This window comes from Phodopus roborovskii, unplaced genomic scaffold (assembly GCF_943737965.1).
Source record: "Phodopus roborovskii unplaced genomic scaffold, PHOROB, whole genome shotgun sequence".
Classification (NCBI taxonomy): domain Eukaryota; kingdom Metazoa; phylum Chordata; class Mammalia; order Rodentia; family Cricetidae; genus Phodopus; species Phodopus roborovskii.
The window spans coordinates 16883965-16956053 of record NW_026126517.1 but is presented as its reverse complement, the minus strand read 5'-3'; the positions used below and the strand labels follow the sequence as shown (position 1 = coordinate 16956053).

At 35.7% G+C, this 72089-nt stretch overlaps 2 protein-coding genes and 2 pseudogenes across 2 annotated transcripts; all 4 read right to left on the bottom strand.

Moving 5' to 3' along the window:
* Window positions 1-6070: 6070 nt before the first annotated feature.
* Window positions 6071-7015, bottom strand: LOC127231346 (olfactory receptor 1537-like). Its single transcript, XM_051196886.1, has one exon. It carries the CDS (start codon window positions 7013-7015, stop codon window positions 6071-6073), a length of 945 nt encoding a protein of 314 aa, XP_051052843.1.
* Window positions 7016-28746: 21731 nt separating this feature from the next.
* LOC127231302 (olfactory receptor 150) lies at window positions 28747-29694 on the bottom strand. The gene has a single exon (XM_051196831.1). It carries the CDS (start codon window positions 29689-29691, stop codon window positions 28747-28749), a length of 945 nt encoding a protein of 314 aa, XP_051052788.1. The 5' UTR covers window positions 29692-29694.
* A 16156-nt stretch (window positions 29695-45850) lies between these two features.
* LOC127231375 (uncharacterized) lies at window positions 45851-62509 on the bottom strand (annotated as a pseudogene).
* Window positions 62510-64192: 1683 nt separating this feature from the next.
* On the bottom strand, window positions 64193-65128 carry LOC127231373 (olfactory receptor 150-like; annotated as a pseudogene).
* Between the last annotated feature and the right edge of the window lie 6961 nt (window positions 65129-72089).

Below are 72089 nucleotides of genomic sequence, written 5' to 3'. Positions count from 1 at the left end.
AAATGTTTAACAACAAAGAATTGGTTTTGTTGTTGTTGTTGTTGTTACATACTGGTATATTGAGTTTCAAACAACTACAGATAATTTGCATTCACGATTTCATTGGTTTGGACTTTGTAAATGTTCATCTCACCAGCACCACTGACAGTATAACTGATGTATTTATCACCTCCCCAAGTTTCCATGTAGCAATATGTGTCTTTTGCTTATATGTTTTTTTTAATTTTGGTAAGAATAATCGATGTAATATTACCACCAAATGGTTTGAGTAACACATTGCCATATTTAAAAGTTTTACAATGAACAGTACAGAGAATATCTCTATGAGGATATTCAGATGAAAAACTTTCATCTGAAATACCTGGTACTGTGAATTCAGAGATCATGTGTTTTCTGTATCTTTTCCTCACAAGTTTTCACAATCATTATTGTATTCTCTGGATCTCAGAGTTTGTTGTTTTGTTTTGTTTTTATTTGGTTTATTTAATTTATTTATTTGATTTGGTTTGGTTTGGTTTTTTTGTTGTTTGTTGTTTTTTGTTTGGTTTTTCTTTTTCTGTTTTGTTTGTTTGTTTTTCATCAACTTCATATTCTTTTTTTTATTTTGCATATCGATCCCAATTCCCTCTCTTCCTCCCTCACATGCCACCAACCCCCCTCCCATCCATTCCCCACCCCACTCTACAGGGAAGGTGATGCTTTCCAGGAAGGTTATCAAAATCTTTCAAGTCTATTGGAGTAGTGACTAGGTCCTCTCTCCTGCCTTTAGGCTAAGAGAGTATTTTCCCTCCATGGGGAATGTGTTCTCAAAGTCCTTTCATGCAACAGGGATATATCCTGGTTCCACTGTCAGAGGTTACTTAGACTGCTAAGGCCTTCTAAGACCCATGTTCAGGGGGTCTGAGTGGGTCCGATGGTGCTTTCCCAGCTATCAGTCTGGGGTCCATGAGCTCCCCCTTGTTCAGGTCAGCTGTCTATGTGGGTTTCTGTAGGCTGGTCTTGACACCTTTTCTTATCACTCCTCTCCCTTTGCAACTGGATTCCAGGAGTTCTGCTCAGTGTTTAGCTATGGGTGTCTGCTTCTGTTTCCATCAGCTAGTAGATGAGTACTTTATGATGATGGATAACTTAGTCATCAATCTCATCATCAGGGAAGGGCATTTAAGGTAGTCTTTCCACTGTTGCTCAGATTGTTAGTTGGGGTCAGTTTTGTAGGTCTCTAGACATTTCTCTAGAGTCAATTTTCTCTTCAAACCTATAATGGCTCCCTCTATTATGTTTTTTTTTTCCTCTCTCATATATTTGTCCCCTGACCCCTCCCACTCCCAATATGCTCAGCAGATCTTATTCCTTTCTGCTTCTGTGAGGGACCTTGTATGAAGCTCTTGGGTTTCTCCTTGTATCCTAGTTTCTCTGACAGTGTGAATTATAGGCAGATCACAGAGGTCTGCTGCTGCATATAATTCACATAGGCATTATACATGCATTCCTTTTTCTTTTATAACTAACTTATTTGTCATTGTAAAGTATCCTCCAGGTTCATCAATATTTATCAGTCAGTTCAATTCCCCTTACAGGGAAAAGAAATATGAAGATCCAGAGATCTGATATTCATCAATAATTTTTGTATCATTCAGTATTTAATATTTACAAGAAAATATTAATGATATTGCTAAAAATAACCAGGATTTACTAGGTCTTTTGTTACACGATATAGTTACAAATTTCAGGTGAAAGCAAAACAACATATAGTTATATGAATTTAAGCAATATTTAATTTTAATGTGTAAGTACTTAATATGTTACATTTTAGTTCCACATATTTAATTCTGCTTTTAAACAGCAGTAAATTAATAATTTGGATGATACTAAATAAGAAATTGCTATGATATTTATTACAAATAGCAATGAGTACTTACTTGCTGATACTGATTCAAGTAGATATTTTCAGGATGTTTTATAGACCAATATTAAAACAAATTTAAAAGTGTTAAATATGCAGTTTCCTGTGACCTTTAGGATAGAGAGATAAAGAATGCAGATAATCTGCTTTTTAGAATTCAACACTCTACCAGGGTATAGGTAGACAAACCAACGAGACACAGGAAAAAATAGGTTTTTACAAATGTCCTGAATGACCACAGCCACTACGATACCAGTTTTTATTCAGAGGATGTTGTCAACAAAAGTATTTTAGAAAATCTAAAGAAATAAAACATTATCTCTTTTTGGCCAAAGTTATAAAAAATTACGAGTTTACCCACATGTATAAATCCTAATATTCCCTTAAGCTTTACTCTTTTCTCCTTCTCCAATTTAACATAATTATTTTGTTTTTGTTAAAGGCAGGATTTGTGTTTTAGTCACTAATGTCTAACAAAAAAAATTTATAAAAAATAAAAATCAATACAATGTAGCAATATTAGTCTTGTAAATAAACACCATATTAAAACTCTGAGGATATTTTTATTACTTAAAATAATTTTTAATTTTAAGTACATTTGATTATTTTGATCTGTTCCCCAAAGACCATATTCTCTCCTCCTCCCTACCCACCCAAATATAAGTTTTCTTTTTCTCAATAAACAATAGAACTGCAAACATCCCAAAACCATGAATACAAAATAAAAATATGCTCTCCCCAAATAAAACTACCAACCAGTACCCAAATAAAAGTGTACACACATATTATGTTTGTCAACTAGCCCTGATCATGAGTCCTGTCCTGGAATAGTTGATATACTCAATTTTATTCTATTGGAGAAAATGATTTTCGTCTCCCATTGGGAATAAGTGACAGTTCAGTTTTTTAACATGTATCCAAGTAGTCTTTATTTAGTCATTCATTTTTCTGATACAGCAAAATAAAATGTACTAAGATAAAACAAAAAACTATAAAAATCAAAGTTGAACAAGACAGTCCAACAGAAGAAAAAGCATAAGAGAAGGAACAAGAATCAGATACCACTTGTTCACACATTAAGAAATCCAGTGAAAATATTAAACTTGAAGCTATTGTATATACACACAGAACCTGGTACACTTCATGCTCATTTTTTGTGCTTCGAATATTTAAAGTCAGCAATTGCTGCAATATATATTTCTTATTATAAACCATAAACAATCCTTTCTTTCAAATTAAATTGCTTTCCTAGTATTTAACACTATATTTTGAATATATGAATTAAAAATAATTCAACAAGCTAAGTTAACAAACAGCTTCAAAATGGCTTTATATAATCAAATTTCCTGAGTTAAAATTAGTGTACACAGATGTGCTTGCTGTGATTTAATATTGTAGGAAATAGGAGAATGCTTATGAAATCCGGAGAAATCAAATAATCTATATATTAACTGATTCCAGTCAATGTCACAACAAGAGAATGGGTGAAATCTCACAAGACTATATCCATAGCAAAAGACCTATATGAAATACTTTTTCTGTGGCTATGAAGAAACATTATGGAAAAGTCAAATTATAGAAGTAAGAATTTACTTGTGGACTTGATTAGAATCCTAGAGTTCATGCTCGGCATGGTGGAAAACTAGGCTGCAAGCAGGTATGCATGTTGTTGGGGCAAAATCTGAGAGCTACATACAGATCCATATACAGGAAGTAGAGAGTGTGAAACTAAAACTGTTGTGGGCTTTTGAAACCTCAAAGCATATCCCCCCTGACATGGGTCCTCCAACAAGGACTCACCTCTTCCAAAAACATCATGACTCCTAATTGTTCCTGAATTGTTTCTCTATAGGCATCCAAATATTCAAATATATGAGCCTATTGTGGCCATTGCCATTTAATTCATGGTAGCTATCCAATTCCAACTGGTTAGTCCTAAACACATATACACATAAACAACACTGAATGGACTCATCTTGTTCTTTGTGTATATGCATATGTATATATATGTATATATATTGTCATATATATATATATATATGACATATAATCATACCTGTGTATATATGTAACAGTAATTAAGGAATGAGTCAGTAATTTGAAAGCTGTTGGGAGAGAAAACAGGAGAAGTTGTAGGCAAGAGAAGGGTTGTTTGGAATAGTAGGAATTTAGAGTTTTCTTACATGAAGTTCCCAAAATAATTTTAAATTAAAACAAACATTAATAAAAGTGTATTATCAATTACATTTAAAAAATATATGAGGATCTTGGAATCAAATGGCTCTTGGGAGATAAAATTCAAACACATAACGACAGAACATAGAAAAGAGTAGGGGAGTCTAAGTTATTTAGGAACTAAAGACTTCTTTCTAGACATACCTTTCCTCCTTCCCATACAGCTTAATGTTAATGTTGGGTGCTTTTCTCCTTCACACTACAAGGAAAAATGGTCTTGAGTGTGTGAGGGGCAGAGTAAACAGAATTATCTGTTGAGCCACTATTCCTTAAAACTGAATTTCAAAATCACTTGGTCTTTAAAAGTCAGTCTGCATAAACATTTTATATACAGGCATTGATAACAAGATATTGGTTGGGAAAATAATAATTGGGAGTTATCTCCCTTTAGAGTCTCATCCCTCAAGTTTCATCTCTGGGGAAATCAACAACCAGAATTATTTTCTGTTCCCCAGTGGTCTTATGTTTGCAATGTAGTCCACTGGAAGGATTCCTAGTTCTTTATAAAGTATAGACAATAAAAGTATGCAAAAAAAAACCACTAAAATATTCCTGAAAATTTAAATGGATTTTCTAAAATTATTTTCCTCAAAAGAAAATAAATTGAAGAGCAGGTTTAGTAACTAAACCAATTTATACTTTGTAACTCTAATTGGCATCTGCCAAATGTGCTAAGATGGTGTGAGGGAGTTTCTAAATAATTTTCCTTGGAAAAATTTACCCCCAAATGGAATAAAAATAGCTTTTCTCAACCCAAGTTACAATAGTTTAAAGATTTTAAACAATGCTCAAGAAGTGGCAATAAGAATAATAAAGGAAAACTAAGAGGAGGAGAGCAGGGGACAGGGGTGGAGATTTTGCCCCTGGTCATTCACTTTGCATTTCATGTATCTTTCTGTTTGTTTTATGTGTCATCTTGGAACCTTAGCAACACCCTGGGACAAGTGACAGTAACTCACAGAATCCCACAGAGTACCACATAGATTGAATCAACAACCAGGGAGCCTACATGGGACTGAACTAAACCCTCTGCATGTATGTGACCACTATGCAGCTTGATTTTCTTTGGGACTCCTAACACTGAACACAGAGACGGTGTTTGACTCTTTGTGAACGTGTGTGTGTGTGTGTGTGTGTGTGTGTGTGTGTGTGTGTGTGTGTGTGTGTGTGTGTAACTCTCCAGTATTTTTTATACATTTTTATTTATTTTACATTGCCATTGCCAGGCTCTGTACCTTATTGTTTACCAAAGGACATATAACTTTTGTAACATTCTTTCTTAATACCTCAAGCCTTCTAGAGAAAAATGTATTAAAGCTAGGTGATTAAAGAAGCAAGGTAGAATTGGAACAAAGTGTTATGGGCATAAGGGTCCATGGCATTCTTAGTATTTGTTTACACTGTTGATTCTGTGAAATTCTGATATGTTCACTGAATTTGAATTTGACAGCTCTAATAGTAAAATTATCAAACTATCCTAGCAAATGAGTAATAATACCAGGTACATAAAAATAACCAGTACTGATTCCAAATATGACCCCCGTCATAAAACTGGGGAACCAGCATTGGACCAAACCAAGCCTTGTAAATTCAGATGTCAGTTAGGAGGCCTGGGAAGTCTATGAGACCTCTGACAATGAAACCAGTATTTATCCCTAGTGTAGACTTTGGCTACTCTCTTAGCCTGGATACCCAGGGAAGGTCCAAGGCCCTCCCCCAAATGATAAGATAGACTTTTATGATCCCTCATGGAAGGCCTCAGCCTCCCTGGGGAATGAATGGGGGGTGAAATGGGGGATGGGTGGGGAGGATAGGAGGATAGTAGGGAGAGAGAACTGGGATTGATATGTAAAATAAGATTGTATCTAAAATTAAAAAAGTATAATTAAAAAATAAATTGGGTCACATAAATAATTCTCTCGTTACATGTGATTACATAAATGATTTTCTTTGAAATATTTTCTTCAATGCAACAGTAACATCCTTATTCCTCAGGCTGTAGATCATAGGGTTTAGCATGGGTACAATACTGATATAAAACACGGAGGACACTTTCCCTTGGTCCATTGAATTCATTGATGATGGTTGCAAGTACATGAATGCTAGAGATCCAAAGAAGAAAACAACAGCTGAGATGTGGGAACCACAAGTACTGAAGGCTTTGGACCTGCCTTCAGCGGATTGAATGAGGAGGACGCTAGCAATAATGAAGATGTAGGAAGTAATAATGGTAAGGATTGGGACAAAGATGTTCAATGTACCAAAACATAGAATCAACAATTCATTGATATAGATATTAGAGTGTGCAAGCTTCAAGAGAGAAAGAAGATCACAGAAATAGTGGTTGATCATATCTAATTTGCAGAACTGAATCCTTATCATGAAGCCCGTGTGAACAGATGCACAAAGCACACCAATAATATACACTCCTGAAATCAAGGAAATGTAAATCTGATAGGACATAGTTACATTGTAAAGTAAGGGGTTACAGATGGCAACATAGCAGTCATATGTCATTGCAGCTAATATGTAACACTCTGCAATGGCAAAAATGAGGAAGAAATAGAGCTGAGTCATGCAGGCAGGGTAGGGGATGAGGTTCTTTTCTTTCACAAAGCTCACCAGCATTTTAGGGGTAACAACTGTGGACTGGCAGAAGTCAATGAAGGACAGACTGCTGAGAAAATAATACATGGGGGTGTGCAGGTGGGAACTGAGCCCAATCAGTGTGATCATGCCCAGATTCCCCACCAGAGTGACCACATAGATTCCCATGAAGAGAAGGAAGAGGGGCATCTGGAGTCCCGGTTTCTCTGTGAGCCCAGTCAAGAGGAACTCAGTCACTGTGCAGTGGGTTCCTGCTGCCATGTTCTTCATTCAGATCCTGAAGGAATAAATTCATTGAATGGGTTGTGGTGACACATATTTTAATGCCAGTACACTGGAGGCAGAAGCAGACAGATCTCTATGAGTGCAAGTCCATCCAAATCCACAAAAACACATAAACAAAAACAATATTTTAAGGTTATTATCATGACATTATTTTTCTTTTTTGTGTACAGGATGTCCCCTTAAGAATTATTTCAGTCTTGGAATACCTTTGCTCTCTATATAATTGCCTTAAGTGGATTACTTTATATAAACAAAATTTATCTCTTATTATTATTTTTAAGCATACCCTTTTAAAATTAACAATACTTTCATATAAAATATTGTCACAGAGTTTGTGCTTTGAAATTTTTTGTGACTTCAAATCAAGGGCTCTATGTTGACATTTACAGTGAGTTTGAGTGAGCAAAAGTGCCCAAAATATTGAGGAAGCAATTATTCCTAAGACTGAATTACTACACAAAATCGAGTATCTCCAGGGAATCCATAGAGCTATTTTCAGAGATATCAGTTTTCTTCTAATTCTTAAGGTATGTCTTAAATTCAAAGTCTTAAATTTCTAAATATGAAAATGAAATGTAATCTGGAGCAAACAATGCATTGGGCACTGGATACAGGGTACTATTAGGAAGTAGTTCCTGCCTTGAGAACCAGTTCTTGAGAGGAACAGATTTAGGAAATAGTGATTAAATAGTGAGACCATGAGGACAAAGTGCCTATGCTCATACCAATGACACCTTGGCTAGTAAAATATATTATTTGTTTCTCATTGTGTAAAGCTATAACTATTACTGGCCCATTACCACTCAGAAAATCTGCAATATGATTTTTGTATTGTTAGTTCATATTGACATTCTTTCAAATAAAAAACCAGTATTTGTATATTTTAAAAATAGACAAACAGACTTATCTATGTTCTTTTTTTCCAATATATGTTGTGAACAAAGAAGGATTGTAATGCAGAAAGATTACATAAAATGAGGGAATTATATAATCATTACCCTCTATCTTATTAAATTATGAACAAATTAATCATTGTGTATAAAGTAAATTCCTAACACTATTGGAGTTTATTAATTAAGAGGTCAAAAGTTTTAAATATTTTAAACATGTAAACATATATGACTTGCATAGATAACAATATAAATCTTGGGCAACATAAATCTCAGCTAAGCTGGCAGACTTAAGAAAACACATAAGTTGTAATGTCTTGAAGAACATATTGAGGAAATTCTTGACAGCTTGGATGACTTCAACTTCAGGATTTCTCAGAAACTCTCATACAGATAAAGACATGACAAAATATACAATGATTCTAAGCATAAAATTAGAAGGACCAGAAAGAAATGTAAGAGCCTAAAAATAAGGAGACGGCCTATAAACAACTCTCTTGTTGATCCAACCAAACTGAGTTCACAGCAGCAGTGACTGCCTCAATGGCCCACATAACAGTGAGCCTATAAGTATTTCTCACAGATTATGGTGGGATGGGAGGGGGCTTTCTAAAACTTCCCTTCTCACTTATTGTTAGGGTATTCATAGATTCAAAAAAAAGGAAAGACATTGTCATCAGCTTTGTACTTAGTAATAAGCCCCACATACACCATTGGATAGTTCTAAAGTTACAAAACAGATGACCTGGATAAAATAAATGGGTCAGAAAACAGTAAGTTATAAATTTGGGAAAGATACTTGTAGTGGAGGGAGTACAATAGGGTAATATTGGATATAAGATTGATGAGGGTGTTAATAATCAGACATATATATATATATATATATATATATATATATGTGTGTGTGTGTGTGTGTGTGTGTGTGTGTGTGTGTGTATAATATGCATATATATATGATGTGTGAATGGATGTATGCATGTCTGTGTCTGTGTGTGTACACAAATGAAGTTGTCAAAAACTGTTTATAAAGATAAAACTTAATTTGCATATCATCTAAATTTATAACTATAGTCCTTTTAAAAGGCATAGGGAAGGATTTAAGAACATTTCCCCATAATGAGATTGCCTGATGACAACCTTATATGCTATCCTAGAACCTTCATAGAGTATCTGATGGAAACAGAAGCAGATACCTACAGCTAAACACTGAGCTGAATTCCTGGAATCCAGTTACAGAGAGGGAGGACTAATGAGCAAAGGGATCTAGACCAGGCTGGGGAAACCCATAGAAACAGCTGACCTGAACAAGTGGGAGCTCATGGATTTCAGTCCAATAGCTGGGAAAGCAGCACAGAACTGACACAGACTCCCTGAACATGTGTGTCAGTTAGGAGGCCTGGGCAGTCTATAGGGCCTCTGGTAACGGATCAGTAATTATCCCTAGTATATGAATGGAATTTGGGAGCCCATTCCCCGTAGATGGATATTCTCTCAGCTTAGACACATGGCTGGGGGTTGTGGGGATGGGCTAGGCCCTGCTCCAAATGATATGACAGATTTGAAGACTCCCCATGGAAGTCTGCTCCTTGGGGTGCAAAAAGCAGAAAGGATGAGGGTTGCTGGGGGAAGCAGGGTGAGGTGGGAGGGTGCAGGGTGCAGGGTGCAGGAACTGGAATTGACATGTAAATTAAGCTTGTTTCAAATTTAAATTAAAAAGAAAAAAGAATGTAAGGACCAGAGGTGGTAGCTGGCTGCAAGAAAGCAGTATGTGCATATCAGAGCAATTGCACAAAGGACACACAGCAATTGTGACAGCATGGACAAGATCTGTGTAAGCAAAGGCCAGACCTAATTTCAGCATGGTCAGGACAGTTCAGCACAAAGGCCACCCCAGCTAAGGAGCTATTGGTAATCTGGAATGATTGAAAGAAGATGCATCAATTTTTTTCTAAGAGTGAAGTGCCAGACAGGTTGACCATGCTACAGTTGAAAACTGTACATTGAAGAATATTTCAACTGAAAAAAACTGGCCATGATGGTAAAACGATAACAACAGGACACAAAACTGCATGGGAAAGGAAGAGATATGCACCTTGGATGAGTTCAAGATGGAGAGTGAATACTCACATAACATGTGATTTTCAAAGTATTAATAAAAATATTTTAAGACTCAAATGATAAAAATGAGGTGGCAAACCTACAGTTATTAAATAACCAAAGGGCTTTATACAAAATACATAAAGTATTTGTATAAGTGATCCTGTTCACAATTTTTAAAAAATAAAATAAACATATTACCTAAAAAATAAACCTTATGAGATACTTACAAAGTCAGTCTGTATATGAACATATGTTCATTAAAATTAAACATGAATGAAATGGAAAGAAGACACCTTCATACAAGTATATTATGACTTTTAAAAAGTTGTGTCAATTCTAAAATGAAGATGAGGAATAGATAGACACATCACACCGGACTTGTTAGTGGTATAAAATGTGAAACTTTAAAACTTTTCAAAAACCAGTTTCACAGCACATCTTCTATGTTCTTCAGTTATGTGTTTTGTGTGTGTGTGTGTGTGTGTGCAGTTTTTATACTTTCTTTCCCGCGCCCCCCCCCCCGGTATTTGTCAGCACAAAGAATTGTAAAAAATGTTCTGGCTGCTTTATTCATTCATTATTAAAGCTTTAGTAAAGAATAGTCCAAATAATCTATTGCACATTTTTATACAGAATGGAATTCTAGTCAGCATTTATAAAGAAACAAATTATACATGTAGGCAATAGCATAGATTTCAAAAGCATGGTATTGTTGGAACAGTCATAAAGATAGAATTTTCAAACATTGATAACATTTTTTAAAATATAGCAATTTAGACGTGTTTCTTCACTGCATGAAAATTTTAGCAGTTGGATAAATTTATTTATTAATATAATTATTCATATTAGGTTTCTTATTTTTTCTGAGTTGAAATATCAACATATTTGACCATGATGTAATGCATTACATTTTTTGTAATGATTGCGTGTGTATGTTAGTGTGTCAGTGTGTGATTTATTTGTGTAATGGTGTGTGTTTTCATGCCTTATATCAGTAAAGTATAACTATTTTTGTAAGATTTTACATTCTAAAAGTCATCTAACTTCATTAATCAATAAATAAGCCTAGCCTATATAGTAGTCACAAGGATTTTCCAATTATATTTTTATATTTTATTTGTTATGTAAAGTTATATTTTCTTTACATGATTTTTAGATATGCTATCCTGCTTTTTATCTCTTATTGTTTGTTTGAGACAAGGGTTTACTCTGCAGTCCAGGCTGGTTTAAAACTCATGATCCTCTTGCCCATTCTCCCTGATTGCTCAGACTTCAGGACTGTGTCACAACACCTGGTTCTACTTAAATTTTTAAGTAAAGCTCCAGCATGTACTTCAAATTTTATTCATTTTAACATTTTTATTTGCTATAAATGTCACATGAAACCCCATTTTACTGAATCTACTCTAAAATTTTAAAACATTGCATTGCAGAGTTTTTATTTATAACTATATTTGAACAGGTTTCTTATTTTCTTTTTATTTGAGCAATTTCTACAATCTGTTCTCATCATGTGAAATCCTTCCAGATCCAGCACCTTTATGTCCTTTTTTTATTCAGCCATCTTGACTAATTTGTGTTCCCCATGACTTCCATAGGAGTGTGATATACTTACCAGGGACAATACACTTAAGGAAAATTGGTCTTCCTCTCTCAGTAGCCATCAGTTTCCAGTAGTTTCTCAGCTAGAGGAGGAGCATTAAACCTGCCTCCCCTCCCCATGCAGAGATTTGGTCTGGATTAAGCTTTCATGGTACTTATGCATGTTGTCACAATCACTGTGAGTTCAAAAGTACACGTAACCTATGTGCCTGGAATATATGGTCCCCTTGTATTTGTCCAAAATCTTGAGTTAGCCATTACATTAACCCTTTTGCAGTTGTTGGCTGGTGAGGTCCCACAAACTCCTGCAAAAATCACAAACTCTTCTAAATGTTATTAATTACACTCTGGAACTCAATGGTAAGACCTTGTTGTTTGAAGGCATTCTGTACTTGGGTCATACAGCATGGATATAGCAAGTTTGTATTGGTCTGGAAATTTCATTCCTAATGGCTAGCTCATTGTGCTGGAAGTAACTATGGACATAACTAGAGGAGAAAAGTATTCAACAATCTTCACCAGCGATGAACCCTGTGAGCTAAATAACATCTGGACTGGTAAGATATTATCATTGTTAAAACATGGGTATTAACATCATAGTAGCAGGATTTGTTGCTTTTTAAACTTTTTAAAAACTAACAAAGCATGCTGAAGTTTATACTGCCCCAAAATAATACATTGCCTATTTTACACTAGTGTATGTATATATTTCAGTTGTTTATTATATATTCCATATGCACAGTGATTTTGGCTACTATTCTAATACCAATTGAACAAAGCACAGTAATTGTGCAATAAAAATTATGATGCTCTGTTTTATTGAAACTTGAGTCATAACTTTTCTCACTAAGTTGTGACATATTTTCCCTTTGCTGCTGTACTCTTTGAAGCTTACTCTGTCTCATATAAATGCATGACCATAAGTTTTATGTTTTCTAGCCTTTGCATGTAAAGCAATTAATTCTGTATTTCTATTTCATTATTTTATACTTATAATAAAATGTATTTTATTTAAATTTCCAAAACAAAAATAAAATGTAAGTTATATAGAATATTATAAATTTAGCACCAAATATCTAGAAATATAGCTAATAAAATGCAAACTATCCTCAGACACTGGCTCTTTTATGTAGTCCTGAGAGAACTTGAAGAAAATTTTAATAAGAGGAAAGACTCGCCATAGTAGTGGTTTTTTTAATACTTAACATGTTAAGAAAATCAAACTTCATAGACTTATGGATAAGTTTGAGATAATTCAATTAGTGCATATCACATATAGAGGAAGAACATTTAAGATACCCATAGAGCCCTTGAAGCAAACATTGTCTAATTTGGGTCATTTCATATTTTACAGGAAAAATATGTATAGCCTGGTATTAAAAATATGCATGTTAAAGTCACAAATAATGGAATCTGTAAGTACAGACTCTCAATACAGAACTTTCCTTTTGAATCTCTGTATTTAACATGCACATACACTATTGGCAAGTGCTTTATCTTTTTAAATACTGTATTATTGTTGTTGTGCTTGTATGTTATGTGTGCATGGGCATTTCTATGGCACACATATGATATCAGAGAATAACTCTGGAGAGCCTGTTTTCTCCTTCCACCAGGGAAATTCTGAAGATCAAAGTTAGGTCATCAGGGTTGCATGACAAGCTCATTTACCACCTGAATCATTTTTTTCTGTCTAGTAAGTGCCTTAATTTCTAAGAGAGTAATGCATGTAGTTGCTTTTCAATCAGATATAAAACACATATGAACATGAAATATAAACTAATGTATTTGTTTTCCAGTGTAGTTATTCAAGTTCCCTAAGATAATTACAACATTAATAAAATTAACCAATGCAAAATTGCAAACATGTTTATAAAGAAAAGCAAACATTAGTTCATTTTTATGTTTTTGCCTTAGCTTAATACCCAAGAAAAATGAGTCTCTCCAAAACAGGTCCAATTTCATTTCTAGTTCTTCATGAAGTCATCTCCACAGTTGCAAATATTTTTATTTCCTACCCTATTTCAAGACTTACTATTAACATTATATCAGCTTTCCAGATTCTATACTCAGTAACATTAATTAATTCAATGCCATTACATCTTCTGTTGGTATTGTATTTAGAAATTATGTTATATTGTAGATAGCATATTTATTATACTTGGACTTGAAATATATGGTAAAATAAAATAAAAATGGAGGAAAAGGCAGTGCAATTGATAATTGAAATAATTACTGATGCATCCTGATTGGATTATGCTAAGTACACAAATATACCAATATATTCACTATAATGTTTCATAATAAGCAAAAATTTGAGTATATTATGATCATAATATTTTAAATGAGAACATGTCTGTTCAGTTAAAAATATCATGTTAATTATCTTTATGTTTTTAGCATTCACAAAATGTTTTTGCTATCCAAATATTTTAATAACAACTGATCTAAAAAGTTTTCTAATTTTTTTACTCACTAAACATCCTATGGTCACCAGTGACTATTAGAATACACTAAAAATATAAAAGGTTATACTTAAACATAATTGTTTCAAATTACTTACTTAACCAAACCCAGTTTAATAGGGCTATAAATTTTATAGTATAAGAGAGAAGGTCTAATCTTATTGAAATTAAATGCTTAAATTACAGTCAGCATAGTAGGAATCACAGATAAACATAGATTTATGGAGTCTAAAACTATAAAAAACTTTCCTTTTCTGTGTTAAACTTGAGATGGACATCAGCTATTTCTCAAGGTGAGGTGTACTTCTTGGGGCCAGCATGCCTTTAAAGTTACTACATTAACCAAAGAAGCAAAAAGAACCAGGGAAATGTATTGAAGACCAAGAAAAATCTTCAAAATTTAACTGGGAATAAAAAAACTTTGTTTTGAAAAATATTTATTCTATTCTTAGATGAATAATTTGATGCAATACATATGAAAACATCAAGGCATAAATCCTTACTAGGTCTGGGAAGTCCACCCATCCCTAGATGTGTACAAGAAGAAATTGACATCTGAGACATCATTTGTAAATAAGCAGTGGCTAGACAGTGATGATATCCAAAGATGTGCAATGCACATTCCGTTCAAAGGCTGCTATCCAGAAAGATACAGCATGTGCTGAAGTGCTGAGTTTTGTCCTTTGTTTTGCTGTGGTTAAGCTTGTTGGTTAGTGCAAGAAACAATAGCCCTCTTCTATTCATTCCATTATTCTGTATTGATAATGCCATTATCTATGTGTTCAGGAGGTTGGAAGCTCTGTTATAAATGGATGCATGGCCTCTGTATGGTAAAGCCAATGACTGACACCCCCTTTAAACAAGGATGTTTACAGAATGTAAATCATCCATGATATACATTTTCTTAAGTAATGTGGTAGTTTCTTGGGACTTTAATATAAACCAGTGAAAGCCAAAGGAATGAGGGCTTCATTTAACGTGTGATATTTAAGTTATTTAACTATATAAATATTAACTGAAATAAAGAAACTAGAAGCTTATTCCTGTTCATAAAATGTGTTCAGTCAGGAATGCAGGCAGACTATTCCAATTTGCCCACTCAGTTTTCTGATAAAGGTTTATATATTTTGAAATCACCTTTAAAATGGAAGACATCAGAAGGAACTGGGATCGACATGTAAACATGTAAAGTAATAAATTAAATAAAAAAATAAGGCGTCACTCAAAAATCTCCAATTCACTATAACTGACAGAGATTTCTACTGAATACTAGAAAATTAACTTCCAAGGATCAGATCTTTCTACTGTGAGCCATAGCAGAGTGCAGGGGTAAGGTCCTGACTTTTCATGGTAGTTTATCTAAACTCATGACTTAAATCACACTTTGGGATCAATACTCCCACCTGCTTCTTTCCAAAAGTCACAGTAACAAAGTTTACTTACCACTTGTCAAATCTGATGTGGATGTCACATGTAGTCAACATCCTGGAGTCACCTGTGCTAAGAGACTAGAACCTATGTCTTAGTCTCGCAGTTATTTTTGAAGTTAATATAATGCTAGTCTAATATCTCCAAGAGCTTCTTCAGCTCTAGAGTTAGCAAAGGTTTCACATTTTAAAGTCTCCTGAGCAGTTCTGCCTGTTATAATCAGAAGCTGTACCCTGGGCTTATATATGCCTGATATAGCATGATAGCACATTCTCCAAGGATTTCCAGCTCTCAGGGGTTAAACCATTGATAGGGAAGCAAACACCATTTTCCCGATGGTTAATATTTTTCTATAAACAAAAATTGTACATTTGTTTTTATATGTACAGACAATCTGTATTAAACCCAATATTTTGACAAAGGAAATATGGGTAGAAGTTGAGATTTCCTATAAGCTACTACACAGTGTGGTTTGTTCCAGCCCACATACTGATGAGTTGCTCTTAGAAAGCCAGAATTCAGACTCTTATATCTTACTGTGTTGCAGGGCTAGAGAATTTATAATAATAAACCAATTTCCTTATCACAAAATTTTATATCACAACCAAATCTGTCATGTCTATATTTGAGGAGTCCTGCTTTAGCTACCCAAGCAAGTGGGATTATAGGCATGCTTTAATGGACACCAAAGCCCTATTTATTTGTGTGTGTATTTATGTGTGGAATGAAGTTTGCATGTGCATATGTATTCATAAGTATGTGTAGGTCAAAGGACAATCTCTGGTGCCACAGACTGACCCAGTCGGGGGTCTCCTCCATGGGAGAATGAGGGCTCCAGTAATCAGATTGGAAAGGATTCGGTGAGTAACAGACACAACACAAAGAAATGCAGTTGGAATCTGTTGCAAGTTTACTTCAGTGAGAGCATCAGATAAATACACATGATTTAGGAACTAAAATTTGACCCCATGTCAGGTTACACATAGTCACATCTGCTGAGTGGTTACATGTTGACAACTTATCTTGAAACTAAAAACAGAGTACCATCTGTCCTCTAGACAGTGGTTAAGAGTATCAGACCTGAGGTCAATTTTATTCTTAGAATTCTCCCCAGTTGACTCCTTGTTAAAAAAAAAAATGCAGAAGGTTGCAAAGCTCAATATATTTATGGGCAGTCAGGCCAATTGGGCTGTTTTTTTTGAAGCCCCCCTCTATCTATTTGGCAAGGTGAGCATATAATTTTTGCAATTGCCTTGTTAAACTAATTCAGTTCCTTTTTGTCAATAAGCACCAAGGAGACCTTGCTCTAGCTAATCTCTCCATAAAGTTCAGTGTGCAATACACTTTTTCTTCACCTATATTTACCCCCATCTATTTCCCTGATCATCATACCCTCCTGTATACAGCATAAGATGGGTTGTATTCCTTAGTCTCTCTGGAGGTTCCCTGTTTACTGGAGGCACCCACCGTTGTCCTCTGAGTAGATAATACCTTCCACGATAAGTCATAATAGTAGGAATTCCTAGACTGTTCTTCCTAGTTCCTGGTGAACTCCCTGGGTCTTTTCCCTACTAGTCTCTGATCTTTTATCCTTTCACTATCCACTCTCCACCAAGACTTGGCCAGGATCTGTTGTATTAATTAAAGCCATAAAAATCAAGAAAGGTAAGGTACAGAAACCAAATCCACAGAATTTTATCAGTGCACTGGAACAAAGCATAGGGGAAGACTGCCAGGGACCTCTGAGAGACTAAGTTTTTTGGAACACATGCCTCTGGTCCAAAAACATGGTTTTCACCATGTCACACAAACTCCACCAGAGATGGTGTGACACGCTGGTGTTGTCCCTTAGGCTGTCCACCTTTTTTGATGTGAATTCTCTCACTAGCTTAGAAAGAGAAGAGTAGGATAGTATGGTTGGAAAATAGATCTATCACTCTACCTGTATCTACCTCATAGTGCCGTTCTTACAACAACTGAGGACTATTCTTACTTTTTTAAAATAGATTTCTGAGATCCAACTGAGGTCTAGAGCTTATAAATCAAGCTCTAGCAAATTAATTATTTTTCCAGCCATATTATTAAGAAACTTGCTTTTAATACTGATTTTATGATAGGGGGATTATGTAATTAGTGTATGGCTTCTTTTTAATCTAAATATCATTACCTAAGGAACAAAAGAACAAAGCAATGAACAGATTTTGTTACAGACTGTCACAGTTAGCCTCAAATGTCAACTTGACAAAATAACTAGTCACCTGAAAAGAGGAAATATCAAAGATCAGTTTGGCTTATTGTCATCTATGTGAGGCTTTTTCTTAGCATCTAATTGAATAAAGCCAAGGCAAACACTTTTATAGTAAAACTTGACATTTTTCTTTTTTATCTGCTTTTTTATTTTTACTTTTTATTTTACATATCAATCCCTGTTCATCTCCCCCCAAATCTCCCATGTCCCTCACTGGTCCCCCATCCCATCCCCCATACACCCCCAGGAAGGTCGAGGCCTTCCAGGAGGGATCATTAAAGTCTGTCAAGGAATTTGGGCAGGGGCTTGGCCCTCCCCCATGTCTCCAGGTTAAGGGAGTATTCCTCTATGGGGAAAGGGCTCCCAAAATCCATTTGCACTAGGGCTACATCCTAGTTCCATTGCCAGAGGTCCCATAGACTGCCCAGTTATCCTAGATGACACCCACATTCAGGAGGCTTGGTTTGATCCTGACAGTTGGTTCCCCAGCTGTCAGACTGGAGACCATTGAGTTCCCACTTGCTCAGTTCAGTTGTTTCTGTGTTTTTTTCCAGGGTGGTATTGACCCCTTTGTTCATCACTTCTCCCTCTCTGAAATGGAATTGCAGGAGTTCAGCTCAGTGCTTAGTGGTGGATCTCTGCTTCTGCTTCCATCAGCTACTGGATGTAGGCTCTAGAATGGCATTGAAGGTAGCAACTCAACCATTGCTTAGATTCCTAGTTGGGGTCATCTTGTGAATCTCTGTATAATTCCCTAGTGCCAGATTTCTCTTTAAACCTATAATGACTCCCTCTATTCATGTGTTTCTTTTCTTGCTCTCCTTTATTCATCTCCCCCATTCAATCTTCCTGATCCATGATGGTCTCCTCCCCCTCCTCTTCTCCCCTGCACTTTTTCCTACCTCCCTTACACCTCCACGCATGCTCCCATTTTGTTCAGGGGCTCTTATACCTTTCTCATTCACCTGGAAACCACATATGTCTCTCTTACGGTCCTCCATGCTTTCCTAGCTTCTCTGGAGGTGTGGGTTGCAGTCAGGTAAACCTATGCTGTATGTCTGATATCCGTATATGAGTGAGTACATACCATGTTCGTCTTTTTATGACTGGGTTACCACTCAGTATGCTTTCTGCTAGTTTTATCCATTTACCAGCAAATTTCAAGATTCCATTTTTTTTCCTGCTTAGTAGTATTTCATTGTGTAAATATAACATAGTTTCTGTATCTATTCTTTGATTGAGGGGGCATCTAGGTTGCTTCCAGGTTTTGGCTATTACAAATAGAGATGCTCTGAACATAGTTGAGCAGAAGTCCTAGTAGTATGGATGTGCATCCTTTGAGTATATACCTAAAAGTATAATTTTTGGATCTTGAAGTAGACTGGTTCCCATTTTCTGGAAGTACAGCCACTGATTTCCAAAGTGGCTGTACAAGTTTGCACTCCCACCAGCGTGGAGGAGAGTTGCCCTTTCTCCATAATCTCTCTAGAATAAACTGTTTTTGGTGTGTTTTTTATATTAGTTATTTTGACGAGTGTAAGATGGTATCTAAGAGATTTTTTGTTTGTTTTGTTTTTTATTTCCCCAATGGCTAAGGATGTTGAGAAATTTTGCAATTTCTTAAGTGTCTTTTAGCAATTTTAGATTTCTCTATTGAGATTCTCTGTTTGGTTCTATACCCGACTTTTTAATTGTATTATTTGGTGTTTTGACTAGCTTCTTGAATTCTTTGTATATTTTGGATATTAGTCCTCTGTCAGATATGGGGTTGGTCAAGATCTTTGCCCATTCTGAGGGCTGCAGTTTTGTCTTGTTGACTATGTCTTTTGTCTTACATTAGCTTCTCAGTTTCAGGATGTCCCATTTATTAATTGTCTATCTCACTGTCTGTGCTACTGGCATTATGTTCAGGAAGTGGTCTCCTGTGCCAATCCTTTCTTTTAAATAATACAAGAGCTTAATTGAGCAAAGGAGAACAAAAACATCTCCTTGGCTGTAACTTTTTGTCTTTTCACAATTGATAATGATTTTATGAATGACACTTATCATTAGCCAGGAAACAATTTTCCAACCCATCTTCTCCCATGTCAATAAAAGATCCAAATAGATTCTGCAGTGAGACAATATGTTATGAGTCTGAAACTCAGGAAGGTAAGCAAGAACACCATAACTACATGAAATAGAAAGATGAGGATAAGAGTTGTAGGTGTTGGAAGCTGTCTTGAATTAGTATATGAGTGTTTGTTTAATGAGCAAAGCCCATTGGAGGTAGTCTCACTTCATAAGAGCCAGCGAACTTCAAGGCAGTGCAGACCCCTGCTAAAATCTCGAGGCCTCCATTCTCTCTTCTCTTGTGGAATAGTGATGTTACTCTTTGCAGTTTTTATATAACTTTATCAGTCAAGCATGAATATGATCATTCCTGGAAACACCTTTGTTAGGAATAAGTTTTTTTTTTCCCTGCCGTCCTAGACTCACTGCAGCACTGGCCCCAAATAACACACAGAGGACTCTATATTTGATATAATGCTGTTGGCCAGGTACTAGTTTCTTAACGGCCAGCTATGTCTTAAGTATTAACCCATTTCTATTAATCTAAGTATTTCCACATGGTCTCGTCTTACCAGAGAGTGGGGCCAGCTCTCTCCAGTCTCTACATGCTGACTCCTCCCTACTATATCATTGAATCCTCCTTGTCTCCTAGTCCCGCCTATCTTGCTTTCTTATTGGCCAACAATGCTTTATTCATTAACCAGTATGAGAAACATATTTTCAGACTGACACCTCCCATCATCTCTCTTTTCTGTCTAAATAAAAAGAAGGGTTTTAACCTTAGCATAGTAACATAGTAACTGTTGATAACAACAGTTATCAAATAAGAATCACAGTTAAAAATATTTAGTCCATTAACATTTAGCAAGATTTAAAGAAAATATTCCATTATCTATCCTAACTTTGTGAGTCTAAAGTCTTATATGTAATTTATCTTTAATCCAAACTAAGAAAAACTATAACCATAACTATTTGTCTTCAACTCTCTCAAAGACCACAGAAGGATAATATGTAGACTCTAGAAATGACAGAGACAACTCACTGCCTGGGCTGTCACCTGAATTTCTTCTGTAAGGTTTCATCTTCAGCCCATAGGCCATAGTGTGTTTGGCAGAGTCTTCAGCAAAGCAGGAAACATTAAACTGTCCACCTGTATTGGCAGTTTGTCAGTCACTTTTCTCTGTGTTCTGCAGACTGTATGGCAGAATCTTCCATGAAGCAGGAATCCTGTAGCAATGTCCATCTTTTTTCAGCAGTTATTTTCCTGGAGTCCTGCATGTCCATTTTATACAGCATGAAGTCAAACAGCCCGGATGAGAGTAGTATCTTACTCAAATTGCTAGTCTTGTCATATTGAAAGAAACTTCATAACTCCTCTTTTTAAAGTCCATTTTCCTTTCTGATACAGGTGGTGTTGCCAGGAACAGTTATGTCTCTTTGTCAAGAAAAACCCTAAACCATTTTAAATGTCATATTCTCTAGGTCTTTGAAAGGTTTGAAAAATGTCTATTTATCTCAAATACATCTCTGTATATCTAGAAATCCTAAGTAACTTAACTATTAAATTTTGAATATTATAGTTAATGATCTATAATCTGTACTAAGTTATACATTTTTAAATGAGCTATATAAACAAAATACCTAAACAAGAGGAGAAATATACATATCATAAAATTGACGTTAAATTGTATTATTAAATGAGAATCCATTCCAAAACAATGTATTCATATCTATACCATAATCCCCTTTTTACCTTTAAAAAGAATTTGTTGTGATCATTAACCATTTATAACCAACCCCATTTAAATGAAAACAAACATTTATAAACAATATTTGGGAATTTGGGCATCGTTCTTTCCAAACTGCTTCCTGCTAGTAGGGGGCGCTGTCATGGGGATCCTAAGAAGACACAGAAATCCTGGCTGTAGTCTGCAAGGCTGCCTTGTCCCAACTGTTTTGAATGTTGGATCACCTGGGACGTTGTTTCAGGGGGTCTGGCTTGATCAAAGGACATTAGCCTGGAAGGAAACCACAGCTTTTAATTTTCTGTGGAAACAAAAATAGAAATCCTTTTCCCCAGTAACCTGTCCTTGAACTTAAATTTTGGAGTCAAAGTATTTTTAAAATATATAAATTGAATTAATCCAACAGCATTTCTTTTATCAGTTGTTATTTCCTCAGCAGTCAAACAATTTAATGACAACAGAATAGTGTATACTATCCAAAGTTTCTCTGTGCTGTCCATCTTTAGGTGGCTTTTTTATTATTGTGTTTCTTTTACTTTTTATTTTTTCAGTTTTTGAGACAGTGTTTCTCTGTGTAACTATTATCTCTCCTGGAATTCACTCTGCATACCAGGTTTACTTTGAAATCATAGAGATCTGCTTGCCTCTGTCTCCTGATTAAAGGCGTGTGCCACCACATCAGCTCCTCTCTGTCGTTTTATTTTTTTTTTAAACCATTTTATTTTTTTCTTTTTCTTTCCAAGGCTACGTATATTTTAAAACACACTGTAAACCTTGAGAGGTTTTGCTTAATGTGAATCTGCCTTTACTTTATTTTTCTGGCCATGAGTCTTTTATCTGGTAAACAATAATATTGCTAAAGTAAAATCCACAGTTGTTTCAGCTGTGGTCTATCAAAGATGGCAGCAGGTACCTTTACCACCAGAACTGAGAGCTGTGCTCACTGCCTTGGTCTACACTGCCATCTAGCAGCATGCTGCCAGCTTGGAGATATGGTCACTGCCATTGCCATCTCTTGTACATACAACTGAATTGTTAACAGTGCTTCTTCAAAGCCTTGCAGGTTTTTTGCAGTTTATGCTGAGTCAGGAAACCTCTCTTAAAGGAGCCACACAAGTCTCTGCTTGTCTCTAGCAAAAAAGAGTTCAACTGAGAAACATGCTGCTATCAAGAATCTTGGTGAGGGTCTTTATGCTGACCCAGAAACCCAAGCTGCCTATGATGAACATATCTTGTCTCTATGCAGTACAGCAGCTCTGAATGCTTGGGATAAGGTTCATGAATTAGAAGAGAGGATAGAACCCTATACCAAGATAAGGCAAGGACCTAGAGAACGCTTTAGTGTCTTTCTAGAAAGATTATCTAGGGCAGTACAATTAGAGGTAGCAGACATAGATGATAGGCCAATACTCATAGAATCTTTAGCTTATGAGAATGTGAATCCTCAATGCAAACAGGTGCTTTGGCCTTTAAAAATGCGATCAGCACTCTTGGATGAATGGGTCTTATATACAGGCAACATTGAGTATAATGACAATAAGACTGAAGCATGGGTAGGAGAAGCCATATCTAAAGGTCAGAGAAGACATCAAGATAAAAAAGTTCCTTACTATGGTGACTTAGAACCTTGGGTAGGAGAAGCCATCTCCAAAGGTTTGAAGAGATATCAACATGTCAGATGTTATAACTGTGGTAAGATAGGACATCTAAAAAGAAATTGTAGGCAAAGCTTCCCTAGAAATAACACTCCCAGGAATGAATCAAACAGAAGGCCTCAGCCTCCTGGGTTATGTAGAAGGTGTGGCGAAGGCAGGCACTGGACAAATGAGTGTAGATTGACCAGAGACAAGCAAGGAAACCCTTTACCATCGGGAAACTCCTTATGGGGGCCTCTCGAAGGCCCCCACGTCACAGGTGGTCTGAACATTCCCAGTCACAGTGGAAGACAATCTCCTATAGGACAATTAGAAAATTCTGCGCATATTATAAAAACTCATACCGCTCTGGATGACAAACTAGTGATGGAAGTTGAATCAAACATGACAGAAGGAAATAAAAAATGTGTATTTTGGCAAACCGCTATAAATAGTCATAGGCCTAGATTGATAGTTAAGATGAATAATAGACTGACATCTCACATCACACAATTTTTTTTCTCAACTATTTTTCCCGAAATAAAACATTGTGAATTAATGCTTCTCAGAAAATAACCAGCTGTTACTCCAGATCCTATAAACTGTTCCCATTCAGTCCTGACAGAATCAGAAGCAATGAAAGTCAATGGGCATGTGAAGAATGACAAGCTAACTGTATGCAAGCAGCTTATGTCACATCATCCCTATTTCTGTATATATGCTTTATTAAGTTTTGAGTGATATTGTTGTTCTTGAAAATTTGTGCCTAAGTTTATCACCTTTTAACTATTAAAGGCAAAATGTACCTGGTTCAATATTTAGCCTAGATAGCAAAAATTTTTGGTTTAAAAAATGTTTTGATATAAAAGCTGGGTAAAAACATATTTGATATTTGTTTTTGCTGAACATTAAAGTTGGAGGATAGAAAAACATACTTGTTACTAGGTCCTGGGTCAAGGAAGAAACAAAGAAAGAAATTAAAGACTTTCTAGAATTCAGTGAGAATGAAGACACAACATACCCAAATTTATGGGACACTTTGAAAGCAGACCTAAGAGGAAAGTTCATAGCACTAACTGCCCAAATAAAGAAACTGGAAAATAGGCACATTAGAGTATTAACAGCACACCTGAAAGCTCCAGAACAAAAAGAAAGAAGCAAAATAATACCAGAGGAGTAAATGCCAGGAAACAATCAATTGAGGGCTTAAAGCAATAAAGTAGAAACTAAGAAAACAATACAAAGAAACAATGTAACAAAGAGTTGGTTCTTTGACAAAATAAGCAAGATAGACAGACCAATATCCAAACTAACTAAAAAGGAGAGTGTGAATAAGCAAATTAACAAAATCAGAAATGAAAAGGGGGACATAACAGTGGACACTGAGGAAATCCAGAGACTCTACAGCTCATACTTTGGAAAACTGTACTCCACAAAATGGGAAAATTTAAAGGAAATCGACAATTTTCTGGATAGATATCATTTACCAAAATCAGATAAGCAAACTAAATAGACCAATAATCTCTAATGAACCAAAATAAATAAATAAATAAATAAATAAATAAAAAACAGGGCCAGATAGTTTCAGTACACAATTTTACCAGAAATTAAAAGAACAGCTAATACTAATAATCCACAGTGTTCTACAAAATAGAAGCAGAAGGGCAGAAGGGTCATTGTCAAACTCTTTTTACGAGGCTACAATTACATTGGTACCCAAGCCACACAAAGACAAAACTAGGAAAGAGAATTACAGATCAATATCCATCATGAACATTGATGCAAAAATACTCAATAAAATATTGACAAAGTGAATCCAATACCACATCAGAGAAATAATCCACCATTATCAAGTAGGCTTCATCCCAGGAATGCAGGGATGATTCAACATACAAATATCCATCTATGTAATATACCATATAAACAAACTGAAAAAGAAAAGCCATCCACTCGTCTCACTAGATGCTGAAAAAGCCCTTGATAAAATCTAACACCCCTCCCTGATAAAGGTCAGTGATAACAGGAACATGCATTAACATAATAACAGCAATATACAGTGAGCCAACTGTCAGCATCAAAATAAATGGAGAGAAACTCAACTCGATTCCCCTAAAATCAGGAACAAGACCAAGTTGGCCACCCTCTCCAAATCTTTTCAATATTGACTTGAAGTTCTAGCTAGAGCAATAAAAAAACAAAAGGAGATCAAGGAGATACAAATTGGCAAGGAGAAAGTCAAACTTTCACTATTTGCTGATGATATGACAGTTTACATAAGTGACCAGAAAAACATTACCATGGAACTCTTACAGCTGATAAACACCTTCAGAAAAGTGGCAGGGTACAAGATTAACCAAAAAAACAAACAAACAAACAAACAAAAAAACAGTAGCCCTACTAAATACTTATGATAAAGGGGCTAAGAAAGAAATCAAAGAAACATCACCCTTTACAATAGCCAGAAACTACATAAAATATCTTGGGGTGTCACTAACCAAACAAGTGAAAGGCTTGTATACCAAGAACTTTGAGTCTTTAAAGACAGAAATTAAAGAAGATAACAGAAAATGGAAAGATCCCCCATGCTCTTGGATAGGTAGGATCAACATAGTAAAAAATGGCAAGTTTGCTAAAAGCAATCTACAGATTCAATGAAATCCATGTCAAAGTGCCAGCACAATTCTTCACAGACCTTGAAAGAACAACATACAACTTTATATGGAAAAACAAAAGATGCAGGACAGCCAAAACAACATAAAGGAACTTCCGGAGGCATCACCATCCCTGACTTCAAGCTCTATTTTAGAACTATAGTCCTGAACATAGCTTGGTATTGGCACAAAAATAAAGAGGAAGACCAAAAGAATCTAATTAAAAACCTTGATTTTTAGCCCTTACACCTATGAACACCTAATTTTTGACAAAGAGATTAATATTATGCAATGAAAAAAAGAATGTATCTTCAATAAATGGTGCTGGTATAACTGGATGCGTTTGAGGAAGACTTTAGATATATCCTAATCTATTGCAATGCACAAAACTTAAGTTTAAAAAATGTATCAAAGATCTCAACATAAATTCAGGCACATTAGAAGAGAAAGTGGGAGGCACCTTTGAAGAAATTGGTACAGGAGACCCCTTTCTGAACATAATACCAGTAGCACAGACATTGAGACCAACAATTTATAAATGGGACCTCCTCTAACTGAGAAGTACTGTAAGGCAAAGGACACAGTGAACAAGACCAAAAGGCAGCCCACAGACCGGGAAAAGATCTTCACCAACCCCATCTCAGAGAGGGCTTATTTCCAAGAATATGCAAAGAACTCAAGAAGCTAGTTACCAAAACACCAAATAATCCAAACAAAAAGTGGGGTACAGTACTAAATAAAGAATTCTCAATAGAGGAATCTAAAATGGCTGAAAGACACTTAAGAAAGTACTCTACATCCTTAGCCCTCAGGGAAATGTTAAAAAAAAAAAAAAAAAAAAAAAACTCCAAGATACCATCTTACTCCTGTCAGAATGGCTAAAATAGAAAATACCAAAGTCAGTTTATGCTGGAGAGGATGTGGAGAAAGGGGAACAATCCTCCACGGCTGGTGGTGCTGGTGGGAGTGCAAACTCATACTGATTTGGAATTAAGTATGGTGGTTCCTCAGGAAAATGGGAATCAATCTACCACAAGACTCAGCAATTCCAGTCTTAGGCATATACCCCAAAGATGCTCATTCATACAACCAGGATGTCTGCTTAACTCTTTTCATAGCAGCATTATTTGTAATAACCAGAACATGGAAGCAACCTAAATGTCCCTCAACCGAAAAATGGATGGAGAAAAAAGTGGTACATTTGCACAATGGAGTACTACTCATCAGAAAAATAAAATGGAATCTTGACATTTGCAGGCAAATGTTTAGAACTAGAAGAACTATCCTGAGTGAGGTAACCCAGTCACAAAAAGACAAATATGGCTTGTACTTATCATATATGGATTTTGGACATAGAGCAAAAGATTACCAGCCAACAATCCACACTGCCAGCAAAGCTAGGAAACAAAGAGGACCCTAGGAGAGACATACATAATCCCATGAGAGGAGGAAAGGGACAAGATCTCCTGAAGAAATTGGGAGCATGTGGGGGGGGGTAAGAGGGAGTTAGGAGAAAGAAAAGGGGAGAAGAAGAGGGGAGAGGATAACATGAGTAAACATGAAGATTGAGTCAGGAGAGAATAGAGGAGATCAAGAAACAAGATACTATATTAGAGGAAGCCATTACAAGTTTAAATGAAAATTTGTCACTAGGGAAATGGTCCAGAGATCTACAAGGATGACTGCAACCAACAACCTAAGCAATAGTGAAGAGGCTACATTAAATGCGCTTCCTGAATAATATGATTGATGACTACCTAATACGCCATCCTAGAGCCTTAATCCTGATGAGGGAAGCAGAAGCAGACACCCACAGCTAAACACTGAGTCTATTCCTGGAATCCAGTTACAGAGAGGGAGGAATAATGAGCAAATGGGTAAAGAAAAGCCTGGAGAAACCCATAGAAACTACTGAACTGAACAAGGGGTAGCTCATGGACTGCAGCCTGAGAGCTGGGAAATCAGGATAGAACCAACACAAACCTCCTGAATGTGGGCATTAAGTACTAGGACTGGGTAGTCTATGTGGGCTCTAGTAGTAGATCAGTATTTATCCTTAGTATATGAATAGACTTTGGGAGCCCATTCCACATAGAGGGATACTCTACACATGGGGGAGGGTCTAGGCCCTGCTCCATATGATGTGACAGACTTTGAATATTCCCATGGATGGCCTCCCCCTCCCTGGGGAGCAGAAAAGAGATGTGATGGGGTTTGTGGGAGGACAGGGAAAGAGAGGAGGGAGAAAGATCTGGGACTGACATGTAAAACAAGCTTATTTCAAATTTAAATAAATAAAATGAACAGTGTAAAGAATATTGAACATATAACCATATAAAATTGCATAGTCATCTGTTCCTGTTTATCATTGCTGTTTTAGTTTAAGATACTGTAAATACCTTGTGGTTAGGACTAAGACAGAACTGTCCTTTGCTTACATACACACTAATACAGTTATATATGCTTTTTCAAGTCTCAAAAATTCCACATTGTTTCTTTAAATTACTTAGCTTATGCATCTGAAAAAAAAATAATGTTTAATCATTTGGTAATTAATCATGACAGCTAAAACATTAGGACACCAAAGTACATTGAATGAATTAATTTATTCACAACTTAATGTAATTGTGGCTTGCCTAAACAGAGCTGGATTCATATATGTAAAAGTAAATAACCACACAAAGAGCTTTGAAAATTTGTCTGGAGGTGATGTAATTTCTATCTAGGAAGGAGCTCTGGCTATGCTAAAGAGTAGCACTTTTCCATTGCTAAGAAGGTGAGAATACACTTCTACCTTTGCTACATTTCTTCCAGATAAAATGTATTAGCAAGAATCTCACATCTGCTGATAATAAATGCTGCTTACAAATTCTAAAGGTTACTTTCTATTGCTAAAGAAAATTATTCTTTGTTAAGAGCAAACACATATTTTAGTAATCTTTTAAAGGCAACTTTGACATCCTTATTTCTGAGACTATAGATCATGGGATTCAACATAGGCACAACAATGGTATAAAACACAGATGATAGTTTACTTTGGCCCAGAGAATTGACTGACGATGGCTGAAGATACATGAAAGCTGTAGAACCAAAGAAGACAACAACAGCCAAAATGTGGGAGCTACAGGTGCTGAAGGCCTTGGATCTTCCTCCAGCAGATTGAATGTGGACGATGCTGACAATGATGAAGATGTAAGAGCTAAGGATGGTCACAGCTGGTGTAATAATGTTAAATGCACTGAAACACAGAGCTAATACTTCATTAATAAAAGTACTAGAACAAGAGAGCTCCAGTAATGGGAAAAGATCACAGAAGTAATGGTTTATTATATTAGCCTTACAGAAAAACACTCTTAGCAGGAAGACAGTGTGAATTGTAGAGCTTAGTAAGCCCATACCATATACACCAGCTACCATTTGCAAACAGACTTGAAAGGACATGGTTACATTGTAAAGCAAAGGGTTAGAGATAGCCACATAGCGGTCATATGCCATTGCAGCCAACATGTGACATTCTGCAACAGCAAAAGCACAGAAGAAATAGAACTGAGCAATGCATTCTGGGTAGGAGATGACATTCTTCTCTGTCACAAAGTTCACCAGCATTTTGGGAGTAATGATTGTGGACTGACAGCAGTCAATAAAGGACAGACTGCTGAGTAAATAATACATGGGTGTGTGCAGCTGAGAACTAAACATAATCAAGATGATCATGCCCAGGTTTCCCACAATTGTAATCAAATAGACTCCTAGGAAGATGAGGAATAAAGGCAACTGGAGCTGTGGATTCTCTGTTAACCCAGTGAGAATGAACTTAGTCACTGTGGTTTGATTTACTTCTTGCATTATTTTTAGAAATTCTATGTGAGAAGATAATTTTACATAGAAGAAAATTTCTCATCACTCAATGAATTTTGAAACAGAATTCATATATATTCATGAATCTCAAATCATCTGCCATCTTCTTTCAATCAAAGCAATCAGAGGTTTTATAATCCTGTAAAAAGGAGTGCCAAGAAATAACTATATAGATTTAACATACCTATGACTTTTGTCATTAGAGTTATTTTTACTGGTGCTCATTTCCTACCACATGCAGACCATTCTAACATACTTAATTAGATGTGTCAAGAATTTCTCATGACCTATTTATGGCATATATATTTTGATAAAAATGTTTTACATATGGTAATATAAACACATTATCCATAAAAGATACATAGGCATAAATGCAGATTTTAAAAACTTTTTGACATGATTTTTCTTGATTTTGAGACAATCTTTTCTCATTTTGCATATCAATCTCAGTTCCCACTTCCTACCCTCCTCCTGCTCTTCCCATATTCCCCCCACCCCAACACACCCACTCCTCAGAGACAATATGGGTTCCCATGGGGAGTCAATGCATACCTCTTTGAGATATAAATAGAGATAATGATGAAGAAATTGAAATTTTTATAGTAAAAAATATAAACATTATAATTGTCTACAATTTCTTAATGGTCTTCCACAAATCGAAATATTTGACTAGGGAAACCAGACTCAAAATGGACTATAAAGCCAGCATATAAAAATATTTATCAGTATGTAAACATAATCAAGCATATAGAAAATGTAGAATTGGTTAAAGAGAGCTATTAAATGTTAGGGTAATGTCAGAAACCAGAAATCACAGGACAATGAAGATGTTATAAGAAACTCACCAACAAACTCAGTTGAACTATATTATAATTCTTAGACCCTTTTTTCTTAGACCTAACAATTGTGCATGCTTATCTCTCACAAAGGACTGCTGTTCCAATTCTGAGACAAATCTAAATCATGGGGAATAACTTCATCATAACAGGTTGCTATTGTTAACTTGTGTTCATTTGAAGCAGTTGCTTATGAGTTAACACGAGATTTCTTATTTTCCTAACTAATTTCATTTAAAGTAGACCTCATTTCTATTTCAATGTTTCCCTCTACTATAAAAATCCTCTACTATAAACATTGAAAACCATATAATGTGACAGATTGTGTTTTCCAAATTGGGAGTATTGGAAGCTTAGCACCAGATACTGCAGTAGTACAGAAGATAAACCATTAGAGTAAGAATAGGTTATGTGGCAAACTGACTAATGTTGTTATGGGAACTGGTTAGTTACCACAGGTGTGGGATCCTAAAGTGGAGCTGACTTTGGTCCTTTCTTTATATCATTCATTTAAGCTCCTTTCATCCTTCAGATTTTACCATCCTACAAAAGGACCTTTCCTTGATGTGGACTTTTGACCTCTAGCTTATCAACCTTCAAAGATAAATATAGTTCTGGTCACTATACATTACCTACTACCTTTCTGTGGTATTCTTTTACATTAAAACTATCACACCAATATACACGACTTTCTATATCTTTGAGCCTATCCATTAGGTTGTTTTACTATGTCCCTTGTCCTTTGGAAAGATGTTCCAGGATATAGTAGTCTCCATCACAAAAGCCCCATTATCTGTTTCAAAATTATGATAGAGCTAAACATGCTTGTGCACTTTGGCCATTATCATTTTACTAACTTTCCCTGTACCTGAGTTGTAGAAAGCATGCTTAATTCCATTACCTTCTTTTCAGCTCTATTTGTATCACATTAATGTTTGTATGCCTTTGTCCTTGTTGCAGAATTCCTCCATGCTTGCTTTGTATCCATTGTCTTAAGCTCCTGTTGTCATATGCCTCTTAAACAAGAATTAATCATAGGCAAAATAACAAAAATGTTTAATGGCAAAGAATTGTTTTTCTTACTTGTAAATTGAGATGCAAAAAACCACCTATATAACATACATGATTTCATAGGTTTATACTTTGTATATGTTCAACTTAATTCTGTTTTGAAACAGTGTTATATCAATAATTTTGATGATAGAAAATAAGAAATTGCTGTGGAGTTTATGAGAAATATTAGTGAGTACTTATATGCTGATAATGATTGAGTACATTGTTAGGGTATTAACTTGGACCAATATTAAAACAAATTTTAAAAGGTTAAGCATACACATCCCTGTGCCCACCAGTATAAAGACATGAAAAATAAAGATGATCTGCTCTTCAGGATTCTACCTACTAGAAGGGCACAAATATTCACACAAGACACAAGATTAAATATGGTATTTAGAAATATCGTGAGGGACCGCAGCAAAAATGATGATAGTGCTTACTCAAGGGATAGTATAGTCAAAGTCATTTTAGAGAATATTAAGAAACAAAACTATCTCTCTTTATGCACCAGTATCATATGACATTACATTCCACAGTAAGATGTTGCAATCTTCCTTTAAGCTTTACTCTTACAACCTTATCTTATTTAACGTTTTTGTTGTTGTTATTGTTGTTGTTGTTGTTGGTGGTGGTGGTGTTAAGGGTAAGATTTGTGCTTTATTCAATAATTTTAACAAAAAAATTTTTAAAAATAAAAATCAATACAGTAAAATAGCGTTAACCGTGCAAATGGGCACATGTTAAAACCAAATGAATGTATTTTTATAATTTTAAACAATTTTAATTTGAATATATTTAATCATATTCATCCCCTCATCCAAGTCCTTCCAGATCTCTCCCACTCCCTACCCACCCAACTTTTTGTTCTTTCTCAATAAACCAACAAAAACCCAACATAATGACAATCTTCCTCAAATCAAGAAAACCAAATAAAATCATGCCCTTCCAAATAATATCACCAAACCGTAACTACATTAAGCCACATACACACACACACACACACACACACACACACACACACACTCACCCTAAATAAATAAATTAAATAAATAAATAAATCTCTGTATGTTGGGCAACTACTCCTGAGCATGAAGCTTGTCTTAGAATCATTGATATAACCAGTGTCACTCTACCAGAGAAAACAACATCCTGATCTACTGACAGGATTTGGCATAGTGAGGCTAGACCTGTAATTGGCTTTTGAAACCTCAGAGCCCATCCTGAGTGAGACAGGTCCTCCAACAAGGCTACATCTCTTATAATAATGTTACAACTCCTAATCTTTCTAAATAGTCTACCAACCTGTATCCAACTATTAAAATAATGAGCTTATGGGGGTCATTCTAACTCAAATCATGACAGCTATCCAGACCCAACTGGTTAGTTCTAAAAGCATAGAAATCTGAGTATATACATATGTGTGTGTGTGTGTGTGTTTGTATGTGTGTGTATGTATGTGTGTGTATGTATGTGTGTGTATGTATGTATGTATGTATATATGACATTTATCATGTGTATAAGAATGTAACAATAATTATTGAAGATGTTGATAATTAAAGTGAAGTTGGGGGGAAAAGGGGAACATTTGTAAAGGAGAGGGGAAATTCTTGAAATGATGTAAAAATAAAGCCGTTTCATATGTGATTTTTCCAAAATAATTTTAAGTTATAACAAATATTAAAACAGTGTTATCTCAAAAACTAAGTGAGCATCCTAGAATAAAAATGGATCTTGACAGGTCAAAATCACACATATCTACTAACAACAGAATGCAGAAAAAATAATATAGTCTAACATTTTTCAAACTAAGTACTTGGATCTTGGCATACTTCTCCTTCTTCCCAGACAGCAATACATTGGATGCTTTTCTTCTTTACACTAGAAAGGAAAATAGCTTTGACCTGTGAGGAACAGATTACACATGATTACCTGTTGAGCCTATGTTCCTAAAGTTACTAAAAGCAGGATCATAAAATTATTTGTTGTTCAAGGGCTGGTTGTTACAAACATTTTTTCATGTAGGCATAGACAACATGAGATTGGTCAGGAAAAAAATACTGGGAGTTAGCTGCCTCTAGAGTATCATCACTCAACTTTCATCTCTGGGGAAATCAACAACCAGAATTAATATCTATTCCCCAGTGGTTCGCACTTGTGTAATGTAGTCCAGTGGTAGGATTCTTAGTTATTTTTAAAGAATAGATTTAACAGACATAATAAGAAGCACTAAAATATCCCTGAAAGTTTTAAGATATTCACTAAAGGTCTTTTAAAAAATAATTTCCTCAAAAGAAAATGAATAAGGAACAGGAAAAGGAAATAAAGGAATTTGAACTTTGTAATATGTACCAAAGGTGCTTAGACAGTGTGAGGGAATGCAAAAACCTTTTACGTGAAAAAATTTATGCAAAATTTTAATAAAAGTGGTTTTCTGTCCATCCAACTTATAATCTGTTAGATATTTTAAATGATATACAAAATTTGGCAAGGAAGACTAATAATAAAAAACTAGGAGGAGACTTTGGGACCCTGGTGCCAGTCAAGGCAGATTCTGTCAAGAGCTATTGGTCTCTACTAAAAAATTGATAACATCCAAGAGGAGTAAGATATATATACAAAAAAACAAAACAAAACAAAACAAAAAAAAAAAGAATGTAAGACATAAAATTATCCATGAGGAAAGAATTTCCACTCAAGATAAAGAATAAAACAATTGTCTATCTCATCACTTTAGTTCAGTTGCTCTAAAATTTTCAGTTGGGTAATCAGAAAGCTAAATATCATCATGTATGAACAATGCATTCAGAAGTATTTACTCTTTTTCTTGCCCTTCAAAATACTCATAATTTCTTGTGATTAGGGACTATCTTATAGCTCATCCTGTGTTATTTTATATAGCTTTACATATTAGAAATAATAGGGTGTAAATTTTTATATTATAAATTCATGTTTCAGTTACTTTTGACTAATACTGTGAAATTTGTTTCTTAATCTAATTAATAAAAAAGGTCAACCACATAAAATATGAAGACAACTAAATCAAATGCATTTAATCATTGGTTAACGTAAATGGGCAATCTCTAAAAAGAGCCAGGAAAATAACATAAATAACACCACCCATAAATGGAAACCAAATTTTCTGGAGTCTTCTTTTTATTCACATAATTTGCAGTCCTGAAAAGATTAGTAGTGGAAAGAAACAATCACACAATAGTTTACATACTTTTATCCTATGCTTTAAGAGTCATTACTGATTCTTTTTTGTTTGTTTGTTTTGGATGGACAGGAAAGTTTTATTTAAAAACAAAAATAAAACAAACAAACAAAAAACTACTGAGATAATGAGTGAGAGGAGTACCGCTTGGGAGTTCTCAAAATAACCTTGGTTAATTTTTGTGTTTGAAGAGTTTACTCTTGTTTCTCTATTGATTTCTAGTCTGATCTTATGCAAACTTAAGAGAACTGGAAGCAGACTAATTATTGATTCTTACCCTGTCCCTCAAAACCTATAATTCGGTCTTCCAGGAACATCTTGTGTTTTGTTCATAACTTTCTCTCCATCAAGGCAAAAAATGATTTATGTAGTAAAATATAAACAGTATCCACAAGGAAAGATTTCCACTTAAGATAATGAACAGGTTATAGTATTGGTGAAAATCTTTTCCCAGTCTGTGGGCTGCCGTTTGGTCTTGTCCACTGTGTCCTTTGCCTTACAGAAGCTTCTAAGTTTGAAGAGGTCCCATTTATTAATTGTTTCTCTCAGAGTCTGTGCCCCTGGAGTTATGTTCAAGAAGCAGTCTCCCATACCAATTTGTTCAAGGGTACCTCCTACTTTCTCTTCTAAGAGGTTCAATGTGGCTGGATTGATGTGAGGTCTTTGATCCATTTGGACTTGAGTTTTGTGCATGGCGACAGACATGGGTCTACTGCAGTCTTCTACACACCCTCATCCAATTGTGCCACCACTATTTGTTGAAGATGCTGTCATCTCATCACCCCATTGTATAATTTTAGCTGTTTTGTTAAAAATCAGGTGTTCATAGGTGTGTGGGTAGTATCAGGATTTTCAATTCGATTCCATTGGTCTACCTGTCTATTTCTGTGCCAATACCAGGCTGTTTTCAGAACTATAGCTCTGTAGTAGAGCTTAAAGTCAGGGAGGAAGGGAGAGGGAACTGGGATCGACATGTAAAATAATAAATTAAATTAAAAAAATGCTTTGATTACTAATTTTAAGTTCAAGGACAAGTTACTGGGGAAATGGATTTCTACTTTTGTTTCCACAGAAAATGAAAAGGTGTGGATTCCTTCCAGACTAATGTGGTTTGATCAAGCCAGACCACCTGAAAGAGTACCAGGTGATCCTACATTCAAAACAGCTGGACAAAGCAGCCTTACAGACTACAGCCAGGATTTCTGAATTTTCTTCGAATCCCCCATGACAGCGCCCCTTACCAACGGGAAGTAGTTTTTAAAGAACGATGCCCAAATTCCCAAATATTTCTATATTTGTTTTCATTTAAATGGACTTGGTTATATAAAATAAATAAAAAATAATAAAAAAAGATAATGAACAGGACAATTTTCTTTTCTTTCCTTTTTAATAAATTTTATTTAAATTGAAATAATCTTATTTTACATATCAATCCCAGTTCCTTCTCCCTCCCATCCTCCCATTCTCCTCCCAACAGATACCCCCATCCCATGCCCCTGGGAGGGTGAGGCCTTCCATGAGGGATCATCAAAATCTGTCAAGTCATCTGGGGCAGGGCTTAGGTTCTCCCCCTTGTATCTAGGCTAAGAGAGTATCCTTAAATGAGAAATGGGCTTCTGAAGTCCATTCATGCACTAGGGATACATCCTGGTTCCACTGCCAGAGGCTTCATTGACTGCCCATACCTCCTAGCCAACTCCCACGTTCAGGGGACCTGAACAGGGCAATTTTCAATTTGATCACTTTACTTCTGTTATCCTAGATTTTTAGGTATACATTCAGTGTACTCTGCTAGATTTTTTTAAAATGCAAAATATAAAAAATATACATGAGAAAAGAATTTTCACCTAAAATAACAAATAGAACAATCAGAATGGAGCAATCAAAAAGCTAAACCAAATTTACAGGTACCATATTGAAAAAATAAAAAATAAACAACTTTACTTATGAATAAATATAATAAGCATAACTGAATCCATAGAAAATATAAAATGTGCTAAGGTATATATTAGAAATTAATAACAATAAAGCAAATAACAGAACACCAGATTCTCAAAAGATCTTGATTGAATTATCACAAACTTTACATAAACTATGAAAGCTTTCATTTTTCTTGGGTCTGTGGTGTGCCATAACCTAGCATGATATTCAATCATGTATCATTTGTTTTATTTAGGGTAGCTTTTGCTATCTTAGAATAGTTGTACTTCTCTATAAATTTTAAGATGATTTTTCTATTTCTGTAACAAAATTCATGGGGATTGGTACCATACTGAATCTGTAAATGGGTTTTGGTAGAATGCTCAGTGACAAAATTAAATTTAGCAGTTCATGAACATGGAGGGTCTTCCAACATGATTTGCCTTCTTTGATTTACTTCCTCATAAATTTAAATAGTTCACTATAGTGGTGGGGGTTGATATTTGATTTCTTTTTTTGTTTGTTTGTTTGTTTGTTTGTTTGCTTGTTTTTTTTGGTTTTGAGATTATAGTGAATAATGGGATTCTTTCCATACTTTCTTCTTATGTGTGTGTTTGTTGTTTGTATATGCAAAATGTCTTAAATTTTGTAATGTAGTTTTGTATCCTGCCACTTTAGTTTCATTGTTTATCATCTTTCTGATGAAGACTATAGGATATTTGATGTATAATATGATATCATCTGCAAGTATAAATTAATTTTATTTCTTTTTTTCCTTCTTGTCTTTAATTGCTCCAGCTAAGATCTGAAGGAATACATTGAAAATACTGAAGACAGTAGATTGCCCTGTATTCCTCCTATTTTTTTTCCAATTTTTTTTATTTTTAAAGTATACTTTCAAGAATTTCATACTAGAGTACTCTGTTCACATCATTTAAATATTATGTCTACACACACCAACTTTTCCTATAATACAAACTTCCTCTATAATGTATCATATGCACACATATACAAATATTGCATATATGTGTATTTATGTATGCATGCATGTACATATGTGTGTACATGTATACACACAGAACATTTTGACAGTTGAAACAATTTAATGTCCTATTTATATGTTCTTACTGAATATTGTTTTTTATAGATAAACTATCAGGTAAGTAATACCTGGTGAAAAATGATTCTTCATGACTCAGTAGTCAATTACTCATTGATTATGACATTTCCCTCATCTGCGTTGGCATGTAAGCTAGTGTTGTTATTGTAACATTATTGTTTAGGCAATATGCTATTGAGATTTCAAAAGTGCATTTTCCTTGTCAAGTGTAGACATGTTACTTTACAGCCATCCTGGTCTTCTGGCCATGAGTGTTGTAGATTTATCTGGTGTAGCTGAGCACTGCACTGTACAGGACATTTAGGAAAATGGCTTGGCAATTCCTTAAAATATGAGTTTACCATATACCCTATAACCTTCAATTCTAGGTGTATATATGCACAAGCATGGAAAACATATTGACACAAAACAAAATACAGCACAACTTGGAAAGGAAAGATCAAAGTGGCAATGCTTGAAATAGTTACAGAAGAAACAACAGCTGTCCATTAGGTGGTTAATGCAAATTTCTATGTAATCTGTCCCTGGAATGGAATCTTAAGGCTACAATGAGAAATGAAGAACAGATACATGTTACTCCCTAAAAGAACATGAAACATAACAAAGGGGGAAAAAAGGACATAGAAGAGGACTCACTTAGTAGGGTACATCTATGTATCTATGTGAATCTAATAAACAAATCATAGAAACAGAGAACAACCTGTACCCATCTGGAGCTTATTATAATGAAGTCTTGTTGCTTTTAATCAGGGTTATCTTTTATATATTTTTAATGTAATTTTTTTTACATATCAATCCCAGTTTCCTCTTCCTCCCATCCTCCCATGTGCCCCACAAACCTGCCATCCTATTCCCCATCCATTCCCCAGGTAGAGTGAGGCCTTCCATGAGGGATCATGAAAGTCTGTCATATCATTTGAGGGAGGTCCTAAGCCCTCCTCTATATATCTAAACTGAGAGAGTAACCTTTAATGGGGAATGGGCTCAGGAGTTATTTTAAAACAGTGATGAGAATATACTACTATTAGAATGTGGAGATAGCTTTCTCTGTCTCTTTGTCATCTGAAAGAAGTAGGGCTACTGATTTTTTTGAGATTATCTTGTATCCTGCTAGTTTGCTGAAGGTGTTTATCAGCTGTAGGAGTTCCCTGGTAGAGTTTATTGGGTCGCTTATGTAAACTATCATATCATGTGCAAATAGAGACAGTTTGACTTCTTCCTTTCATATTTGGATCCCCTTGATCTCCTTTTTGTTGTCTTATAGCATTAGCTAGAACTTCTAGTACGATATTGAAGAGATATGGAGAGAGGACAGCCTTGTCTTGTTTCTGATTTTAGAGGAATTGGCTTAAGTTTGTCTCCATTCAGTTTGATGTTGGCAGTTGGTTTGCTGTATATTGCTCTTATTATGTTTAGGTATGTTCCTGTTATCCCTGACCTCTCCAAGACCTTTATCAAGAAAGGGTGTTGAATTTTGTCGAAGGCTTTTTCCACTTCTAGGGAGATAATCATATGGTTTTTCTTTTTCTGTTTGTTTATATGGTGGATCACGTTGATAGATTTTCGTATGTTAAACCATCCCTGTATTCCAGGTATGAAGCCTACTTGGTCATGGTGGATGATTTCTCTGATGTATTCTTGAATTCGGTTTGCCATTATTTTATTGAGTATTTTTGCATCGATGTTCATCAGGGATATTGGTCTGTAGTTTTCTTTCTTAGTTGTGTCTTTGTGAGGTTTGGGTACCAAAGGTATTGTGGCCTCATAAAAAGAGTTTGGCAATGAACCTTCTCTTTCTATCTTGTGGAACAGTTTGAGGAGTAGTGGTATTAGTTCTTCCTTGAATGTCTGGTAGAATTCTGCACTGAATCCATCTTGCCTTCGAGTTTTTTTGGTTGGAAGAATTTGATGACTGCTTCTATATCATTGCAGGTTATAGGTCCATTTATGTTATTTGTCTGTTCTTGATTTAATTTTGGTGATAGTTATCCAAAAATTTGTCCATTTCCTTTGAATTTTCAATTTTTGTGGAATACAGATTTTCAAAGTGTGATTTCCTTTGTGTCCATTGTTATGTTCTCCTTTTCATTTCTAATTTGGTTAATTTGCATGTTCTCTCTCTGCCTTTTCATTAATTTGGATAAAGGTTTGTCTATCTTGTTGATTTTCTCAAAAAACCAACTCTTTGTTGCATTGATTTTTTGTATTGTTTTCCTGGTTTCTATTTTGTTGATTTTAGCCCTCAAGTTGATTATTTCCTGGCGTCTATTCCTATGGGGTGAATTTGCTTCTCTCTGTTCTAAGGTTTTCAGTTATGCTGTTAATACTCTCATGTGACTATCCTCTGTTTTCTTTATATGGGCACTTAGTGCAATGAACTTCCCTCGTAGCACTGCTTTCAAGGTGTCCCATAAGTTTGAGTATGTTGTGTCCTCATTCTCATTGAATATTAGAAAGTCCTTAAATTCTTTCTTTATTTCTTCTTTGACCCAGGAGTGGTGCAATTGCACATTGGTCAGTTTCCATGAGTTTGCAGGTTTTCTGCAATTTGTGTTGTTGTTGAATTCCAATTTTAAAGCATGGTGGTCAGATATGGTATGGGGTATTCCTATTCTCTTTTATCTGTTGAGGTTTATTATGCTACCTAGTATGTGGTTGATTTTAGAGAAGGTTCCATGTGGAGCAGAGAAGAAGGTATATTCTTTTGTCTTTGGATGGAATGTTCTATAGATGTCTGTTAAACCAAGTTGAGACATAACTTCTGTTAGTTCTTTTGTTTCTTTGTTGAGTTTCTGATTTGTGGTCCTGTCTAGTGTTGAGAGTGGTGTATTGAAGTCTCCCACTATAAGTGTGTGAGGTTTGATATGAACTTTGAGTTCAAGTAGTGTTTCTTTTACGAATGTGGGTGACTTTGTATTAGGAGCATAGATGTTCAGAACTGAGATTTTGTGTTGATGGATTTCTCCTGCGATGAATACAAAATGACCGTCTTCATCTCTTTTGATTAATTTTGGTTTGAAGTCTAACTTGTTGGATATTAGGAAATCCATGCCTGCTTGTTTCTTGGTTCCATTTGATTGGAAAAACTTTTCCCAAACCTTTACCCTGAGGTAATGTCTATCTTTGAAACTTAGAGGTGTTTCTCCTATGCAGCAGAGGGATGGATTCTGTCTTCGTAGCCATTATGTTAGCCTGTGTCTTTTTATAGGTGAGTTAAGATCATTAATGTTGAGGGTGAGTAAGGACCATCGATTTTTGATGGTTGTTTGGTTTAGGTTTGTTGTTGGCAGTGGTATTGTGAATATATTTGTTCTGCTTTACCCTTGGTTTCTGGTGTAGTTAGATTATCCGTTGCCTACATTTTTGTGGGCGTAGTTACCTTCCTTGAGTTTGAGTTTTCCTTCCAATACTTTCTGTAGGGCTGGATTTGTAGATACGTATTGGTAAAATCTTGTTTTGTCCTTAAATATCTTGTTTTCTCCATCTATAGTGATTGAGAGTTTTGCTGTGTATAGTAGCCTTGGCTGGCATCCGTGATCTTTTAATAATTGTAGATCATCTATCCAGGACCTTCTGGCCTTGAGGGTTTCCTTGGAGAAGTCAGGTGTAATTTTGATAAGTCTGCCTTTATATGTTACCTGTCCTTTTTCCTTCACTGCTCTTAATATTCTTTCTTTATTCTGTATGCTAGGTGTTTTGATTATTATATGTCGAGGGGTCTTTTTTCTTTGGTCCAGCCTATTTGGTGTTTGGTATGCTTCTTGTACTTTCATGGGCATGTCCTTCTTCAGATTGGGGAAAGTTTTCCTTCTTGCTGAATATGTTTTCGGCACATTTGAGTTGGGCTTCTTCACTTTCCACTATGCCTATTGTTCTTAGGTTTGGCGTTTTCATGCTGTTCCACATTTTCTGGATGTTTTGTGTTAAGGATTTGTTGGATTTATGATTTTCTTTGGTCTGTGAATCTGTTTCTTCTAGTTTACCTTCTGTGCCTGATATTCTCTCTTCGATCTCCAGAATTCTGTTGGTTATTCTTTTGCCCAGTTTTTCTATTTCCAGCATTCCTTTGGCTGGTGTTGCCTTTATTTTCTCTATTTCAGTTTTCAAATCTTGAACAGTTTCCTTCACCTGCTTAATTGTTTTTTCTTGGCTTTCTGTACTTTCTTTACTTTCCTTCAGAAATTTGTTCATTTCTTCCTCTTTTTTGTTTGTTTTTTTTCCCCTCCATTTCTTTGAGGGATTTTCACACATCTTCTTTGAGGGCCTCTATCATTTTTATGATGGTAATTTTTAAGTTATTCCCTTCTGCTTCCTGTCTTTGTTGTTGTGTTCTGTTCTAGTTGGAGTAGATTCCCTAGATTCTGTCTGTGCCATTCTTGTCTTTCTGTCATTAAGTGTTTTCTTGTATTACTGTCTTTCCATAGCTTTTCCAGTAGGTGTAGGTGGGGTCTCCCCCTCTCTCTATGGTACTTCCCCAGTGGGCTTATGTGGGTCAGATGTTCAATATTTGTAGCTCTGTGTGGTCCAACATCTATAGGAAGTCTCTCTGCAGACAGGGACCCGGGGATGGGGTCAGGGATGAGTATCCAGTAGAAGTTGCTGGCAGGATCTCAGTTTGGTCCTGCAGAGATAGGCAGGTCTCTGGGAGGGGCCCGGGACTCCACCTGAGGACTGGAGGTGGGGGTCAGAAACCAAGCAGGTGGGAATTACGGGTGGTCCTGCGAGAATAGGCAGGTCTCCTATGTTTGGATTTGCTCCGAAAAGTCCCCCCGAAGTAGTGTGTACTTTAGTGAATGTCTCTAGCCAGTGGCTGGTGGAAGAGGACAAAGGCTGGGCTTATACTTGGGATGTTTCTGCCCTGATAGTTGGATCTCACTGGGACCAGACACTCTCCACCTGAGTCCTCTTTCTTAAGCAGAGGCCCTGCTTTTGGGGTCAAGGATCTTGCAGGCAGGAACTCAGAGTGGACCCACAGAGATAGGCCAGACTCCTGCTGAGGACTGGAGGTTGGTTCAGAAACCAAGCAGGTGGGAATTACTGGTGGTCCCACATGGACAGGCAGGTATCCTGTGTTCAGAGTTGCTCCCAGAAGTCCATGGATTAGTGTAGACTGTTGGCTCCACGCTCTATCCCCTCTGTCCCAGTGCTCAGCCAGAGTGGCGGGACAGTGGGCAGGGTAGGGCACAGGGTAGGGGGGGCAGGCTTGTAGTGGGGATGGGTGGGTGTGTATCAGAGCTCCAAGGGTGCTCTCAATAGGGACAGGGCACAGGAGCAGCGGGCTCTTTCAATTATTCTTCATTACCAGAATTATGGTCACTGTGATTGAGAGCACAGGTTAAAAAAATTTTTATGTAGTTAAACTTATGAGATTTGTCTTTGTGAATTTTGCCAATGTATGTATTTTATTTAACAGGATTTGGAAAATTAAAATTTATTCATCATATCATCTGCCTTAAGTTCTGAAAAGATTGATTCTATAATTACATATTTACTAGAGGCCTGACTACAATTGGCATACCAACACAAGTCTAAACTGATAATGTATCCATTTATGTTTACAGTAAATAAAAAAAAATTGTATGTTATAACATAAAAACATATTGCAGGGATACTGTATGATTATACAGGACAGGCAATTGTTGAAATATCTAATTGTACTCTAAAAAGATGCCTTTTAAACAGAAGGGGATATGAGGACCCCAAGGGGTAAACTAAATTTTTAAACACTTACAAAGCAGGAACAGTAGCTGCTGAAAGACACTGGATTATGCAAAAAAAAAAAAAAAAAATCTGCTGAACAGAGTCAGCCTCTGTGTTGCAAAGATGTTTTAACACAAGAATGGAAACCAGTGAAAGTGTTATGTTGGGGCTAAGGGTATGCTTTTGGTTCTGCATAAAACAAAAAGATTGTGGATACCATCAAAACTGATTGAAATCTAACATGAGCAAGAAGAGTAACTTGGACAACTTGGCTGTTAATGTGGGTGATATGACACTGAGAAAGGGGAGATGCATTTGAAGCAAATGGGTACCTGGGGACAGCTTAAGAATTTGTGTGACAGAGGGGAGATTACAGTTCTACACTGGTTGGGAAACCTTTAAATGTTACAACCCTGTTCCCTGCTATGCTTGCTACCTATGTTAACTACATAGGTACATTTTGTGCCTATGTTCCTAACCCTACAATTAACATAGGAATAAGTTGTGGAAATATGGAAATCCCTGTGGGAGTTAATGAATCTTCTTGGCTACCTGGTCCTTATGTCTAATGAGGACCAGCTAAGCTTATAGAGGAGGGTAAAGAAATCATAAATTGTACTGTCAGAGCACAAGAAACTACTTTCAAGTATGGTTACCTGTAGTTAATACTACCCAGAATGTTTATAGCAAGTTTTATATGCTATATGCATCTGGTTTGGAGGGCATGAAATTAATACTATTATTTGAATAAGTCTACCATTTTGTGAAATTTGGATTACTGACTAAGAATCTGATCGGCATATAGGGAACAATGTAAGAGTGAGAACTTTCAAGAGCTTGTCAACATCTCCCATGGAGATGTCATAGGTTGGAGCCCCTGTGGTTTCCTTCAAGGAAAATCTTCTCACACAGAAGTAAAATGGCACCAATGTAGTGAAAATAAAAATGCAGAAATTTGTTCTATTGTTAATGAACTCATTTAATGTAATGGATTTGGAATGTCAGGTTTTCTCCTGAAGTTTGACAATTCATTTCACAACTATATAAATTGGCAAGTGTCTTCTGCCCTAATAAAGCTTGGAAAAGTTAACACTAAGGAAGATAAGTATACTTTGTATTTTAGATTAAATCAGAGTCACCCCTTTGTAGCATGAGTACCATTACTTTATTTGTTAATGAAAGGGACTGCACCATGGTACCCTAATAATTACAGTATCAATTATTAATGCTTTTCTCTTCATACCTGTGTTAATTCTAATTTGTCTTTGTTAATTCTATGTTAATTCTTGTAAGTAACATCTGACAATTTATATATTATTAGATCATGAAAAAAATTCTGGATACTGGTAAAGCAGTTTATGCCATGGCATGGCTTGTCTGTGAGGATTCAAGTGAAGAAGATCACTGAAATAATATTAAGAGAACTCATTGAATGCTTGGAATTGGTATCACCATAGTTACAGAAATTATTGCATTGGTTGCTGCTGCTATTAAAAAAAAAAAAAAAAAAAAGAAAATCAAACTGCTGAGTTTGTTAGAGACTGGTCTAGCATTTTGCAGAAATTTGAACTCAACAAAATAAAATGGATAGTGAGATAGTTAATAAGATAGCTAATTTCAGACAAGTTATTATATTATTGGGAGATCAGTTACAATTATTAAGGAAACTAAGTTAAAATGGAATGGGAATGTTCCATCCTATTATACTATACCTTTAATGTTCAATAATAGCAAATAAGACTTGGATAAGACTAAGATAAATTTGATAGGGCACTCTAACTCTTCTTAAATGATCTATGATTTATAGCAAGAAACTAAGGAAACTTTTGCAAAAAGGTTAGATGTTATGGACAGCCTTGCAGACATGTTAACCTTGTTCAACTCTATACATCACTTTAATAAATAATTTGTTCTAGTGATTGTTACCTTTGTTATAGCATAATAACTTCATTGGCTTTATATTGTATTTTGGCTTACTTGGTTAAGATTGTAAAAGAAAACAATAGAGAAAAAGCTGTGTTTACTGTAAGACTTCAGTGTGTGTGTGTGTGTATGTGTGTGTGTGTGTTTGTATAATTAAACTACTTGGGCTGACAATGCTTTCCACAAAAACCAGAGACTCGCAAACTCCCTACTCCTTGGCTCAAAAAATCTTTTGAATGATTTGTTCAGAGTAATCCAAGAAGCTACTAAGATAATGCAGACTATCAATGTGACAATGTAGCTCTTGATGTCCCCCTACCACTGAGTTTATGGAAGAGACCCTGTTGCTGAAGTCACTACATCCTTAGGACACACAACTCAGATGATCTGAGCTGCATCAAACCTCAAAGCTTCCTTCCTATAGTTGAACTTCCATGATGTCAGAAAATACCCTGCAATCTGAGAAGAGAGGTAAGAAATTAAACAGTCCTACCCAGCTGCAATACCAACGATATACAGTGGCCAGCATACAAAGATGGCCTTAAAGGTACAATAAGTAAAGTCTGTTTTGGGGTGCTCACCCATACCTGTCTAGTTGAACTTATATCCCACCTAACTGGATGAAAATCAAGCATGGTCCTGGACACCTAGTCAAATTCTTAGGGTTAGTGGTATCATGGACTTTAGAAAAGAATTAATTTATATAGTTGCATGTTGTTATTCATTAAATGCTAATTTATGTTAGAAATGGATCTTTAAATTTTTTGTTATTTAATGTAGTTAATTTTTATTGTGAGTCTGAAACACATAAGTCCAGCCATAACTCTGTATGTAGAAGAAATATTAATATAGAAGTACCTGGAATTAAGGAGGAGTCAAACAGCTGTGAAAAGAATGTTTTGGAGATAAAAATGAATATGAATAGTGCCTCTGTTCCTTTATAGCATTGCACCTCTAATTTAAGATGATGTAATCAACTTGTGGGTTGGAATATGACAGGACCTGTCTTTTGCTTCCATTTGCTTCCATATACTTTTCAAATCTCAGAGCTACAACATTTTTATTCCAATTACTTAATAATACAAATCAGAAAACTACTTTTTAAATAATTTGCCAATAAATCAAGAAGGCCAACTGTAAAACAATGAAACAAGCAAACAATATAGAATAAATTTACTACCAAACTAATGTGAGTGAGACTTGCCTAAACAGACCTGGGACAATTAAGCAAATATAAACAACCACACAAAGGGATTTCAAAAATTTTCAGGAGGTTATATAGGTTGTTAGTGAGTAGCAATTCTCCATGGGTAAGAAAGTGAGATTCACTTCTACATTCAATACATTTCCTTCATATAATCATGTACTACTACTAATATCTCATCTACTGTTATTAACTGCTGCTTATAGGCTATTTCCTCATGCAAATTACAAAAGGTATACTCTATTGCTAAGGAAAACTATTCTTTGTTAAGAAAAACTTACATTTTCTAGTAACTTTTTTAGGGCAGCTATGACATCTTTATTTCTCAGTCTATAGATCATGGGATTCAACATAGGCACAACAATGGTATAAAACACAGATGATAGTTTTCCTTGGCCAAGGGAGCTAACCAATGATGGCTGAAGGTATATGAGTGCTAATGACCCATAAAAGAAAACAACAGCCAAGATATGGGAGCTACAGGTGCTAAAGGCCTTGGATCTGCCCCCAGCAGATTGAATGTGGATGATGCTGACAATGATGAAGGTGTAAGAGCTAAGAATGGTCGTAACTGGTGCAATAATGTTAAATGCACTGAACAACAGAGCTAGTACTTCATTAATAAAAGTACTAGAACAAGAGAACTCCAGTAATGGGAAAGGATCACAAAAGTAATGGTTTATTATTTAGCCTTACAGAAAAGCAATCTTAGCAGGAAGACAGTGTGAGCTGTGGCACTTAGTAAGCCCATACCATATACCCCAGCTACCATCCACAAACTGACTTGAAAGGACATGGTTACATTGTAAAGCAATGGGTTAGAGATAGCCACATAGCGGTCATATGCCATTGCAGCCAACATGTGATATTCTGCAACAGCAAAAGCAAAAGCACAGAAGAAATAGAACTGAGCAATATATTTTGGGTAGGAGATGACATTCTCCTCTGTCACAAAGTTCACCAGCATTTTGGGAGTAATGACAGTAGACTGACAGCAGTCGATAAAGTACAGACTGCTGAGTAAATAATACATGGATGTGTGCAGCTGAGAACTATACAGAATCAAGATGAACATGGCCAGGTTTCCCACAACTGTAACCAAATAGGCTCCTAGGAACATGAGGAATAAAGGCAATTGGAGCTGTGGATTCTCTGTTAAGCCAGTGAGGATGAACTCAGTCACTGTGGTTTAATTCACTTCTTCCAAGTTCTTATGGAAAGTCTATGTAAGAAGAAATGTGTAAAGAAGAAAAATTTGGTCATACATTCTCCTAACTCCCAATGAGTTTTGAAACAGAATTCAAATATTTTCAGGTATCTTCATTTCTCTGTCATCTTCTTCTCTATCTAAGCATTCAGAGATTTTGTAGTCCGAGAAAAAGGAAATATGCAAAGAATTAATCATACACATTAATCATACAGACTTTGTTATAAGAATTATGTCTACTGGTGCCCATTTTCTACTACATGCAAAACATTCTCGGATCTTCTGTTGACTTTTTCACTTAGTTCTCATGACTTATTAATAGCATCTATTAATGTTTTATATGTGGTAAAGCAAACACATTATGCACAAGAGATTCATATTATAATTCATGGTGAAGGAATTGAAGATTTTTCCAATAATGAACATGAGAATTGTCTGCCTCTTCATCTAATTCTAGATATTTTGGTGAGGAAATTGGATACAACAAAATGGAATTAAATGGATTAGAAATCAATAAATAAAATAACTACTAGTAAATACATATGACTGATTATCTAGAAAATCCAGAATTTGTTAAAGACAGCTATTAAATATAATTACCACTGTATAAAGGTAATGTTAGATAACAGGAATCACAGGATAGTTGAAGAAATTTTGAGAAAATCACCAACAAACCCAGGTAAGATCTTGGAGTTCTTTGTTTGTCCCTTGATTTTCCTTGACTCTGTAGTTGTGGTTGTATACCTCCTATAAAGAACAGCTGTCCCCATCCTGGGACATTTCTAAATCATGAGGAATAGCTTCATAATGACTATAGGTTGATACTGTTAACTTGTGTCCATTTGAGTCAGTTGCTTATATGGTAAAACCCAATTTCTTAGTTTCCTAAATACTTACATTGACAGAAGATCTTATTTCTATTTTAATGTTTCTCTTAAGTAGACCTCTACTATGAAAGCTGAGAATCATATACCTTGAAAGAATATATCTTCCAAATAGGGAGTGTTGAAACGTTACTCCCAATACAGCATACTGAAGAAGTTAAACCATTATAGGGAACACAGGTCATGCGGCAAATTTGTGAATGTTGTTATGTATGTGGGTTAGTTACCACTAACATGGGACTGATATTGTTTATATGTTTCTTTAAATGTTTTATTTGAACTTCTTTTGTTCTTCTGTCTTCTGCCATTTCATGATGCATCAAGGTGGTCTTCCCTTGATATGTACTTTGTGTCTTGAATTTCTCATCCTTCAGAAACATATGATGAGATAAATACAGTTATGACTGCTATATATTAGCTTCCTGTAGCATTCATTTCCACCAAAAGAAACACCACCACAAACACACACACACACACACACACACACACATTAAGAAACTTATTATTTTATAACTCTGAGTCTATTCATTGACTTGTATTACTGTATTTCTCATGCTTTATAATCTTCCCCACTAAATATTGGTCTTTATCAAAGAATCCCCATTTTCTATTTATAAATTTGGGTAGATATAACCATGCTGTGGATTTTGACAATTTGCAATGGCTAACCTTCCTGTAGCCCAGTTTTAAAAAGCTCTCTTAATTCCATAGCCTTCTTGTCTGCTCTGTTTTGTCAACTGTTTGTATGCCTTTGTCCTTGGTCATGAATTCTTTAAACTTGCCTTGCATTGGTTATCATGGGCTCCCTTTGACAGATACATATAAAATATAAATCATAAGTAAACTAAAAAACCTGGTTTCAACAAGGAATTGGTTTTTTAATCATTACATTGAGATCAAAGAACTGTATTCTGTCTTGGCACAATGGCAGAAAGTTCAAAACTGTCCTCAATAAGTCATAATGCCTAAAGGTAAAAGGTGTGGCTATACTAGGGTGATTGTCTGTCTTATTCTAAATAACAACAGAACTGGTCTGAGTTATGACCATTCCTGTCCCTCAAGGCTAGAGAACAAGAAGTTGAATCTTAGATGTAGTTACTGAATCCTTAGAGAAAGAGGAATAAATGCTTGTTTGTTCTGTATACATGATATACCCTTTTTGGTTAAGGTATATAAGAGTGGTGAAAAATAAACTCATAGCAATTCAGCATTAACTGAATCTGCCCTCCTCGGTTTTATTCTGTGTCTCTGTTTTTTCTTTATTATCTATGGCTAGCCTTTCCCTCATCCAAAGATCCCTACTCAGGTATGAACTTGGGGCTGCTTAGCTGGTTCCAATTGCAGCCCCACAAACACAGCTTTCATGGGAGATGCCATTCTGTAAATGTTTCTCATGCTGGTTAATGAATGAAGCATTGTTGGCCAATAGGAAAACAAGATAGGTGGGACTAGGAGACAAGGAGGATTCGAGGAAGTAGTAAGGAGGAATCATGATGGAAGATGGAGAGAGCAGAACGCCAGCGGCCTCTCTCTCTGGTAAGATAAGATCATGTGGAAATACTTATATTAATAGAAATGGGTTAATAATTAAGACAGAGCTAGCCAATAAGAAACTAGTACCTGGCCAACAGCATTATAAAAAATACAGAGTCTCTGTGTGTTATTTGGGCCTGGCGCCGTGGTGGAACCAGACCAGCGGCGGGGGGGAAAACTACTCCTTACTCAGCTTCAGACAAAGAACCATATGTATATATGTATGGATGTATGTGGATGTATGTGAATAGATGATAGATTTCATTAGTTTATTTTTTTAAGTGTTCATCTTACCAGCACCACTAACAATATAACTAATGTATTTATCACCTCCCCAAGTTTCTTTGAAGCTATTTGTGTCTCTTGCTTGCTTGTTTGAATTGTTTAATGCCAATATTTAAACTTTCAACATAAATACTACAGTGAGTATCTTTATGAAGACATTTAGAAGATCTGCTTCATGTGAAATACTAGAGATGATGAACTCATTGATAATGTATATTATGTATGATTTCCACCCAAGTTCTCACAACCATTATTGTATTCTCTAACTCATTGAATTTTACTGCCATAGATAATTAATATAAGTGGACCCACACAGTCTTCTCCCTTTTATGGCTGGCTTATTTTTCATGCTGAACATACTCCAGATTAATCAATAGTTTTTAAATCAGTGTAATTTACCTTATAAGAAATAGAGACAGTGAAGATTTAGAGCTATCAAATTTACATAAATAATTTTTGTATCATTCACTATTAACTATATACTAATAGAAAATATGAATGAGATAGTCAAAGTAGCCAGTTTTAATAGAAAATTTCTTATATGAGATAACTATATATTATAGGTGAAACAGCATCTAATAGTAATATGAATCCTGTCATGTCTACCTCGGCCAGCAAGGAACCTTGTACATCAGCTTCCTTGTTTATTCAGGAACCTAGTACATCAGCTTCCCCTCCCCAGCCCCAGCAAGCCCTTAAATGTGCGCTTACTGCCCAATCAGCTCATGCCACCTGGCGATCCCGGATAGGCCACAGAAGGAGGAAGCACACCAGATCCATCAAGCACTTCCAAATAAGGCTTGTTTACAGCTCAGCTCAGACTACCTGGCATCCAGCCAGGTGCCTTTGAGGCTGTGGCTTCCCACAGAATGCAAGGAATATCTAATTTTAATGTGTAAGTACTTAACATATTATATTTTAGTTCTTCATATTTAATTCTGTCTTGAAACAGGATTCTGTCAAAAATTTGGATGATAGCAAAGTTGCTATGATATTTATTATAAATGGTAATTAGCACTTAGATGCTAATAAAGATTTAAGCAGATATTATTAGGGTATTATTATGACCCAGTAATAAAACAAATTAAAAGTGTTAAGCATACAATTTCCTTTGTCCTTAAGGATAGAGAGATAAAGAATACAAATGATCTGCTCATCAGAATCCTACAGTCTATAAGGACATAAGTAAGCAAAAAAAAAAAAAAAAAAAAACTCAGGAGAAAATAAGGTATTTAGAAAGGTCCTGAAGGATCACTGCCACAATGATGATAGTCGTTACTCAGGGGATGATATCAATGAAAATATTTTAGAGAATCATAAAAAGTAAAACTTTCTTCTTGGTCCATATTAAATTATATTTGTAATAATTAACACCATGTCATGCATATATGAATTAAACGTTTTTTGGACAAGCTAGGTTAATAAACATCTGCAAAACAACAGTAAAAACAATAACACTGCCTAAGTTAAAATTAGTGTAGACAGAATCAGAATTGCCTGTTGTGATTTTAGTTAAAGGACCCCAGAGCTCAGGGGAAGTGGGGGGCAGCGAATGGAGAGAGAAGTAGGAGAAAACAAGGGGGAGGAAAGGAAAACATGTGCGACCAGGAAGATTGAGCCTGGTTAGGAATAGAAGACAGGAAGAGAGAGATTGAGAGAGAGAGAGAGAGAGAGAGAGAGAGAGAACATAAAAGAGGGAGCCAATATTGGTTTGAAGATAAAATTGAACACAAAGAAAGGTCTACAGAACTATAAGACTGCTACCAACTAACAATTTGAACTTCCATGGAAAGGCTACCATAAATGCCCTTCCCAGAGAGTGAGATCAACAACTAACTTATTCATGGAGCCCTCAACTAATGCCTGTTGGAAACAGGAGCAAACATCCATACATAAACACTGAGTATAACTAGAACCCAGATGCAGATGGAGAGGACAAGACCAGGCAGAAACAGATACAGACAGCTTACTTGAACAAGGAGGAGCTAACAGACACTAGACTGATAGCTGGGAAGCCAGCATGGGACTGACTCAGGCCCCCCTGAATATGGGTCTCAGCCAGAAGGACTGAGCAGTCTAAGGGACCTCAGACAGTGGAGCCAGGGTGTATCCCTGGTGCACAAAAGGACTTTGCAAACACATCCCCCATGGAGGGATAACTGCCTTAATCTAGAGACAGGAGAGAAGCCCTAGTCCCTACTTCACATGATCTGTCAGATCTACATGACCCCAACTGGATGGCATTCCCCTACATATGGAATTGGGATGGGGGGATGGGAGGGGAGGGTGGTTAGAGTGCATGTGAGAGGGCAGAGAGGGTAAAAGGGAGGAAAGGAGGGAGGGAGAAAGGGAGGGAGGGAGAGAGGAAGGGAGGGAGAGGGAACTGGGATCGACATGTAAAATAATAAATTAAATTAAAAAAAAAATGCTTTGACTCCAAAATTTAAGTTCAAGGACAAGTCACTGGGAAAAGGATTTCTATTTTTGTTTCCACAGAACATGAAAAGCTGTGGATTCCTTCCAGACTAATGTGGTTAGATCAAGCCAGACCACCTGAAACAGAGTACCAGATGATCCTACATTCAAAACAGCTGGACAAAGCAGCCTTGCAGACTACAGCCAGGATTTCTGAATCTTCTTCGAATCCCTCATGACAGCGCTCCTTACCAGCAGGAAGTAGTTTGGAAAGAACGATGCCCAAATTACCAAATATTGTATAAATGTTTGTTTTCATTTAAATGGACTTGGTTATATAAAATAAATTAAAAAAAAAAAGAAAAGAAAAACGGGAATGGGAGAATGCTTATGGAAGCTAGACAAATGAAAAATTCTGTATCTCAACTGGTTTCAGTAGGCATGACAACAAGGAATTTGAGAAAAATCTCATGTGCACAAATCCATAAATAAAGAGTTAAAGGCAGTTTTCTGTTCTATTGTGGTGAAGAAACATAATGTCCAAATTACAGAAGCAAGAATTTATGTAGTGTATTGATTATAGTTCTAGAGATTTAGTGTATCCACATCATGGTCAGTAATGTTTGGTATTGGGCAGGCAGGCAGGCCACTTGGGCAGTAGTAGCGAGCTACATACTAATACAAAGATAGGAGCAGAGAGAGTGAGATTAGGTTTTACAATGGCTTTTGAAATCCAAAAGCCCATACCCAGTGACAAATTTCCTCTAAATAAGCCATATCTCTTTCAAAAAGATAATGACTCTAATCTTCCTAAACAGTTCATGACAGCTATCTATTCCTGATTAGTCTTAAACACATACATATATAAGCTACAATGAATAAACTCATCATGTTCTTTGTGCATACAATTTAAGGTCAATTTTATGATATGTATATTTCTCCTTTTGTTTAGGTATTGTGTTTATATAGCTCAGTTAGAAATGTAATGTATACTTTAGTACAGATTTTAGATAGTTACCTATAATAGTAAAAACTTATAGCTAGGTGAGTTAGGTTTTCTAGATATATATAGACGTATTTGAGATACATAGGAATTCTTCAAATCTTTCAAAGACCTACAGAATATGGCATTTAAAATGGTTTAGGGTTTTTCTTAACAGTGAGACATAATTGTTCTTGACAATACCACCTGCGTCAAAAAGAAAGATGGACATTAAAGAAACTCGTTATGGAGTTTGCCTCCAATATGGCAAGACTAGCCACTTGGATAAGATACTGCTCTTGTCTGGACTGTTAGACTTTATGCTGTATAAACTGGACATGCAGGATCCACAGGAAAGTGACTGCTGATTCAAGATAGACATTGCTACAGAGATCCTGCTTCATGAAAGAGTCTGCCAGACAGTCTGCAGGACACAGAGAAAAGTGACTGACAAACTGCCAATACAAGAAAACAGTTTAAAGTTTCCTGCTTTGCTAAAGAGTCTGCCAGACACACTATGGCCTAGGGGCTGAAGATGGAAGATTACAGAAAAACTTCAGATGACTGACAAGGCGAGATGTCTCTGTCATTTCTAGAGTTTATATACTATCCTTCTGTGGTCTTTGAAGGAGGTGAAGACAGATAGTTATAGTTAGTTTTCCTTTGTTAGGATTAAAGATAAGTTACAGATAGGACTTTAGATTCACAAATATAGGATAGATGATAAAATAGTTTCTTTTAGTCTTGCTAAATATTAATTGACTAAATATTGTTAACTGTGATTCTTATTTGATAACTGTTGTGTTATATATTTTGCTATGTTAAGGTTAAAACCCTTCTCTTTATTTTAGACAAAAAAGAGGAGATGATGGGAGATGTCATTCTGTATATGTTTCTCATACTGGTTAATGAATAAAGCACTGTTAGCCAATAGGAAAGGAAGATAGGAGGGGCTAGGAGATAAGGAGGAATTAGGAAGTAGGAAAGGAGTCAAGATGGAGAGTCTGGAGAGAATAGAACTGCCAGCCGCCTCTCCCTGGTAAGACCAGGTGGAAATACATAGAAATGGGCTAATAATTAAGACAGAGCTAGCGGATAAGAAACAAGTAACCGGGTCAACAGAATTATATCTAACACAGAGTCTCAGTGTATTGTTTGGGGCGGGCATGGTGGCAGGACAAGACCAGTGGCGGCGGGCGGAAAAACCATACACCTTAATTGTATCAATAAATGAAAATCCATTCCAAAACAAAGTAATCATATCTATTCCATAATCCCCTTTTTACCTTTAAAAGCATATTGGTTGTGATCATTATCCATTTATAACCAAGCACATTTAAATGAAAACAAACATTTATAAACAATATTTGGGTATTTGGGCGTCGTTCTTTTTAAACTACTTTTTGCTAATAGGGGGCACTGTCATGGGGGATCCTAAGAAGATGCAAAAATCCTGGCTGCAGTCTGTAAAGCTGCCTTGTTTAAGCTGTTTTGAATGTTGGCTCACCAGGAATGCTGTTTTAGGGGGTCTGACTTGCTCAAACCACATTAGTCTGGAAGGAATCCACAGCTTTTTATTTTCTGTGGAAACAAAAATAGAAATCCTTTTCCCCAGTAACTTGTCCTTGGACTTAAATTTTGGAGTCAAAGCATTTTTAAAATATATAAATTGAATTAATCCAGCAGCATATTCTTTAACAGTTGTTTTCTCAGCAGTCAAACAATACAAACACAATATAATACCGTACAGTATCCGGATTTTCTTCATCTGTGGCTTCATTATTATTATTATTATTATTATTATTATTATTATTATTATTGAGACAGGGTTTCTCTGTGTAACTCTTATCTGTCTTGGAACTCACTCTGCATACCAGGTTTACTTGGAAATCACAGAGATCTGCTTGCCTGTTTCCCGAGTGCTGTGATTAAAGGCATGTGCTAAAAAACCCAGTTCCTCTTTGTCTAGTTAAAACCATTTTATTTCTTTTTTCTCCCAAGCCTATATATATTTTAGAACATACTGTAAACCTTTAGCACTTTTTCTTAATGTGAGTTTGTCTTTACTGTAAATCTTTATCTTTTGGTAGCCACATGTCTTTTATCTGGTAAACAACAACATTGTTGAAATGAAAGTCATAGCTGTTCCCTGCTGCGTTTTACCAAAGATGGAGGTGGCTATTTTACCGCCAGCATTGAGAGCTGTGGTTACTGCCTTGGTCTGCACTGCAATCCAGCCCCATGTTGCCGGCTTGGAGATGTGGTCCCTACCATTGCCAGCTCTCATACACACCAATGAATTGTTAGTAGAGTTTCTTAAAAGCCTTGTGGTTTTTTGCCGCTTATGCTGAGTCAGGAATTTTTCCTTAAAGGAGCCGCACAAATATCTGCTTGTGTCTCACAAAGCAGAATCCAACCAATAAAAATGCTGTTAGTAAGAAACCTTGTTTGTCTCTGTTCTTTTGTTTGTAAAACCCTTTTTTAAGCTTCTGTTAAATTTTAAGTGTAAGTTCTTATTAGCCATGTGGGCGCCATTTGTAAGAAGTACAGTTTTTCTTCCGGCCACATGGTCTTGTCCCACAGCTGCGCCAGCCCCAAATAATGTACAGAGACTCTGTATTTGATATAATCCTGTTGGCCTGTTACTAGTTTTTTATTGGCTAGCTCTATCTTAATTATTAACCCATTTCTGCTGATCTATGTATTTCTCTTACCAGCGAGCCTGCCGGCATATTGCTTTTTCCTGACTCTCCATCTTGGCTCTTTCTTACTACTTCCTCTTTCCTTCTTGTCTCCTAGTCCCTCCTATCTTCTTTTCCTATTGGCCAACAGTGCTTTATTCATTAACTAGTATGAAAAACATATATACATAATGGCATCTCCCATCATACATACATATACATATATATATATATATATATATATATATATATATATGTGTGTGTGTGTGTGTGTGTGTGTGTGTGTGTATGGCATATATCATACATGTATGTACATAAGTAACAATAATTAAAGAAGTCAATAATTTGAGAGTTGTTGGGAGAGAGAACAGAAATAGTAGAAGGGAATGTTTGGAATAATAAAATACAGAGTATTCATCTATGAAATTCCAAAAATAATTTTAAATTAAAGCAAACATTAATAAATGTGAATTAATCAAACCTATTTTTAAAAAGATGTGAGGTTCTTGGAAGGAAAATAGATCTTGAGAGACAAAAGGTCGAACATGTCTAATGACAAGAGAATATAGAATAGAGTAGAGGAGTCTAAAATATTTAGAAACCAAGCACTTGTATGTGGACATAACTCTCTTCCTTCCCAGACAGCTAAATGTTGGGTGCTTTTCTTCTCTTTCACACTAGAAGGAAAAGTGGCCCTGAGCATGTGAGGAGCAAAATACACAGAATTATCCTTAAAGCTCTATTTCAAAGTCACTTGTTGTTCTACTAAATTTGGTCTGGATAAACATTTTATATGCAGACAGAGATAAAAAGAGATTGGTTAGCAAAAGAATAGTGGGAATTATCTCCCTCTAGAGTCTCACCCCTGAAGTTTCATCTTTGGAGAAATCATAAACCAGAATTATTATCTATTCCCCAGTAGTTCTCAAAGGATTTCTATTTTTTTTAAATATAGACTTGATACAAAAATATCTAAGGAGCACTAAAATATCCCTGAAAATTTAAAGATATACACTAAAAGATCTTTTCTAAAAATGTTTTCTTCAAAAGAAAAAAAAAAAAAACTTTGTAGCAAGGAAAACAACTGAAAATATTTATACTTTGTAACTCCCCTAACAAATGTGTTTAGATAGTATAAGGGAGTTGCAAATCAATTCACTTGGAATATTTTACTAAATAATTGAATAAAACAGTTTTCTTTTGTAGATAGCTAAACACTGCAGGCGAAGTGACAAATAAGGGGAAACTAAGGGATTTGAGGTCCAGGGTGCTGGTTAAGGCAGATGCCATCAAGAGCTACTGAGTCTTACTAAATAAACTGATTATCTGGGAAAACCCACATAAACAGCTGACTTTAACAAGGTGGTGGGGGCACTCATGGACCCCAGACTGATTACTGGAAAACCAGCTAAGGCTGACCAGACCCTCTGAATATGGGTCTCAGTTAGGAGGACTAGACAGTCTAAGTCTATGTAGCCTCTAATAGTGGATCAATATTTATCCATAGTATACGAAGCTTATTCCACACAGAGGTATAATCTCTCAGCCTACACACACAGGGAAGGGCCTAGGCCCTTCCCAAAATGATGTGACAGACTTTGAAGACCCCCCCCCCACAGAAGGCATCACTCTCCCTGGGGAGCAGAAAGGTGATGGAATAGGGGATAAGTGGGGGGCAGGGAAGGAGTCTAGGGAGAGGGAACTAGGATTGACATGTAAAACAAGGTTGTTTCTAATTTAAATTAAAAAAGAAACTGATTATATTCCAAAAGGAGGAGAATATGTTTCCTTTCCTGTTTTCAAGAACAGTGTTAAGTATTTCTGAGGGTGGGAGGGGGTGTCAGAAAGGGAGAGTACTGAAAGAGATGACTTTGAAGTGGGAGGTGGGGGGGCATGTGGGAAGGGCTTTTCAGGTTCATGTTAAAGCCTGATGCAAGGGAATCTCCCAGAAATCTATAAGGATGACTGCAGGGAAGACTCCTAGCAATAGCAGATATGTAGCATGAACTGGCCATCTCCAGGGATCAGAATGATGCCTAACCCAGTTGTCATCAGAGAAGCTTCACCCAGCAACTAATGATGACCCATAGCCAAACTTTAGGCCCAGTTTAGGGAACCATGTAGGAAATGGAGAGAAATGATTGTTAGAGCTGGAGGGGTCAAAGACACAAGAAAACTCACAAAGTCTTCTAACCTGGGCTCATACACACTCACAGAGATTGAACTGACAACCAGGGAGTCTGCATGGTACTGAGCTAGGCATATACGTTTCAATTATGTAGCTTGATCTTGTCAGACTAACAGTGAAAACACTGCCCTTCTCTGACTCTTACTGGCTTTTGTTCCCCTACTCCTCATACTGGTTTTCCTTGCCCAGCCTTAGTACATGGAGAGATGCTTAGTCTTTCTACAACTTGTTATGCCATGTTTTGTGGATACCCTACCCTTTCCTAAACGGAAATACAGGAGTGGATTAAGGTGATGTGGGAACAGAGGAGAGCATGGGGGTGGGGACTGGGAGAAAAGGAGGAAGGGAAAACTGTAGCCTGGATGTCAAATAAATAAATTTGCATTTAAAAGGAAGTTAATAGGAAAAGAGATTAAGAAACAGTTGTTATGCTCTCTGCTTGATAAAAAAAAAAAAAAAATGTTTAGACTTCCGAGGAAATAAATCAATGGAACAAAAATGCAGAAAATATAAACAGTAAATTGCACTCAGACCTGTTTATTCTCTTCAATGCCATTTAAAATATTCTTATTTCCAGTGGTTAAGGATGGTCTTAGAGCTCATTCTGTGTTTCCATATTACCTAATACATCTGTACATACTTAGGAAGAATATGGTTCAATTTGTATGTTCAAAATGCTTAGTTTATTAACTTTAGACTAATACATAGAGGTTTGTTTGTTAATACAATTAATAAAGATCACCTGGAAAAATATTTAAAAATTGCATATAAGTATATAAATACATTCAATCATTAATAAACGTAACTGACCAAAGTGAAAAAATAAAAGCCAGGTAGATAACATAAATATGAGAACTATACAGATCATGATGAAGAATTTTTAAGAGGTGATATATACTCTGGGGGGGGGGGTCAAAAATATGAGTGGTTTTCATGCATGAATCTATAAATACTTGTCTGCCTGCCTTCATCTCATGTCTTTCAACTGATTATATACTGGCAATAATTTCTTGACTGGTAACATTGTTGCTTATAGTCCTTCCTCATAGTCCTGAAAAAATATTACTCTCAGTTCTGAAAAAAATTTCTCTTTTCCTTCAACTTCAGGGCAACTTTCTCAGACTAAAGATCATAGGACTCAGCATGAGCACAAAGATGCTACAAAACACAGATGACGTTTTCCCTTGGTCTATGAAGATGGCTGGAGATGGCTACAGATGCATGGTTGTTAACACAAAAAAGACAGCAATAGCTAAAATGCAGGAGCTGCAGTTGATGAGGGCTTTGGATCGGTCCTAAGTAGAAGTACTGTAAAGGATGCTGACAATGAAGATATGAGTGAGTAGGGGTGAGTTATAGTACAATGGTATTAAATGCACTGGACAGTGTTAATAAATCATTAATGAATATATTAGAGCAAGAAAGCTCCAGTAATGGGAAAAGACCACTGAAGAAATGGTTTATAATATCAGCCTTATAGAAAAGCATTTTTAGCAGGAAGACAGTGTGAGCCATGGTACTTAGTAAGCCCATACCTTATACCCCAGCTACCTTCCAGGAAAATGTTTAATAGGACATGGTTGCATTGTAAAGTAAATGGTTACAGATATGAACACAATGGTCATATGAAATTGCAGCCAATGTTTGACATTGTGCAACAGCAAAAGCACAGAAGAAATAGAGTTCAGCTATGCATTCTGGGTAGGGAATGGCATTCTCCTCTGTTACAAAGTTCACCAGCATTTTGGGAGTAGTGACAGTGGACTGACAGCAGTCAATAAAGGACAGACTTCTGAGTAAATAATACATGGGTGTGTGCAACTGAGAACTAAACAGACTCAAGATGATTATGCCCAAGTTTCCCATCATTGTAATCATATAGATTGCTAGGAAGATAAGGATCAGGGACAACTGGAGCTCTGGAGCCCTTTATTTTTTTCAGATAATTTGTAATACTAAAAGGATGAGTTGTAGAAAGAAGCATTTTACCTCTGCTTCAAAAATAGTTATTGATTCTACTCAGTCCCTCATAAATTCAAACTTTTCTGATATGTGTGATTTTATGTTCTAAGAACATCTTGTACCTTTATCATAATACTCTCTCCATTGAAGCGAAAATGTTTTATGTGATACAATTTAAACAGTATTCCCCAGGAAAGGCTTTCCACTTAAGATAATGATCAGGAAAATTGTCCATCTCATCACTTTATTTTTGTACTTCTAGCATTTAGGTTGGGCAATCAGAAGCTAAACAAAATTTAAAGCAAAAAAGGAAAATCATCCATACATACAAATGAATATAGTAAATAGGATAGAGTGTACAGAAAATTCAGAATCTGCTAATAATATCTACTAGATGAAAATAACAATAAAAGCAACCTAAAGAACTCAAGATTGTCACAAAAGTTTAACCTAATTTTCACAAACTTTACATAAACAATGAAAGCCTCCCTTTTTTGTGTGTCTGTGGTGTAACTAAAAATCAGTCATATTATTGTGTCAGTATTATTTATATAATTGAGAATTTGTCTATCCTGGATCCTTTGTTCTTCCCTGTGAATTTTAAGATTGCTTTTATATCTCTGTGAAAATGTCATGGGAAATGGTACTGCACTGAATCTGATTTTTGATAGGATGTTCAGTTACAAAATGAACTGAAAGACCCACAGACCGTGTACTCTCACACTCTGACTCATGAAAGGCGACAACCCCAAATCACTCACGAGAAGCAGTCTTGATGCAAAATGCATAAAGTCTTTTATATTCCAAGTGCACTGGGGTCCAAAGTCATATGTCTCATAGAGGTAGAGGACTGAGGACCCCAGTACAGAATTTAGACAGCTTTTATAGGGTTTACAACAAAACCTGCACATCATAAACCAATCATCTCATAGCATAAAGAGACCCTGTGGTGTGCAGGCCAATCAATTTAAACCATCCAAGCCAGCGCTTTAAAGACAATCAGTTTTCTAAAGCCCCGGAGGTATGCATATGCTGGGACTCCTAGGTGGGGTGAAAATGGCAGTTAGGTTAGGTCACTGGGGTGGGGGTTTCACAAGCCCTTTATAAAGTCAAATAAGAGGCAAGGAGTGTGACCTTTCCCCTATTGCTGGCTGAGGACAGGGTCTGGAATTTAAGGTATTTAGTACTTTTAAACTTCTAGCTTCCTGGAGTCATTGGAGAGTTAGGCTGTATTTTTCCATCCTTACATGAACTTCAGCATTTCAAGACAAGGAGTGTCTTCAAACTTGTAATGCCTTCTCCTATTTCCTTACTCATAGAAATAATATTCTACTGTAGCTATCTTTGACTTACAGTGGTGGGGGATGTATGGTGACATATTATTTATGATTTATTAAAGCTAGCCTGAAGGTTCAGAATTCAAAGCTAGCCACAAGCCATAGAGGTCAGGCAGTGGTGGTATACACCTTTAGTCCCAGAACTCAAGAAATAAGTAGATAGATCTCTGTTAATTCAAGGCCACACTGAGCTACATGAAATTGATCCAGTCTAAAAGAGAAACATCTCACACAAAAGTGCTCTCAGCACTTGGGATAACACACCTTTAATCCCAACCCTTGAGGTATATAAAATAGGAACAAATATGCAATCTAGGGCATTTTGGTTTCCAACCACATTGAGAGCAGGATTACTTCATTCTGGGTAGAGGTAAGAACTACTAGCTTGTCTGTTTTGCTTATCTGACCATTAGTTTCAACCCTAATATTTATCTCTGAGTTTTTATAATTTTGTGTTGTAGGGTTTTTTTTTTGGGGGGGGTTCTTGAGGTTGTAGTGAATGGGTTTCTTTACAATGTGATTTCTGTTGCTATACAGAAGTTTAAATTTTGTTAGTTAATTGTGTATCTTTCTATGTTGGTGAGATTGTTCATCAATTCTAGAATCCTTCTGTTGGAGTCATTAGGATCTTGTAGGAATAACATCTTATTCTCTTCAAACAAATAATTTTTGGTTATTTTTCATCTTTTTTATTTATGTCTTTTCTTTAATTGGTCTAGCTATGACATGAAGGAATACATTGAAAAAACTATAGATATTACATTTCCCTGTATTGTTCAATTTAATTTTTAAAATACTTTTGGAGAATTTCATAGGAGAGTACTGTATTTGCATCTACATTCTCCAATTTCCTTTCAAATACATGACCATTTTAATAATTATTTACACACAAACACACATAAACATGCTGGACTTTTGATCAATTTAGTGGTGTGTGCGAGTGTGTGTGTGTGTCCATGTATGTGTGTTTATAGCAGACGGCTTTTGGTGGATAAACTACAAAGTAACTCATCCTTCTGGAAGGTAGATTCTCCATGTCTCATCAATCAATTGGTCATTAATTGCTTGATACTTTTCATCTTGTGAGAGGCTTTATGTATTTCCCTCATCCATGTTGGAACATAAACTGGAAAATTTTGAATCAGTTCATAACCATAAATTTTTTGATGTTTTCACTTCAATTAAAAATATGTTGCTAATTAATTTTATATTTTTACCATTAATGAAAATAGTTCTTCCTATCCAATTATACCAATGTCTATAATTGTTATATCTATATGATCCTCAATAATTATAAGGATAAAATAAAAATCAAAACATATTATACTCAAGCATAGTTGTTTCAAATTAGTTACCAAATGATAGCTAGTTTAGTATGGTTATAAATTCTGTAATAAAGGAGAGAAGGCCTAATCTTATAATTGAATGAACCCCTTGAATTATAATCAACATAGGAGTAATCACTGATTATGGTGGTTTTGTGGAGTCTAACATTTTCATATTTTCCTTTTTGAGTTAAATTTGAGCCAGATATCATACATTTCTCATGTTGAGGTTTACAACATGTGACCAGCATGATTTTAAAGTTACTACAACTTCAGCCATAAAGCTAAAAGGATCTAGGAAAATGAATCCACAGGGCAAGAAAAATATTTTAAAATTTAAAATTTAATGAAGAATATATGGGGTGAAAAACTTTTTTTTCCACATTCCAGATAGCATGGCTTTTTGCAAACCAAAGCAAAGAATCAAAGAATAATGCCTTAGTAAGTCAGGGAGGTCCATACATCCTATATAATGCATACATAAATGGACATTAGATCCATCATTTATGAATAAGCAGGCTTCAGACCATGGTAATAATCCAAATAAGATATTCAATGTGGTATCCAATTCATGCACACAATCATGTACCAAAAAAAAACCTCACACCTAGTGTTACTAACTCCTGCTTTTAGGCTACATTTTCCCACAAATTCCAGAAGTTATACTCTATTGTTAAGGAAACCTATTCTTTGTTGAGTACAAACTTACCTTTTGTGTTAACTTTTTTGAGCTATATTGACATCTTTATTTCTCAGGCTGTAGATCATGGGATTCAACATAGGAACAACAATGGTATAAAACACAGATGACAATTTACTTTGGTCCAGAGAGTTGACTGATGATGGATGCAGGCACATGGAAGCTGTAGAACCAAACAAGAGAGCAACACCAAGATGTGGGAGCTGCAGGTGCTGAAGGCTTTGGATTTACCCTCAGTGGATTTAATGTGGATAATGCTGACAATGATGAAAAAGTAAGAACTAAGGATGATCATAGCTGGTAGAATAATGTTAAATGAACCAAAAGACCGTGCTAGTATTTCATTGTTAAAAGTACTAGAACAAGAGAGCTCCAGTAATGGGAAAAGATCACTGAAGTAATGGTTTATTATATCAGCCTTACAGAAAAGCAGTCTTAGCATGAAGACAGTGTGTGCTGTGGCACTTAGTATGCCCATACCATATACCCTAGCTATCATTCCAAAAGAGACATGATCATACATGGTTACATTGTAAAGCAAAGGGTTAGAGATAGCCACATAGTGGTCATATGCCATTGCAGCCAACATGTGACATTCTGTAAACAGGAAAAGTACAGAAGAAATAGAACTGAGCAATGCATTCTGGGTAGGGGATGACATTCTCCTCTGTCACAAATTTCACCAGCATTTTGGGAGTAATGACAGCAGACTGATAGCAGTTAATAAAGGACAGACTGCTGAGTAAATAATACATGGGTGTGTGCAACTGAGAACTAAACAGAATCAAGATGATCATGCCCAGGTTTCCCACAACCATAAGCAAATAGATAACTAGGAAGATGAGAAATAGGAGCAACTGGAGCTCTGGGTTCTTGGTTAACCCTGCTAGGATGAACTTAGTCACTGTGGTTTGATATAATTCTTCTATTCTCTTCTGGAAACTCTCAGCAAGAAGAAATTTTTATGTAAAAAAAAAAATATTGAGTATCCATTCTCCTATCTCTCAATGAGTATTGAAACAATTAAAAAATTTTAGGTATCTCCAATTATCTATCATTCTATTTTCTTTGTAAGCTGTCAGAGATTTTGTAGTCCTGGATAAAAAGAGATATTTAAAGACATAGTTCTATAGATGTTTACACATGTGACTTTTTCATAAGGATTATGTTTACTGGTACTCATTTCCTACCACATGCAAACCATTCAGAACCTTTTACTGAGTGTTTCAACTATTTGTCATGTCTTATTAATAGCACCTCTTTTTTATTTATTTTTTGGTAGAAAATGTTTTACATGTAGAAAGGAAAAACATTATTACAAAAGATCAATAGCCAAACTCCATTTAATGGTGAACACATCAAATATTTACATTAAAATAATGAAGAAGAGAATTGTTAATCTCTTCACTTTGATCTAGATTCAACAAGAAAAAAAATGAACTTAATGGCTAATATAATAGAAATTAAAAAGATAAAATATCTACTAACATGTAAATATAATTATGCATGTCAAAAATTCAGATTTTTTAAAAAGAGAACTAATAAATGCAATTATTAGTATACCAAGGTAATGTTAGTAAACAGAAATCACAGGATAGATGATGAAATTTTAGGAAAATCACCATCAAAACATAATGACAGAGCTTGTAGTTATTTGTTGAACCCTTCTTTTCCTTTGACTCAGCAGAAACTATTGCCCATCTTTCAGAGAGGACAGCTGTTTCTCTTCTGGGTCAATTACAAACTACAAGGAAAAGCTTCAAAATAACTAGAGGTTGATACTACTAACTCAACATCCATTTGAAGCAGTGCTTATATGGCAATTAGTTTCTGAAAAACTTTTATTTTAAGAAGATATAATTTTTATTTTAATACTTCTAAAGACATCTTTATATAAAAGCTAAGAACAAATATACTGTGACAAAATGTGCCTGCAAAATTGGAATATTTGAAACTTAATATAATTTCAGTGTACTGAAGAAGCTGATACCACAGGTCATATGAAAATTTGACTAATACTGTTATGACAGCAGATTAGTGACAATTGGTCTGGGATCCTAACATTGAATTGACCTGGGTCCTTTTTAATCTCTTTTATTCTTTGGAACTCTTTGTCCTCCTGTCTTCTGCCATATCACTCTTATAAGGGCTTTTGTACTTTCTTGACAGTCTCTGACTTCAGAAAATTATGAAAAGATAAATACAGTTCTATTACTATAATTATCTTCCCATGGTATTCTGTTACACCAGAGGGCGAGACCAAGACACTGGACCTTCTGTATCTCTCAGTCTTTTCATTGGCTTGTTTGACTGTGTTTCTTATCTCTTGCAAAGGTGTCCCAGCAAAGAGTAGCTTCTGTCACAAAAGCCACATGACCTCTTTCTCAATTCTGATTGATTTCACTATATATATATATATATATATATATATATATATATATATATATTTGATTCATTTTATTCGACTCACTGTACCTGCAGCCCTGTTCTAGCAAGGATGCTTAATTCTATTGCCTTCTGTTCAGCCTCCTTATTTAACCTTAATGATTGTGTACATTTGTCCTCAGTGGAGTATCTTCAATACCAGCTTTCCATCAGTTGTCTTAGGCTCCCACTGTCACATGACTCTTAAATATGAATAAATCATAAGAAATGACAAATAATTTTTCATCATGAGTAAATTAAGGAGTAAGAAACAAGTATATTTAGCACATATTATTTTATTGGTTTAGATGTTGTAAATGTTCATCTCACCAGCACCACTATCAATATAACTGAATTATTTATCACCGCAAGTTCCCTTGTAGCAATTTGTGTTTGTGCTTATCTATATTTTTGTAAGAATATTTGATATTGTATTTACTGACAAATAGCTTCCACTGCACAATACCATGCTATACGCTTTCAGCAGAACATTACACAGAATTTTCTTATGAATATATCAAAGGATTGCTTCACCTGAAATACTTGAGACTTGATTCATTCACTATCTACAAAAAAATGAATCAAGAAGCTAGAGTAGCAAGATTTTAATAGATCATTTGTTACATGAGGTAGTTACAAAATACAGGTGAAAATAGAGAACAGCATCTGAAACTTATATGATTTTTAATGTGTAAGCTCTTAACATGTGATATTTTAATTCTGCTTATTTAATTCTCTTTTTAAGTACCATTATAACAATAATTTGGATGATAATAAAATTGCTATGACATTCATAATAAATGGTAATAAATACTTTTGTGCTGATAATTATTCAAGTAAATACTCTCAGGATGTTTTATTGACCAGTATTAAAAACTAATTTAAAAGAGTTAGGCATACAGTTTCCTGTGGCCTTCAGTATAGAGAGAAAATGAAAGAGATGATCGCTCTTCAGAATTCTACAGTCTATAGGGCATAGATAGGCAAAGGAGAAATTAAGACACAGGAGAACATATGGTATTTAGAAGGGTCCTGAAGGATCACAGCCACTATGATGATAGTCCTTACTCAGGGAATGAGAGAGAGAGAGAGAGAGAGAGAGAGAGAGAGAGAGAGAGAGAGAGAGAGAGAGAGAATAAAAGAAGGAGCCATTATAGGTTTGAATAAAAAACTGTACCTAGAGAAATTTCCAAAGACCTACAAGACTGACCCCAACTAACAATATGAGCAACAGTGGAAAGGCTACCATAAATGCCCTTCCCAGATAGTGAGATCTGTAATGGGATATTCACTTTGTCTCCATCTGTGGCACTGACCATGTCCATTGGTGGGTGGAGCCAGGGGCAGAAATGACCTGTGGAAGGAGGTCTGAGGAGGAGCCGGGTAACACTCTCTTGCTGGTGGGTCGCGGAGAAGAGAGCATCCTGTGGAAATTGCTGGTGTTCATCTGTCTAGGTTGTAAGTTATTTCTCCCTGAATAAACATCTATTCAGCCTATTTGTTTATCCTGATCGTTATTTAACCGCAATAGAGATCAACAATTAATTTATCCACCATCATGGAGCTCTCATCTATTAGCTGATGGAAACAGAAGCAAACACCCAGAACTAAACACTGAGACAAACTGGAATCCAGTTGCAGGGAGGGAGGACAAGACCAGGCTGCAGAAACACATAGAGACAGCAGATCTGAACAAGGAGGAGCTAATGGGCTCCCAGACTGAGAGCTGGGAATACAGCATTGGACTGACTCTGACCCCCTGAACATAGGTCTCAGCTGGAAGACCTGAGCTGTTTAAGGGACCTTGGAGAGTGGAAACAGAATGTATTCCTGGTAGACAAAAGGGCTGGGGGGCACATCCCCCATGGAAGGATATTTCCTTAACCTAGAGACAGGAGAGAAGGTCTAGTCTCTCCTCCAAATGACTTAACAGATTTAGATAACCCCTCCTGGAAGGCGTCATCCTACATGTGGAGTGGGGGGTAGGGGCATGGGAGGGGAGGGTGGTCAGGGGGCATAAGAAAGTGGGATAAAGGGAAAGAGGGAGGGAGAGGGAACTTGGATCGACATGTAAAATAAAAGTAAAAAAGATAAATTAATAAAAAAAGATTCAAAAACAAAATTCAGATGATAGTAGGTGTGTGGGTTAAAATATGGGTTTTCAATTTGATTCCATTGGTCTTCCTGTCTGTCTTTTTGTTTGTTTATTTGCTTGCTTGTGTGTTTGGGTTTGTTTGTTTGTTATTTAACAACACCAAGGTATTTTCAGGACTATAACTCTATAATAGAACTTGAAGTCAGGGAGGGATAGTAATGCCTCCAGAAGTTCCTTTATTGTGCAGAGTTGTTTTGGGTACCCTGTATCTTTTGTTGTTGTTGTTTTCATATCCTATAAAGTTGTATATTATTCTTTCAAGCTCTGTGAAGAATTGTGCTGGGACTTTGACATGGATTTCATTGAATCTGTAGATGGCTTTTAGCAAGATTGCTATTTTCATTATGTTGATTCTACCTGTCCAAGAGCATGGGAGAATATTTCCATTTTCTGGTATTTTCTTTAATTTCTTTCTTTTTCTATACAGTCCTTTCATCTGAATATATTAGAGTTACTGACTTATTTGAGTTAATCTTGTATCCTGACACTTTGCTGAATGTGTTTATCAGGTGTAGGAGTACCGTGGTAGAGATTTTTCAGCTCACTTATGTAAACTATCATATAATCTGCAAATATTGATAGTTTGGCTTCTTTCTGTCCAATTTGTATCCCTTTGACCTCTTTTTTGTTGTTTTATTGCTCTATCTAGTACATCAAGTACAATATTGAAGAAATATTGAGAGAGTGGGCAGCCTAGGTCTTGTTTCTGAATTTAAAGGAATCAATTTAAGATTCTCTCCATTTACTTTGATGTTGGCTGTTGGTTTGCTGTATATTACTTTTATTAATTTAGCTATGTTCCTATTATTCCTGATCTCTCCAAGACCTTTATCATGAAGTGTTGTTGGATTTTGTCATAGGCTCTTTTTAGCTTCTAGTGAGATGATCATGTGGCTTTTCTTTTCCAGTTTGTTTATATGGTAGATTATACTGACCAATTTTCATATGTTGAACCATCCCTGTATTCCTGGGATGAAGCCTACTTGGTCATGGTGGATGATTTCTCTGATGTATTCTTGGATTTGATTTTCCAGTATTTTGTTGATTAATTTTTGCATCAATATTCATGAGGAATATTGGTCTGTAATTCTCTTTCTTAGTGTCTTTGTGTGGCTTGGGTACCAGGGTAATTGTAGCTTCATAAAAAGAGTTTGGCAATTATCCTTATTGTTTTGAACACTTTGAGGAGTATTGGTATTAGCTGTTCTTTAAATTTTTGGTAGAATTCTGCACTGAAACAGTCTGGCCCTGGGCTTTTTTTAGTTAGGAGTCTTTTGAGGACCTCTTCAATTAGGTCTGTATAAATTTCTTATTTGGTTTGGATTTAATTTTGGTAAGTGATATCTATCCAGAAAATTGTCCATTTCCATTAAAATTTTCAATTTAGTAGAGTACATGTTTCTTAAAACATGACCTGAAGATTGTCTGTATTTTGTCTTTGTCCATTGTTATGTCTCCTTTTTCATTTCTGATTTTTGTTAATTTGCATATTCTCTATCTGCTTTTTGGTTAGTTTGGATAAAGGTTTGTCTATTTTGTTGATTTTCTTGAGAAACCAACTCTTTGTTACATTGATTCTTTGTATTTTTTCCTATCTTCTACATTACTGAATTCTGCCTCTCAAATTGATTATTTCCTGGCATCTACTCCTCCAGGGTGAGTTTGCTTCATTTTGTTCAAGAGCTTTCAATTGTGCTGTTAATACTATATATAGTGTTACTATTCTCCAGTTTCTTCATGTGAGCAATTTGGGCTCTGAACTTTCCTCTTAGCACTGCGTTAAAAGTGTCACAGAAGTTTAGGCATGTTGTGTTTTCATTCTCAATGAATTCTAGGAAGGTTTTAATTTCTTTTTTTATTTCTTCCTTGACCCAGGAATGGTGCATTTGCACAATAATTTGTAGGTTTTCTACAGTTTATGTTGTTTTTGAATTCTAACTTTAAAGCATGGTATCTCATTAGAGACAGGTGGTTATTCCATTTCTTTTCATACCTATTGAGGTTTACTGTATTGCTGAGTATGTAGTTGATTTTAGAAAAGGTTCCATGTGGAGCTGAGGAAAAGATATATTCTTTTGTGTTTGAATCAAATGTTCTAGTAAATGTCTTTTAATTCCAATTGGGTATAACTTCTGTTAGTTCCTTTGTTTCTTTGTTAAGCTTCTGTCTGATAGATCTGTGTTGTGTTCAGAGTTGGGTGTTGAAATCTTCCACTATAAGTGTATGAGGTTTTATGTGAGATTTAAATTTTAGTAATGTTTCTTTTATGAATATGGGTGCCTTTGTATTTGTGGCATAGATGTTCTGAATTCAGACTTCATCTTACTGGATATCTCCTGTGATGAATCAAAATGACTTTCTTTGTCTTTTTTGATTGATTTTAGTTTAAAGTGTATTTTTTTTAGATATAAATATTGCTACTTATACTTGTTTCTTGGTTCCATTTGATTGGACAGTCTTTTCCCGACCGATAATTCTGAGGTGATGTCTGTCTTTGAACTTGAGGTATGTTATCTGTATGCAGCATAAAGATCAATTTTGTCTTCCTATCCATTGTTTTAGCATGCATTTTTTATAAGCATGTTGAGACCATTAATATTGAGGGATATTAATGACCATTGATTGTTAATTATTCCTTGTGTTGGGTTTATCATCGGTAATGGTATTGTGTGTGTACTTCCTCCATTTTTCTTTTGATTGCTGGTGAATAGGGATTATCTATTGCCTATGTTTTTGTGTGTGAGTATATTTCCTTGGATTGGAGTTTTCCTTCCAGAACTTTTTGTAGGGCTGGATTAGGTGATATTTATTATTTAAAGCTGGCTTTGTCATAGAATAATTTGATTTCTTCATCAATAGAGATTGAAAGTTTTGCTGGGTATAGTAGTCTGAGCTGGCATCCCTGATCTCTTTGTGTTGGCAGAATATCAATCCAGGACCTTCTGGCATTCAGTATTTTCATGGGGAAGTCAGTTGTACATCGGATAGGTTTGCCTTTGTATGTTACTTGGCCTTTTTCATTTGCTGCTCTTAATATTCTTTCTTTAGTCTATATGTTTGGTGTTTTGATTATTATCTGTCAAAGGGACTTTCATTTGTGGTCCACTCTTTTTGGTATTCTTAAGCTTCATATATATATATATATATATATATATATATATATATATATATATTCATATTTTACATATCAAACCCAGGTCCTTTCCCTCCCCTATCTTCCATGCCCTCCAACTGCCACTTCAATCCCATCCCTCCCTCATTCCACAGGATGATTCCTTGAGGGATCATCAAAATCTGCCAAGTCATTTGGAGTAGACTCTAAGCCTTGCCCCCCC

Excerpts from the sequence above, each read along its gene's own strand:
- LOC127231346 (XM_051196886.1), bottom strand. The coding sequence starts at position 7,015 with ATGAAGAACATGGCAGCAGGAACCCACTGCACAGTGACTGAGTTCCTC.
- LOC127231302 (XM_051196831.1), bottom strand. The coding sequence starts at position 29,691 with ATGCAAGAAGTAAATCAAACCACAGTGACTAAGTTCATTCTCACTGGG.